Source organism: Asterias rubens, chromosome 9 (assembly GCF_902459465.1).
Source record: "Asterias rubens chromosome 9, eAstRub1.3, whole genome shotgun sequence".
Lineage (NCBI taxonomy): Eukaryota > Metazoa > Echinodermata > Asteroidea > Forcipulatida > Asteriidae > Asterias > Asterias rubens.
The window spans coordinates 5,633,770-5,705,858 of NC_047070.1; the positions used below are offsets into that span (position 1 = coordinate 5,633,770).

The 72,089-nt window shown below is 38.4% G+C and overlaps 1 long non-coding RNA gene across 1 annotated transcript; it reads right to left on the reverse strand.

The window, feature by feature from the left end:
• Positions 1–9,543: 9,543 nt before the first annotated feature.
• Positions 9,544–34,536, reverse strand: LOC117295102. Its single transcript, XR_004519636.1, has 3 exons — positions 34,190–34,536; positions 21,020–21,195; positions 9,544–9,715 (listed from the first exon to the last, which is right to left on the reverse strand). It is a non-coding gene; the product is annotated as an uncharacterized LOC117295102 (long non-coding RNA).
• Between the last annotated feature and the right edge of the window lie 37,553 nt (positions 34,537–72,089).

Here is a 72,089-nt window from a genome sequence, read left to right on the forward strand (position 1 = left end):
ATATTTCGAGACCTCAAATTCTAAATCTGAGGTCTCGAAATCAAATTCGTGGAAATTAAATCACTTCTCTCTCAAAAACTACATTTCTTCAGAGAGGGAGCCGTTTCTAACAATGTTTTATACCATCAACCTCTCCCCATTACTCGTTGCCAAGAAAGGTTTTATGCTAATAATTATTTTGAGTAATTAATAACGAGAGTGTCCACTGCCTTTAAGGTCGTGCACTCAATATATCATCGCGTATAGGCTCACCTCGTTAAGTAACATTCAGTATTATAACACCCCTTACTAATATTCTGCCTTTTCATTGGTTTAGAGCGCGTCACATGATATGTCTTAGTTTTGCTAGACGACGGCCGTGTGATAGTGCATCGGTTTGCCGTGCGCTAGTCCGAAAGACTAGCACACGGCGTGCAGTACCCAGACGTCCGTTGCGTGACTGGGTTGATAAATTAATAGTCTGTTACCATTTCGGATTACATGCAGAGCACAGTAAAAGTTTTCGCAATCTGTATTCGCGTCGTAAGTGGATTGTAGCATTCAGGTCTGTAAAGTCTGTACATTATTTAGAAATGTTTGGGGTGTTATAAAACAAATATTGGCTGCTTTTACTCGTGCAATGGTTAAAACTATGACTCCCTCGGTGATCCCCGGAGCGTTCTGTTTTCCCTCGGCTTCGCCTCGGGAAAGTAGAACGCTCCGGGGATCACCTCGGGAGTCATTGTTTTAACCATAGCACTCGAATCAGTCAATATTTGTATATAACTATGGATATGTATCCGCGGTAGCGGGCATTAATGTTCTCATTGGCATTCATGTATGGGTTATAATATCGTCTTGTTGTGTCTTAAAAAACAAAAAAGCTGTAGTTCGGTTGGAGGGTTCTATGTAACAGAAGACTGGTAATTGGAAAACCTCAAAAATACTCACACCTCGTTCAATGTGTTAGCTATTTTGGTAGAACATCAAATGTGAATGAAAAAAACCTCCATCAAAAAGCCTGGTAATTGGAAAAATCTCAATATACTCACACCTCGTTCAATGTGTTAGCTATTTTGGTAAAAATAAATGTGAAGGAAAAATGGGGATATTTGTATTGATTCGTACAATCATTAATGACCAAGACGGAGCATAGTTCATCGTGCTGTGAGGGCACTCTGTCTCACCAATCTACCTCCCTTAAGGAGAAACTTAAATAATGAAGACAGTCATCAATAAAGATCCATCGGCCGAGAGAGTACCTTCTGGTAATACTTTCCTCAGGAGAAAAAGAAACCCCAATAGTTTACCCTATCAGAGAATGTTTTGCTATTTTGGTGATACATAAAATGTAAAGGGAAAAAATGGGGATATTTGTATTGATTCGTACAATAATTAATGACCAACACGGAGCATAGTTCATCGTGCTATGAGGACACTGTGTCTTACCAATCTATCTCCTAAAGGAGAAACAATAATTAAGACAGAGTCATCAATGAAGATCCATCGGTAGAGTGTGTCCACTTTGGCAATACTTTCCTCGGGAGAAAAAAAGAAACCCCAACAGTTAACCCTAACAGAAAATGTGCGTTTGATATTATTGGGGAAATATAATTTGGGGCAGACTTGACGTCTACATGCTGCCAACGGTCGATCCCCCCACAATCCAGTGTCGAGAGTTCGGTTCTTTCTGGGGTGGATGGGTTACTTCGTGTCAGGGATATTTCGCCCCCGAGCTAGGCCAAGATGTGAGTCTCATTTACGTCTTAAATTAACGATGGAGACAATTCGCCCCATTCAGAAAGGGAGACAAGGTTGGGTTTCTAAATCATAGTTATTCAGGTCCAATCAATAACTTCAAAACATTTTGTGATATTACTGACAGTTTAAATTTTGGAGAGGAAAGTTGTGTAGATGGTGTGCACATCCGCTCAGAACTCCAGCCTCCCCAGTAAGTTTTCACTATCTAAATCAAAATCCAAACAAAATGACTGGAGTGAAAACTCACCAAACAAAATCAATTTGCTTCATACGGGTAGATGCAAACAAGGATTTGCTACAAAAATTCATTCCTTTCGAAAACTGCAGCAGAATGGAACCTCCTCCCAGCTGCTGTGAGGGAAGCTCCCTCACATGACATATTAAAACCTTCACATAACCCCTTTTCATTAAGGTACCGAGCATTCAAATAATCTCAGCTCCTTCGGAGTATGCAGCACCAGCAGCCAAAAAAGAACACAGATTGATAATCCTTCGCGACAAACTACATCACTTTGGACAAAATAATCACAACACAGGTATGGAAAGCTTACGTCACAGCACGTTTATCCAATGAAATCACTGTATCCAAACACAACCTTGCAGATAAAGATAGGGAGTCATTTTTAGGGCTGGACTAGCTTTTTCCCATAATGATATAACACTACGTGAATTCCCTATGCACTCATCATTCAAAAACGTGTTCCACTTTCCCACACTCGTTTATACGACCATAATCCATATTTCCGACACCCCATAATCCGACAATGACAGAGTCTTTTCGCTTTTTCAATAAGCCCAATTCCAGGAAAGCAATTTGAACCTGACGGTTTTTATTTTTGACGACACTTCATCACCGGTCTCAGCAAAGACTTTGATCTGCAACACAGGTAAATTCATCCATCAAAAATCATTAACTCCCTATGTGTATAAGCCACCCACTATAATTATACGACAATCATTTCTACTTGGTTATGACAGGTGACGCTTTTTAAAGGCAAAGTAAACCTTTGGTTTTTGAGACCGTTTGGCTGTTTGAATCCTAAATGTAGAAGTACACAATAAAACCAACATCTGAAAATTATTATTGCAAAAATTGGTCGCGTTTTTGAGACATTGCAGACATTCCGGAGCGACATGTCCATTTTGAGAAATGCCAGTATTGAACAGAAAAACTGATATATTTTTACATAGCAACCCTCTGAAGTTATTGTTTCGCAAAAATGTTTTTTACTATGAAAGCTGCTGTTGGCTTCTAAAACCAACAGGTTTTAAATGTCACTCGTTTTAAGAGTGATACCGAACGAATACGTCCCCTTTAAGACAGTCAGTCCGAATTTGGTAAAGGCACAAAACGACGTCAAGTTTTAGCACTAAATGCACGCAGTAACTTTAATTGGGAGATTTACACAACCATTCAACCTTTACAATTCATGATTGATGTGTTCCATGAAGACTATTAATAAATATTCGCACAACGGCTTTTAATATCTTTGACGAATTCGGAATCTGTACACAGGCATCCTGAACGTCTCACTAGACTGACCAAATGTTTGGCTTATAGCATCCGCGTTTGATTCGATTACCGACTACAGATTTGGAATCCCCTCTGTCATTGATGGATCTGCATAGGGGTCTATAGGATACTAGACCACCATTGTTGATCTCCGATAACTTCCAGGCTAAACTGCAGTCACCTCTTGGTGATGACAGGGATAACTGGATGAAAGAACGATATATTACTCAGACTATACAAAGAGGCGACAAATATATAAAGGTGAATGGGTTTTTACGCGTGCGGAATACTGCCACGAAATAGTCAATTTTGTTGACCTGACGTCATCATTACAATAATCTGTATTGCGCCAATGTGTGAGTAAATGTCCACGTGTTATTCAGTCTAGTTCGCATTTTTAGGCGACGCAACGTTGACACGATTGTCGTAACTTTTACTTGCAATATTTGACTACGTATGGCTGAAACTTTGCATGTGGAAATACGGTATAGTAAAGTTTGCGGTAACACAAAATAACGATAATCTCTAATTGAATTGGGGTGGTTCAGAAAAGAACCGTAGGTTTCAGCTCGACGTTTCGATCAGTTTGGTATTATCGTCTTTTCAAGAAAAATGGACTCTGCTGCTGCATTCAACTTTAAAGGATTTGGGTACTTTTTGTAACACAAAACACAATGTCCACAGATTTACCTCAAACTTACACTGTTTGGAGATAATGATAGAATAAAGCATACCTTAAAGATGCTATGTCAAATTTTTGGCTGATTTGACCCAGGTGTTTTGATAGGGGTCGAGGAAGTTACAAGCTTTTCATTTGAGCCATTGCTCGAAAAGTCCGCCAATTATTAGTAGCAGTGAATAAAGTACTCAAATTAGTTTTTGTCGGGATCCCGACAATATATCACGTGACCAATTCTTATGTGTTTTATAAGAAACGTTTGAAATTTGTGTGACGGTTCCTGACCATTAAAAATAAAAGTTCAAATTGTTTTCGTTAGAGCGCGTGATACTCTTTGAAATACCATTCACTCAAAAAAAAAAATCAATTTTTTAATGTTTGGGGCCAAAAATCTGACATTGCATCTTTAAAATATTAGTTACTGAGATATGGTAGTTTTTGAGAAATGAGTAAAACAATGTCATGAAAATACGTGTTTACATGCTAAAAACCTACAGCACCTCAGCAAGTAATATTTCCAGGGAAGCTTTCTACTATCATTATCTTCAAACTGTGTAAGTTTAGTGTAAATCTGCAGACATTGTGTTTTTTGTCCTACAAAAAGTACATATAGACCCTTTAAAAAAAAACTGGTGATGCGGATAAGCTTGGTAATGCACGAAATGATTGTATTATATAAATTTGACTAACACAAATTAATGTGAGAGTAGTGAGCGCAGAATCGCCACAACGTGAACGCTGCGCTTTGCTGCAATCACCACGTACTGCATTACTCTTTACAAGTGCAACTTTGACTCGTAGCAAGCGGTAGGTTTGACCCAATTTTGAAAATGGGCCAGTCCTCCTCGGATCCAGAATCCGGGTCGATTTTAATCCGGGAGTGTACACGTTGAAGCTGGGAAACTCCTTTTTCATTGTATAAGTCTTGATTGAAGTAAATGATACTGGTAGGTATATAGAGACAATTTAAAAACACATTTGCTAGAGGATTTCAGTATAATTGATGGCTTAATTAAAAGCCGAAAGTATTTGTCAATATTTATGATGGTATACCTTTTAGTTGTTGCCTGCAAACCTATTGGAAGTTAACGACATTACAGGTTCCCCACTCGGCGCCGAACCAGTTTTACTGCTACAAATCATACACCTTTTTGTCATTGGGGTAGTTAATGTAAGTGCTGGGGGTGGACAGGAAAGTTTTCTCGTGGGAAAGGTTTGCAAATTAACTGTAGATTGCGATTTCTTTAAAGCAATAGCTTATTTCTACGCAACAACAATTTGTAATCCTCTAAGGTCTAGATCGGTAGTGGGCAGGCAAGGGGTGGGGGTGGGGGTGTGGCTTGTGTCTGTTGCGTAACAATCTTTGCCCTATGACACCGTGGTACGTGGTTCAACAACTGCAGGACTCGCAATCATAAGGTTGTGGGTTCGAATCCAACTATAAAGCATAACTGCTGATTCCACAATGACTAAAACAAGTATTGTCATCTAGTAACTGAAGCCAACTATGATTTGTGCAATTCATAATCATAGACGTCAATCCAATAATTGTATGAGGGAGATTGGCTGTTGCCAGCTATGTGTTTATATCACTTTGTGGGAGTTAGCCGTGTTCCCTTGACGGGAAGATTATTAAGAGGTTAGACCTAGTTATGACGGCTCGTTCTCTTCTTTCTCTTCTTTTAAAGATTGCATATTATGGATATTGCGGCGATGAAAGTATACGACCTTCGCCACTCAAGCAAATATAGAGGGACTTAAACATGTGTCACTGTGACAGTAACATCAGTTGAACCCGTGATAAACACACAAACATAATGAGAAAAGTAGCCATTCGGAGAATCATACAAGCAGTCACATTACTCTTCGAATAGTTCTTGATCAAACCAACCCACAAAGCAAACTCCTCCGCCAGCGTGGATGTACCCATCAGCCGAATATGAAAAGGGGGGAAATGGGATTTTTTCAGGCGGTGCATCGTCGTGCCATCACCCGGCCGCCCCCACCATCCAGGGTCCGGGTACAGTCCCCTTTCCTCCCTCGGGAAATGAAATAAAAGCACGGGAAGGCACAATGAGGAAATGAAGAAAGTAATGAGTTTACTCGGGAAGTTCACGGATGATAACTCTCCCCCCACTCAAGCCTCAGTCAGGTGTCCCGAATGAGCTCGCTCTTTCCATCTCATTTGGTTTTGCCGGTAATCATTCTAGCGTCTCTTTATACAGACAGGGAACAAATCTCTCTCTTCCACACCACACTCCCCTACATAAACCAACCAGTGTGTGTATTTTTACACTAGGGTAGAACAAAAATGCTTCCAGTTAACTGCGCGGCGATTTGTAGAGATGGCTAGTTAAAATAGCCAAACCCTGGGACCTGCAAAAGAGATTGTTTGTATTTAATGGTAATAAAAGCAACGTGGAGACATCATCCTTCTATTCACACGATTTCCCATTCCGCTAAAAGCCTGATGCATCCATCGACCCAACGTCCATTTGTATGCCTTCGGGTGATGCTATAAACTTGTAGCGTCGAACGGTCGCATGTGTGCTGCTGCTGCAAGCACACAACAAAAAAGTCCGTCTCTGTGTTTTTTTCTTCCTTCTGATAAGTTCTCTGATTGATTTTTCATTTTGAGGCTTTAGTAGAGGCACACTTTCGGGTGAACTCTGAAATTGATCTGTCTGTAAAAAGTACACAAATGTAAGGATCGACCGCTGAGTTACAAGGCAATCTCTTGGGCGAAAGGCTATAAAGTGATATTTCCGTGTTAAATGAGAACGCGGATACGATAAATCATGGGCCCTTTAGCCAGTCTTACATGACCATTGTATTCTACTCTCTCCAGTCGACCGAGGTCAGAATCATGTTGAGGCTCGCCCATCGTTGTCTTTATCTTATTAGGTTGGGTAGATCAGCTGGAAGCACCCCGATGTCGCTAGCAACTACATCTGTATGGCTGAGTTTCTGTCTTCCAAATTTTCCTCCTTCCATATTTTGGTGACAAGGTGATAATCTGAGAGACACGTTCGTCAGTGTTTATGTACGTGCCTTGCGAGTCTATAACGATGCTGTTGTGTTTCACTGTGGATATAGCTTCGGTTCAAAAAGTATTTCAATCTGTACTCTGACACTATCGAGGTGATCAATGCAGGAAGCTGTCTGCATAAAACCTATATTTTGCACAAGTGTCATAAAACAAACTTACTGCTAAATGCATAATTGGAAACCGATTACATCAAATACAAAATAATTATAGAAGCTGCTAAGATGCACATCACACCATACCATAGTTTACATGTGACTTTAAAGCCAACGGTTTTCTGTACAGACAAACTAATGAGCAATCCATTTTAAACAAACTCACACGTGTCAGAATCGACCTCTTTCTGAGTATGGTGAACCGGAATCTGTGGCCAACACGAGTCCAACTGACGAAGAAATAGGGTGAACATTCACATGTTGAACCAGTTTCGAGGTCAGCCTGATCCACAAATGGGTCAAGCCCACGTGGACCTTGAACCTGGGTCAGTTTGACCAGGGAGCTTTTATTATAGCGGATACGTGATGTCTATAGTCACATCACCCACACCCCACCCAAACGCACATGTTATTGTTTGTTCATAATTTACAAATCACAACAAATGGAGATTAAACATTGGTCGTTTATCCCCTTGAGTGTGAACTGACACATTAACAGTTGTAACATAATGGTCAAAAATAGAACAATGAATAAAATGCCGAAACTGGGGAAAAATCTCGGCAAACCACAGTTTTTAATACCATGAAAAGACAACATCTGACGAGTATCCAGAGAGAGGTATTAAAAACGCTTGACACACACTTAAATTCCACATCAACACATTACTTAAATCTGGACTCAGCACAAAATTCCCCGTCATAAACCGCCAACATTGCCATTACCGAGACATTACAAAATACATTACAGTAATAGTTGGGCCTACGTGCGTGCCAGGTGTTAGAATTAAAGCTCATTCCCACATAAATCTTATATTCAACGATCTTTTGAATCCAATTCCATCATGTGTCAGAAAAATTGAGAAGAAAATACAAATTAATCAGGGTTTGCCTCCTTTACAGTAAACACCATTCCGTGTTTTTAAACACAGACTCCAAATGTCAGATCTGTATTAATTAACAGAGCCTCCTTTCGTCTCCAAGGACGATAGCACTTTGGCAAAACTGAACTTTATTAGCTTTGCCCCAAAATGAGCTTTCAGATAATCATGAACTCAGTTGTCGTGCAATCAGTGTGGGACACAATGAAGTGATTTGAAGTCTGTCGCGCCTTATTTTATTTTGCCAGTGTCAAAACATGCAAGTTCATTCGCTCTGTGATTAACTTCATGTTCTGGAGGGGGGACTGTTAGATTGGCTTTTGAATGACTGGACCATTGTGGGGATTCTATGGTCTTTGTCACGTTCCCTGAGTGTACCAGTGTCAATGACTACTGGGTCACCAAAAGGGGACCAGACTAAAGTGACCTCTCAGCCTCGTTTTGGTACAGTGGTTTGCAAGTGTCAAATTATGCAAGTTCCTCCGTTCTATGATTAACTTCATGTAATGAAAGGGGCTGTTAGATTGGCTCGTGAATGATTGGGCCATGACGGGACTCCATAGTCTCTGTCACGTTCCCTGTGTGTACCATGGCATTGAATACTGAGTCACACACTACCAACGTGGTACCAGACTAAAGTTACCTCTCAGCCTCGATTTGGATACGGTGGTTTTGCAACTTAAAAAAAAGCAAGTTCTTTCGCTCTAGGATTAACTTCATGCAAATAAGGGGGGGGGGGTGCCTTGTTAGATTGGCTCGTGAATGACTGGGCAATGTGGGGATTCTATAGTGCATGTCACGTTCCCTGTGTGTATCAGTGTCAATGACTACTATGTCTCGCTATACCAACATGGGACCAGACTAAAGTCAACTCTCACAGTCGGTTTGGATGCGATGGTTTGATTTGAAGAAAAAACATGCGCCATGATAGTTGTCTGTTGTTTTGAACTAATGCTAAACGAGAGTATATTCGCTCATAAAAGGGCGTTGGCAATTAAAAACACGCAGTAGACATATTCAGACAATGAAGGTCATATCGGTTGAATAATAATGTGTCATGATATGGACATTTACAGGCAAACAATGGCCAATCGATAAACACACTCTCCTTCGTTATTACACAAATGCATGTTTCATAACCGTTAATAATGCACTACGTATTGATAACTAATTACAAATAATTGTATTGTAGGTATTAGTTTAATTTTTTTTATACAAATGCCACTCATGTATAAGACGTATGCCTATGGTTATAGCTGTCATGTCTCTGTGATGCTAAACTCTAGATTATACGCTCAATAACGACAATTTTCAATAATTTGTGCAATAAATGATATTGTTTTTGCATTAAATTCCGTTCAAGGATGTCATTTTAATGATTAAATACATTTACCAACCCGAAAAACAAAAACAAAAACAAACTATACAAAACATAATACAAGTAATAATTTCATTAAAATTTCATCTTAAAAGAGGAAACAAAACAAAATAAATAAACACAATACAACATTAAAAATAATAGCATTAACTCATTTTAAAATGAACAAATATTAAAACATGGCGATAGTGCAATTCTGCATGAACAAAATACTGCAAAGTTGAGATGAAACAAGTCGTCTTCGGATTCGATCTGTTTGACCATACACACTCAACTCAACCCGAACACAGTCAGCAGTCACGAACCATTGGTGAATACGGAGCTAGCTGTCAATGAATACAAGCGAATGAGCAAATCAGATTTACAGCGAACGCAATTTAGCCCGCTCGACTGATGGGCAATTCTCTGTGTTTAGAAATCCTAATTGGAGATCTCTAACCTCGAGAAATGGAATAGGGGAAAATGATGGTAGTGCTTATAATTTTTGGTTGTAAAGATTATAATTTTTTGTTTAACTTCACGCGGACTTGGAACTTACCGCGTACAATTAGATAAATCTCAAGAAGCAACTACGCCACAATGCATTTTTTTCTACAACCATTTTCTAAATGCAGTTCATTAGAAAGTATACGATAGCCGACCACCTCATTTTAGAACGAATAAAGGTACATCTGTTAGAGATATATTTTTAGCTACGTATAAAGATATAACATTTATATAGATTACCAAATAATAACATTTTTATACGTAGCAAAAATATATATCTCTACAACCATTTTCTAAATGCAGTGCATTAGAAAGTATACGATAGCCGGCCACCTCATTTTAGAACGAATAAAGGTACATCTGTTAGAGATATACTTTTAGCTACGTATAAAAATATAACATTTATATATATTACCAAATATAACATTTTTATACGTAGCTAAAAAAACCATATCTCTATAACCATTTTCTAAATGCAGCACATTAGAAAGTATACGATAGCCGACCACCTCATTTTAGAACGAATAAAGGTACATCTGTGATAGATATATTTTTAGCTACGTATACAAATATAACATTTATATATATTACCAATTATAACATTTTTATACGTAGCTAAAAAATATATCTCTACAACCATTTTCTAAATGCAGTGCATTAGAAAGTATACGATAGCCGGCCACCTCATTTTAGAACGAATAAAGGTACATCTGTTAGAGATATACTTTTAGCTACGTATAAAAATATAACATTTATATATATTACCAAATATGTAATTTTTATATGTAGTAAAAAAAACTATATCCCTACAACCATTTTCTAAATGCAGTGCATTAGAAAGTATACGATAGCCGACCACCTCATTTTAGAACGAATAAAGGTACATCTGTTAGAGATATATTTTTAGCTACGTATACAAATATAACATTTATATATATTACCAAAATATATTATTCTAAACGTAGCTAAAAAATATATCTCTAAAAGAAGCAATTACAACACGATGGTACAATAACTAGTCTTGAAAACGCCGACCACCTCAAATTAGAACCAAGAAGGGTGAATCTTTTATATCATTTGCATCTACTTTTGGTACGTTTTTTAAGACCTCATCTTTAATTTCGTTGTTAGATTTGGTTATTTGGTTTTATATAAATATAAAAAATAAGATTAACCTGTGGAAAATCTTTGAAGATGTGGTAGCGTTTTTGAGATCTCGCCGAAGATTTGAAGCGGTTTAGTACACACACAATCTGATAAATGTTTCGCGCTGAAAAGTTTACAGATTCAATAACAAAAATGCTTTCTCAAAAATGTGTATACACTCAACGGTTGCAGTGCGTCTTACCAAGTAAGTGTTTATATGCTCATTCACTTTGGAGTAGATCAAAGGTATACATCCAGCCTAAAGAAAACACACGAAAGCTTCCGAAGTAACACACTATTTGTATCTTTTGTCTGTTTCTTTGCCAACGTTAAATGCACAATAAGTAGCCATGCAATACCTAATGGAATACGTGCCACGTGCCCTAAATTTAAAACACAGTGGTAGGCCACCCATACTTGCAGTGTCTCGCTGTCATACAATGCAAACTTCGAACATTGATTATGGTTGCGTAAACAGAGACTAGCATTAGACTCCCCCTCCAGCCGCGGGTTGGTAACATTGAATTGAATCTAGTCGAAACCGGAGCATTGATACACAGTCCCTGAACACCTAGGATCATTTTCATCTTAGAAAAACAAATCAGCCGTTATATAATTACACGTACACTTTAATAAAAGGTTTTTAAATAAAACACACGTGAAAACACAATTCTGTTTCTCTTTTTGGGGATGGAGTCGTGCCTAGTTTCAATAGCTCTTAATGAACTCCCATGTGACTGTTAGTTGTTCTTCGAGCGCCAACATTACGAACCTAGCGGAATGTTTGCTCGCCATGCGATCTGTGGCAACGGGGGACGAGCCGCGTCCATTAGCTCGCCAAGAACCGACAAATTGTGTTAAGTCTAGCAGAAACGGCTCAAAACAGGCCATACGAGACGGCACCCCGAGAGGTTATTGTCAGACGAGAGAACAGTCTTCGTTTGAGATGGGAAGAAAGGAGGGCAGACAAAAAAATCAAGACACTCTCTTACCCGCAATCTTATGACGCAGTCAAGTGTCAAAACCTTGGGAATGACTAAAGGAGGTTCGATGGTGTAAATGTGAGCTGTAAATCGCTCTTGCTGTTTAATTTATCGTAAACACCATTAGTGTAAAGACACGCGGTCACACTAGAGGAAGACTTAAGGTATGAGATAATGGATTCTTGTGGATTAAGATACATTACACTTACGGGTATTGTTTAAAACCCGATCCACTGTGAAAAGTTCGTGCAGTCAATTTGAGAAGCCTTCTGGATATCTGCCTTACTCTTTGTAACCCCCTCCAAGACTACGTATATTAATAATTTAAAATATATATCAAATATCAATAATACAAATAAAGTAAACTAAATATATATAAATAAAACAATCAGTTTCCCTTGTGGTTTATTATTTGATATATAAATAAAACAATAATAAAATAAATGAATTTAATAAACTTAAATATATAAACCAAAATATACGTACGGAAGGTACATAAAACTAGCATTTAAATAAATAAATAAATAAGATTAAATAGGTCTTCAAAAAAAAAATAAAATAAAACATACAAAAAAATAAAGTTAGATGAAAAATAGAGGGCTTTAAAGTCGTAGTCTTTGAAGTAGAAAGATACAAAAGTGTTTTTTTTTCTTAAAAAAAAACAAAAAAAAAAAAAAACAACAACAACAACAACATACAAAACAAAAGGGCATTTATATACCACTGTTTCATTTAGATCACAGCTTTTCATTAGAAGATTCCACCTGCGAAGTGGTTTGATCATGTTTGACACTATTTTTGTGTGAATGTTAAGACAAATTCAAACAAACAACAACATTGCTAATAAATAGTTATATTACTGTACTAAATTGAAATAATCGGTCTTCGTCTAAAGAGTGTAAATATACGAAATCACAATTTAGATAGACGATTCCTGGGTGTATAGTTTACGAGATGCTAGTCATACAAATCATAATCTGACGGTGCAATTCTGCATAAAAACAATATTTCAAAGTTAACATAAAGCAGAATATTTTGTTCGAGAAGATTCGAGATGCAGTCTTAACCCGATGACAACACAGCTGACCTTGTCACTGAATGGACTTATCAAGTGTCCACTTATAATTCACCACGTGTAATTACAACCTTTGATAAACCATTAATTAGTCAATGCACTTTAAAAACCTATACGATTAAAAATTCCTTTAAAGCAAATCTGAGGAAAGGTAAATTATCTTTGTTCGTTAACCACAGCGTGGAACGTCAAAGCAAATTAGTAGAATAGGCTGGAGTATTCATTTATATTTCACGTCAACGTCAAATTTTACAGATATCACTGTGTAGCAACCCTAAAAATAGAAACTCAATTTAGTAAACAACATTTATGAAGCTGAAGGAAGCATTTTTTTTTTTTTACAAATTCAGCAGATTATGTTTTCAACTGTTTCGTAATTCTACAGAAATCTTCAGTTTTAATATTTTTTAAAGAAATGTTTTGTAAGTGTTGTACTTTGTACTTTATTGCCCTTTAATTTTGTGATTGTTTATATTTATATTTACGTAAGCTTATATCTTAAGCTCGGTTAAGTGACCCTTAAAGCTAGTGCTGTGGGGGAAACATCCTAGCAAATGAGTAGAATAGGCTGGAGTTTTCATTTATATTTCACGTCATATTCTACGGGTAACGAACCTTAGATTAGAAACTAAATTTTGTAAACAACATTAATCTTGCTGAAGGAAGCATATTATTTACAAATTCAGCAGATTATTTTTCCAACCGTTTTAAACTCTACAGAAATGCTCCTATGCAATACCCTTTTTTCTGAAGGGTTTTGTAAACTCTGTACTTTTTACTTTATTGCCCTTTAATATGTGATTGTTTATATGTACTTGTAGTTTTACCATTGTTAAGTGACCCTTTCAGCTACTGCTGTTGGGTATTTTCTTTGTTTACACCAGTAAACAAGTAACAAACTGAAAAATAACAATTTATTTGCACCAAGGGGAAAGATTATCGTATTATTCAAAATTGGAAAAAACAGAATATGCTCTTGCAAAATGATTACCAACCAAACGTACCCCTGGTTCAAAATGCCAGAATAGTTAGCTGCCTGACGTTCCGACCCTAGCAGAGTCTTTATCGAAGGCCTTCGAGAACGACTCTGAAATGACTCCACAAAAACAGGAAACAAACATTAAGTACAAGATTGGCGTGTTGTGGCCGAGCGGATAAGAACACTGGACTGACTCAGGTGTTTCTGATCAGCAAAGTGGGTTCAAGTCCCTGATGTGACACTTACTTCCTTAAGCAAGACACTTAACCATTATTGCTACGTCCTTCGGATGGGACGTACAGCCGTAGGTCCCGTGCGTTGTGTAATTGCCCGTGCATAACCAATTGCACTTATCACAACGAGAAGGGGTTCGCCCCAGTGTTCCTGGTCTGATTGGCTGCATATTGCGCCACAGCACATTGAATGGCGCTTTGTAAAGGAATTTCTCATACTTTCAAACATAGTTCCGCACAACTCGCACGATAAACACAGAGACGTGTATTCAGCGTTCAAAAACAATGTTAAGTGTTCTAGTAAATAAGTGACGCTTAATACACCCCACCCCAAGAAAAAAAGACAGAAAACAAAACCCCAAAACAAAAACACAGCCAAAAACAAAAAGGGTAATCTCTCTTCAAAATCACAATGTTTTCTCCAATTGATCCAATTTACTGAGGGAAGTGAATAAGCATTTTTGACAAATTAACAAAAAAGCTGATACCTTTGGCACTGAAATAGAGAAAGCACCGTCGGTGTTGATTACGAAAAGCAGTCATCACGAAACGGAAACAAAAATACAGAAAAATATCTAGAGCAGAAACCCAAGATAGCCCGTTGGGAGTTGGCTACAAAATTACACTTTAGTCCAAGACAATGTGTTGGGAAAGCAACTTTTTCTATAATGAAGAAAAAACAATTTTCGTAATTCATTTTGGGACAGGAGAAAAAAAAACCTGAGTAGGGTATTCATAAGTTGATTTGATTTTGTTTTGTAAACTGCTCCTTTGGTTGACTGTGTTATTTCATGTGGGCAACCTATATGTGTTGCGTTTGAAGCATTCAAACAGAAATGTTGTATACAACTATTTATGTGACGTCACTCTATTGATGAAAGTGTATAATTATTTTTTATGAACCTACACTCAACTGTACATTCGTAACGAATCTACACTTAAACTGTCGATTCGTTACAAGCACTTTTCAGTAGGCCTATTATATGATGCAACATAAGACCAAAACAAAAATGTGACCAACCGTCGTTCGACAAATTACACGAAATTAGATAAGACTATAACAAGTGTTATTATTATTGAGAAATCCCATTAATTAAAACTGTTACATAATCAATGGAAAAAAGGTAAGTGAATAGACTCTAAAGTGTAGATTCGTGACTACAATGTGCTCTCCTTCGGCGCCTACATTCTATACACGAATCTACACTTTCTCGATTATTCTCCTTAACGTATTGAACTTGCGGTTTTCTATCAGGTAAAAAGCATTTTGTAGTTCTGTCATTAAAAACGAAACAAGCAAACTAAAAACTCTGATAACTCACTTAATTTCAGTCTTGAAAGCTTACTTCATATGCATGGTTTCAGAATTATGTTTATCTCCAAGTTGCTGTTGTTGTAATTACTCACTCAAATAACATTAAAATACGTCAGGCCCGAAGCCTTTACAATGCATCTGAAAGCACACAAATTCATGCAACAAGGGTGTTTTTTTCTTTCGCTATTCTCTTGCAACTTTGATGACCAATATTGAGTCAAAATTTTCACAGGTTTCATATTTTATGCATATGGTGGGATACACCAAGTGGGAACACTGGTATTTGACATTTACCAAAGGTGTTCAGTGCCTTTAAATTGTCAGTGTCCCCATTCCAAGAATTGTTAATTTAAAGCCAAGAAAGATTTAGCCTAGATGTAGCGATTGTGGTAAATCCTAAGATGTTACAATCCTACTCCCCTAACGCCTTCTGTTTCCATACATCTTAAAAACACAACCCAAGTGGCCGTCCAAATAAGGTGTTCCATTATTAACAGCATTTTCCATCAGCTCCTTCGAGACAGACGAAGTTACAACCTTGGATGGGGGGGGGGGGGTTTGTCTCGCTCCTCCTTTCCGTCCATGACATTGAATTAGGCGACGAGTTGATAAAACGCGGAAAGTCAAGATAAGCTAAAACTCCGACGTATCTCCCAGATCAAAGAATTGACAAAACGTGTCTCAAACAGAGCACTGGATAGAAGGAGAACAGCCACTCGGAAATATACACGTCCATTGATTAAATGAGATTTTCTTCGCGACTGCAGCAACACACCCAAGCGGCTTAACCCTTCCCATGCGTTTGACAACAAAATCTCCCTGCATGAGACCCACTGTAGTTCACTGCGCTCATGGAAATCTTAAGGAGAAAAAACATTTAAATACAATTCTTATCCCCCAAAGATGAAACTATTACGTCTATAAACTACCGGTATCCACTGCTCATTACAGGATTCGAACTGGCTTCAGATTTGTACACCGGGAGCACTCGGTGGTCTTAAAAATATGACTCACCCGAGTGATTTAGAACGCACTAAGTACGCAGTTCTTCATTTTAATAGTAAACACAAGTGTAAGGTTGAAAAAGTAGTAAGATATTGGCTATATCCGATGCACGTTGATCAATCTGCTAAAGTAGGCTTGCAAGGTTAAAACCATATTGAATAATCTCCGTCTCCGATTCAAATTTAACCTTCTGATTAAATCGTTCAAGAACTCTGGCCCTAGCCACAGGGCAATATCGGTGGTCTAGTTGGTATGACACTGCTCTAGAATTGCAATGATCGTTTGTTCGAATCCCACCCGAGCATGTCTGGGATTTTCCTCACAGAACTCGGGAAAGTACCGAGTATACAGTGCTTACACACATCGATATTGGTAAAATACACACATCTATGTATAAGGGTAAAACCAGAACGTATAGGCCTATAAAAGTGACATGTTTTCATTACTCCTTGCTGGTCCATCATCATCACATTCGGCTACAGAGCAGGCGACTAAAATAAGGTCACTTCAACCACGACGATCTTTGGCAAGTGTTTCGATTTGGTCTGGTGGTTGCAACATACCAGACAGGCTTCATACAAATTGAAAGCGAAATTGCAGAGAGGAAATATTAGGCTTCATTTTAAGTCCATAAACCAAAGGCGTTCCCCACTATGAACAAGCGTCTATAAACACTTGTCATTCAGTCTTCTGGGTACCATTGATGTCTCTACTACTGAATTACATTATATAACATATCAATTAAGAACACTTTACTGCACAGTAACATATCAATTAAGAATACTTTACTGCACAGTAACATATCAATTAAGAACACTTTACTGCACAGTAACATATCAATTAAGAATACTTTACTGCACAATAAAGACAATTTCATGGACGGTATCATTATTTACACTCACATTAAAGGTAGTACAACGATAGGAGAACATGACAGATAAAGTGGCAGCATACTGCGCCAAGGCACCTTGTAAACAATTAAATTGTGCTTAGTATGAGTAGGTCTCATGTTATAAATCAAACGTAGTCCCATATATTGAATGTGCGCTTAGAAAAATAAACTATTGAATGTGCGCTTAGAAACAACCGTATAAAGACACTGGACACTATTGGTAATTTGTCAAAGACAAGTCTTCTCACTTGGTTTTTCTCAACAAAATAACAAACCTGTGAAGATTTGAGTTCATTCGGTCGTCGAAGTGGCGAGATAATAATGACAGAAAAAACACCCTTGTCACACGAAGGTGTGTGCTTCCAGATGCTTGATTTCGAGACCTCAAATTTTAAATCTGAGGTCTCGAAATCAAATTCATGGAAAAAATAGTTCTTTCTCGAAAACTACGGTACTTCAGAGGGAGCTGTTTCTCACAATGTTTAATACTACTATCTCCCCATTACTCATTACCAATTAAGGTTTTATGCTAATAATTATTTTGAGTAGTTTTGTCCACTGCCTTTAAGCGCATAATTTTGTTCCAACGTGTCACTGAAAGTAACGTGAGCACTTACTATACAGTTGATTTACAGGCATTTCTCTACAGATTTTCTCTACAGATTAGTTTTAAATTTTAAAACCCAAACATTGGTACGACATTTTGTCACCCCTATAAAACTTAGAATATAGTGCTCCTTTAAATTAGTAATCACATCTATACAAACCAGGCGCTATTTCTCACAAACTTTCCACTGTAATTGTAATTCAATTTTCTTTCATAAGACTGACACAGATACAGTCACCACGTCTTTGAACGTATTCACTATAACAAAATTGCTCTAGTTACGTGTATCTGTCTCCATATTATTAATGACAGGCATTTCTTTTGTTCGACGCCCAATTATAACAACAGCTCCCTATATCTTTCATCGATTTGGGATATTGCGTTCGGTAATTTTTTAAGAGGAATTACCTACTCTTAACTTACAAGATGCCATAGTCCTCTGCGGGGCATATTAAAGGGGATACGTTTGTTTATTAGTTGTTATTTTGGGTTTATATTTTTCGGTGGAATATAAAATTTGCTTCATGTCATGTTCGCTTAAAATTACACACGAAGAAACAGTCACTCGTCTTGCGGGTTAACCAATTATTAACATTTCTTAAGGAGGAGAGTGTTGGCTCAGAGAAAAGCCGATGTTTTTTTTTCGACGTTTCGACAGTGTAGTCTACTCATCTTCAAGAAAGAAGGCATCACTTGTGAAATCATCTTCAAGGATGCAGACAGTGGAGTTTTACAATGTAAACATTTATCATTTTTTTTTACTTTCTGATTACACACTCAACAGCACAATTAGCGCCAATAACCGAGTGGAAACAAGCAATACAAAACTGTTCAGTTTTAGACGTAGGAGGAAAACCCCGGAAAGGAAACACAATTTAATCAAGTGGGGACTGAAAACCCAATCCAAAGGCTCCGGTCTGAGGTGGGATTTGAACCGTGGTCCACAACGGTGAAAGGCACGGAAATAAACTACTAGTTTCAGTTTACTGCACCATTTTCAAGTCGAGTCTTGAGTGCAAACCTCATTACTCTTCTGTATAATTGGGGTATATGTCATTGCTGTCACATACACATTACGAGCATGACATATAAATTGCCCCGGCTACCGTTTTTATTGGTCTATGGTTTATTTAGTTTATGAAAGCTGTTTATTTTGCATAATTTTTGTATGGTTACGCAAACACGTAACCCCGAAAAATAATCATGTACATATCCGTATTGCGCCAATCCAACATGGATTTCGCCGCTTAGCTCTTTATTAGTTAGGTACGATGAAAGGTCATGTTTTAACAACCCAGAAATGCTCAACTGAGCTCCCGCCATTTTTGTGGTTGATTTGAAAAGACCGAGTACACCGCGAGTTGCAGCTGTGAGAGACAGTCGTTAACGCCAATAAAGCCGTCGTCACCCTCTTTCTAAATTCCGAACATCTCTGTTATTGTAAGAGGCACTGGACACTATTGGTTATAACTCAAAATAGTTGTGAGTATAACATTTTACTTGGTAACGAGCAATGGTGAGAGGTTGATAGTTGTATAAAACATTGTGAGAAACGGTACTCTCTTAGGTAACGTAATTTTTGAGAAAAGAGGTAATTTGTCTCTCAAATAATAAAATACTTCTGCTGATGTATTTTATTATTTGAAAGCACCCGTGCAACAAGGTTTTTTCTGTCATTTTTCTCTTGCAACTTCGACGACCAATTGAGCTCAAATTTTTACAGGTTTGTTGTTGTATGCATTTTAAAATACACCAAGTGATAATACTGGTACTTGACTAAACGTGTCCAGTGCCTTTAATGGAAGTTCTCATAGACTGCTGACAGACTGGTGGAAAAGTCAATGTGGATCTACCCGTCATATCGGGGCCTGTCAGTGGCTTTGGTTATATGTATTTTCATACATAACATAAACAATCCTCGCAGCAGAGTTTTAGAGCGCATCGCTGACGTTCCGGCGTCACTGTGCATTATTAAAGACACTATACACTATTGGTAAATGTCAAAGACCAGTCTTCTCACTTGCTGTATCTCAACGTATGCATAAAAAAACAAACCTGTGAAAATTTGAGCTCAATCGGTCGTCGAAGTTGCGATATATCAATGCAAGAAAAAACACACTTGTCGCACCATGGTCACTCGAAGTTGTGTGCTTTCAGATGCTTGATTTCGAGACCTCAAATTCTAAATCTGACGTCTCGAAATCGAATTCGTGGAAAATTACTTCTTTCTCGAAAACTACGTCGCTTCGGAGGAAGCTGTTTCTCACAGTGTTGTATACTACTAACCTCTCCCCATTACTCGAAATCAAGAAAAGGTTTTAGGTTAATAATTATTTTGAGTAATTACCAATAGTGTCCACTGCCTTTAAACTATAATTGCCGTGTACAGACATCACGGTTGTCACAACCACAACAAAAGGTAGAGTATATTTAATTGAAGATACCATTGAGAAAAAATAAACCTTGTATAAATAAATAAATTAAATAAAAGCCATTAGGGGTTTGTTCAATCAGAACCCGGTTGTTTGTTTTTAATTTCCCGGACTTGATGAACAAGTATTTTTACGCATGAATTAACCCATTGCGCAATATATACACTGCTTGACCGACCAAAATACACATAATATGTTTAGGTTTAGTGCGTAAAAAGGACAACATTATAATGTTCATAAATATTTAATTGAATATATGTATTGCATTCTCTCCATGACAAGTCTGTCCAAGGGCGATTATGAAAATTAGCCAGAAAAAGTTGCAAAGGGGAATTTATTGACACTGTACGAATGTCTTCAGTTTACCCATAGGTTTACCTCACCTAGCATTTACCAGGAACATTAATAGATCCTCGGCGAACAACAGACACGATAAGTTTAAATTTGAACGGATACCAAATAAATAAATTGGCTTACCTATTATCCAGTTAGATAATCCCACTTATGTTCCCACCGCCAGTTTCAGTTAGCGAATAATAATTGATGGGCTTTGACGAAACACCACACACAGGACGAAGGAAGAGCAGTATGTAGAAATAAGTCCACTCGTCATGAGAACTCAAGTCACTTTGAATTTCCAAAACGGTCTATTCCTGTGATTACGAACAAAAAAATAAGTGAGAGAGAATGGCCAACTTGTTTTCACATCCAGTACGTAAAGAGCATCTGCAGTCAAGGGCACATAGCGGTGACGTCATTATTACTGATTAAGTGCACGGTGAATGCAGTTGGTGGGCAGTGCGTAGAGAGTATACTAATGCGTGTTAAACTCAATTTCTCGTTTATTTCCGAGCAGCCAAAACTTATACACAAGGTATACCTGAATGCATAATACACGATGTCATAGCGAACAGAGTATTTTCAGATTTTTTTGGTCTACAGTCAAAGAAAGTTAGTAAGTATGGTGGACGATTCGAGCATTACGGGTTATTACACACTGTGGCGGCATCGGCAAAACTGTGGCGGCATCGGCAAACTTCCATTCTGTGACGTCACTCTATTGCTGATAGTGTAAGTTCTTTTGGGGGAAATTGTTTAAGTCAGAAAATGCACTCTAAAGTGTAGATTCGTGACTACACTGTATTCGCCTTCGGCTCGTACAACTTATCCACGAATCTACACTTTCTCGTTCATTCTTCTTAAAGCCACTGGACACTTTCTTCGGTAAACAGTGTTGTCCAAGGCCCACACTTCGTGTATCATAACTTATATATTAAATAACAAGCCTGGTAAAAAAATTAGGCTCAATCGCTCATCGGAATCCACCCTTGTTTCCGCACGTTTCGCCGTGTCATGACATGTGTTTACAATAAAACCCCAATTCTCGACATCGAGAATTGATAATTGTACTAATGTTTTCTCAAAAAGTAAAGCATTTCATGGAATAATATTTCACGAGAAGTCTTTCACCATTACCTTCTGTAAACCCTGTAAGTTATTTGTAAATCTGTGAACTGTTATTGTTTTTTCTTTTCCGAAAGTGTATAATGGCTTTAACATAACAATATTTGTGTGACGCATTCCATAGATGAAAGTGTATATTATTTTTATGAATCTACTGCAGTGGTTTGTTCGCTGAACGTGACACCTGGACATTTATTTCTGAACTTCAATATAAGGGGCTATCAGTATAATAACAACTTCAGCAGAGAAGACCCAGGGGTTTCACTTTAACAGCTATAATATTGACCGGTCTTTATTTTCAGCGGTTGCCCCCAGGCCCGTTTAAAGACACGGTAAGTTAATGCAAAGTACCGGTAATAGAAAAGGTATCAAAGTATCCATCAGAAAACGACGGGGTACAGTGTACAAACAAGTATAATGCAATATTTGTAAAGTGTTTTTGCACGTATCCACCAATGGCATCTGTCCGAGGAGTGGTACGGCAAAACAAAGGATCACAAAGGGAATCATTTGTACTTTTATGTCCTCACATTTGTCCATGTGCTTTAGTCTATGTATGGACAGTGTTAAGTTATAGAGGGAAAAGGGAAAGTTCTCTCATTGGCAGCAATGATTTGACGTATCAAGGCGCTTGAACAGAATCAGAAACATTTCAAGACAGATTTTAAATTATAATTATGATAATAAATAATATTGGACCAAATGAAGTAACACCTTCCAGAAGACGCTGGCAAACCCCTTCTCAGAGTAACTTGGGCCCGGTATCACGGAGGCCACGGAGTTAATGTTGCTCCTGGACTTGGCCTTGGTGCCCCTCCAAATTTTGCTTATAAAAATAATGTTAAGATTTTGCCATGGACGTGCCCTTTGCAAAATGAAAAGGACCTTGCCCGCTCAAAGAAGACACCACAGGCCTAGTCAAACTACATAATCGCTCTGCTGTACAAGCCTACTTTGGATGGACTGGTGAGTACAACAACGAACATGGAGTTTTTATTTTACCTCATGGAATCGAAGACACAAAAACACCGTGTCAATAATTTAACTAAAGTGTTATCTCTTATAATAGCCTCCCTTGGAATCAACTCTGGTTTAAAGACAATGGCAATATTTGTAATTGTCAAAGACCAGTCTTCTCACTTGGTGTACCTCAACATATGCATAAAATAACAAACCTCAAATTCTAAATCTGAGGTCTCCAAATCAAACTTAAAATTACTTCTTTCTTGAAAAACTCCGTTACTCCAGAGGGAGCCGATCTCACAATGTTTTATCAACTTCTCCCCATTACTCGTTACCGAGTAAGGTTTCATGCTGAAAATATTTTTGAGTAATTACCAATAGTGTCCACTGCCTTTAAAGGGAAGTTTTTAATGCAAGGTGTCCAACACACATCAACCCATACACCTAGGGACCACCACAATGAGCGACCAAGAAGACACTTGAGCGTGCAACGCTGTCCTTCCCCCATATACGGTGACGTTTCCCCAAATCTCGCCAACTCTCTCGAGATCTCAGGTTAGAGTTACATTTTTTTTGGCGGGAGACTCTTCACAAATTGACTGCTGTGTTCACATGGGGATTAGCCGGTGAAGTGTCAGTTTTCTGCCTTGTTTCTGTTTACCCCGGCAGCTGCATTTAGGCTGACACATTCTCTGGCGGTGTTTGACGAATAGTGGATGAGAGCAGATTATTTTATAGAAAAGGAATAATTCCGAGGAGAATAAAGCTAAGACAGTAAAGTCTCAAGGACTTAATGAATGTATTCGTCTCTGCTCGTGTTACGTTGACACGAGGAGGGTTCCAGGGGGGCAACAAGCCGTAGTGGCCAAGACAGCGTGGTGGCCAAGAGAGCAAGAACTGCGCGCACGAACGAAGACAACTCCACACTGGGCTAAATAAAGCACTACAAGGCCTGCATGTCAAACATTCCACATTTCCTTCAAACACGTCTTAAAGAGATTGAAGACAATGTGGTACACTGCACATTGCCAGAGTACTGCAAAACAAATGGGGTGTTAAATTGATTATCCTGCTATATTTTATGATAACACCATACGGTGTTAATTTTACCAATGTTGGTATGTATGGCTAAATTAACCCACACCTGTGACGTCATGCTATTTGTTAAAACGCTCCATTATTTTGCACGAATGGCGCGATGGGTACATTTATTCAACCTTTGTGCAAACGGGTGAAACTGTCATAATAGAGTTAAGGAATAAAGTAAAAGGCGTTAGTGACGCCATAGACCATTATTTTGTTTTGAACACAGGTTGGAGCTACTTATGTATTACAGAATGATTGTAAAGACTTTCCAAAAGTGAACAGCAACATTGTTAAATTTGTAGTTAGCTGATGTTAAAAATGTTAGTTAACTATAACAGTCATTTAAGCAGGTCTTTAAGTCAGATAAATCAATTTCGTTTTTACCGGTACTTTTTTTACATTAATTCAATATGCTTCATTTATCATACACAAACTGGTAGTGAGTAAGATCCCCCAAAATTAAGTTTGCAAAGCTACTTCTTTCAATAACATTATTAAATAACAGGAACTAAAATTGTTGATAACAAAGTTAATCAAAGTTATATCAGAAATTATGAGAAATATCTTAAACTACATGCCTGTACGGTAGTAGGTCACTTGTTTCTTCACATTTGTTTTTGTTTGATGATCGAACAAGTCGGCTACAACATCACCTGTGTCATAGTCACTTTCTACCACTTGACTAAATTTACTTTGAGTCAGAAAACAAAAAACCGTTTCTGCTGCCACTTTCGCTCCCGGGCCAATCGTACCCACGAATGGCGCGCACCCCGGGCATTAGCCTGTAAATGTGGACACTATTCCAACAATTCTCCACTCTCCATAAGTATGAAACAAAGAGACAATTTCTGCTAGAAATTAATATACTAATATGATTTCTACTCTTGTAACGAATCAAGATTTATTTATAGCTGTACCTACAGATTTATAGCTGTACCCACACGTTCCCTGCAAATTGCTGAACGTCTGCATTGTCTTTATAGTGAATTCCCAACAGAGACATTGCTATTTTGATGGGCAAAATATGTTTTCATATAACAACCAATTCTACTTCAGCGACCATGTTTGGCACACGACGTCGATATGTGATAAATATAGCACGTGTAGCAGACGTAATGACAGCGAATGCACCCGTCATCAGCTGATGGCCTTGCCCTAGTTCCCGCCAAACAAGATGAATTTGGCGGGAAGTCACTTCCAAATGAAATTTGCAAAATAGCGAGGTCAGGGGCGTTTAAGTCGTCGATCTTTTTGATATCGCAAAGTTCTCTCAATGATGTACAAGTCCGATGAACATTAAAAACACTTCTTTTTTTGACTTGACGAGAGTGAAGTTGTACGAGAAATATAAAAGTAGATGAAGCCAGTCACATACGTATCGTATATATTTTCCTTATCGAAAAAACACAAATGAGGAAGAGGTAGGGGGTGGAAGGACACATAATAGTTAGTTACCTCATGTATAATGTTTTAAAGGATTCGGGAAGTTTTCAAAATGTCCACAGATTTACATTAAACTTCAGGGTTTGAAGATAATGATAGTGGAAAGCTTCCATTCAAATATTACTAACTATGGTTGTGTAGTTTTTGAGAAATCACAAGTCACAAAACAATTGTGGTCTCATGAGACCAAAATGATTTTAGCACGTAAAATCCCCTTAACCAGTTATGATATTATACCAAAAGCATATAGCATAACTGGTTAATACGTTTTACATGCTAAATTGTTACGAAAATTATTACTTTTACTCATTAGCTTTCAATCTTCAAACTGTGTAAGTTTAATGTAAATCTGTGATGGAAATTGTTTTTTTTGTTAGGAAAAAGTACGTAATACCCTTTATCGGTGGAAGCTTACGACAATCTTCATGAATGGTATTCATTTTTAAGCTGCGACTTTAGGTAGTAGTGTAATAAATACGGTGACCAAACTGAGTGAAATTAGGACATCGTTGTCCCATTGACTTCATAATGCAGCGTCACGTAAAATCCATGCATTACAAGGTCTGTTTATTCGCCGCGCTATGTAACGAAACACTTATCCAGATTAAAATAATAATATCGCCAAACTTCGGTTTCCAAGTGCAGTCGAGTACGGTTTGTGAAGTACTCTTGTCCGCGTAACTTCACAATTTAAAGTTTCGAACCGGATGTTGGAAGTTGAGATAGTATTGTTTAAAGGCAGTGGACACTATTGGTAATTACTCAAAACAATTATCAGCATAAAACCTTACTTGGTAACGCGTAATGGAGAGCTGTTGATAGTATAAAACATTGTGAGAAACGGCTCCCTCTGAAGTAACGTAGTTTTCGAGAAAGAAGTAATTTTCCACGATTTTGATTTCGAGAGCTCAGAATTAGAATTTGAGGTCTCGAAATCAAGCATCTGAAAGCACAAAACTTCGTGTGATAAGAGTGTTTTTCTTTCATAGTTATCTCGCAACTTCGACGACCAATTGAGCTCAAATTTCATATGTGAGATACACCAAGTGAGAAGACTGGTCATTGACAGTTACCAATAGTGCAGATAAGCACGGTTAGCGTGATATATTCAGCGTAATGATCCACAATTAAAACTTCGGACCAGATGTTGGAGTTTGATAAATAATGTTTAAGTTTCCGGATAAGATTTTTGTTCATATCCCCAGAATGTTTGTTGACGTGGAAACAAGTGTTTTTAATTAATAAAATATTAACCTTTCACCCTCGTAGTAATCTTCCATAGTTCATTGCTTAGAGGGGCCCGGAAGCTCAATGCTGACCTTATCGCCATAAAAAAAGGAGACTTAAAGTCACCTGGAAGTGGTATTTTTTCAAAATAAAGCTGTTATCACTAATATATGTGTTTTGATGAGTGGAATGTGAATAAACAGTTAACTAAGGTTTTAAAAAATCAGTTCTTATGCTATTTACAAATTTAAGAGTAGACCCCGACCCGAGAGGGCGCTGTTCGTGACGTCAATCGAGGCAGACTTTGCCTGTAATGCGTAGAGTAAACACAATTGCAAAGTACATGTACGGACCAAGTCGTGAGTTTGTAAGTTTCAAAAAAAACATTTTTGTTTTTTTCCGGCAATGCCGACCAGGTGTATTGCTGCTGAATGCAGAAAAACACTTTTTGAAATGTACCAACTCACGACTTGGACGTACATGTACTTTGCACGTGTGTTTACTATACGCATTGCAGGCAAAGTCTGCCTCGATTGACGTCACAAAAGGAGTAGGCGAAGTCAGCCCCCAAACAACTTTATATAGTTTTTAAACATATAAATCGTGACAAACAATGACTAAGAAAATTGTTTTATTGTTCGTAAGCATATACTCTTATGTTTGAAAGAAAAAAATTATATTTCCAGGTGACTTTAAACAATTCCATTATTTCATCCACAAACACCCAATAATTTGTTTGCAGTCTGGAGGAAAGTGTGAATATTTCTTGGTCATGGGTTGGGCATTTTCCTGACTTGGATTATGTTATTATTGAATTATCGTGACCATTACGATTATCTCGATAATAACGTTATTTCTAGAACGTGCATGATTTCAGTTATTCAAATGGGGGCGGGGGCGAGGGGGGGGGCACATATGCGAGGTAATAATTATTGTAAGTAAATTTCCCCGCGTGTGTGGTTATTGTAAATAACCTAGGTGTGTAATACAGAAAGAGACGACAGAGAGAAAGAAGACAACAAAACATTTTGGATCGAATTTTGAGATTAGATGGAGGCTTTTTGTTTTTATAAAGCACAAAGATTAATTCCCTCATGGACTTTTTCCGTATTTTCGTAATGTGGCAATCTGAAAGCTCACTATATATACATCCTAAATGTAAAATACCCCAAGAGAAACATTCCCGTCTGAAATTCAGTAAAATTTGATACAAAACTAACCCAGTGACACCTACAATCAACGTTGCTTATGTCTAGTGTCGTCTCTGCTGAAATAAAACTGCTATCGACACACACAAAATCCCGAACATTTTCTTAGCCATAGTTGTCACTATCGATATGATCAACTAGCACAAACATTGCTTTTAGGGTGTTTTCAGTCAAACCTAAACGATGGGAATCAGTTTACAACTTAAACAAAAAAGGATACGTATAATGCTATAATGAAATACAGATAATGGACTGCCTCTTTAACGTATCAATTACATTACTTCTCGACAGTAGTCGGTTTACACACACACAATAAGCCCGAGGAGGCAACGGATCGAGTAACAATATAATTTCATCGGTCTATTTTAATGACAGGTTGGCGCTGAGTCTCTTATATTGTATGGTTATAGACTTGAAAGTAGACTACGCAAACAACATGAGAAGCTAACCTGTTAACATTGGAAACTTAATATCGCTCAAGACAATAAACTTGCTCAAGTCGACTCTGCGATATATAATTATCCAGTTACACAAACAATGCGAATTTTAACCTTTTTTTTTTTATCGGGTTTGAATCAAGTAAATGGGTTGGGGGCTTAGAGGAATGTGACTACTTTTTCGATACGGTACACTCAAGTTTCCCTGGGTCGACCCCACAGTGCTCACTCGGGTGAGCCCCTGACAAGAACTATCCGAACGATCACACTCGCCCTCTCTTGGTGACGGCATGCACCTTTAGGCCACCCCAAGTGACCCACTCTACAAGTAGGGCACTGGGGGCTGACCCGGGTGAGCCCCGTCAAAGCTATACGAACGTACCGGGGCAGACCGGGGTCGACACAGGAAAGCTAAACGAACGCACCCGAGAAAACACAATAACCGGGTCAGATTTGAACAGGGTTCTGGGTCCAAGGGGGGCCTGACCAATTCCTGATTGAGTTAGGCTGGCAAGGAAAGTACGATTTAACTCAGATTATGCGTTTTCAAGAGTGTTCTGTATAAAAATACAAATCTAACAATAAGACTTGAAATGATTTCCTCAAGAGCTATGTTCCTCGTTCCACTTGATCTATCGTTTTGTATACACTCTATATACAGTGTGAATATAAGAGAACCGAGAGATTACTTCTCTTTACAAAGTTACAAAGTGTTTAAATAACGCTTTAAATTAAACTCAAACTCAGTCATCCATGGTCGTAGTGTTTATTTAGAAAAATAATCAGACTATGCATTTACTACGCATGCCTTTAAGCTAAGGAAACATTTGATTGTACAGATTGGTATTTTACTCGGTATTCGACGCCATACTCATCAGAGGTCAATAGTCTGAAAAGTCTACCGTCAGCAAGAGCCTCTTGGTGGAATTGAAAGTCCGCAACCTTCAATTCGTTAATTGCTATCTACAAGAAGAGCGTAGTTTTTGTTTAGGGTTAACATGACACCGAGCCAGTGCTACCGGATACTACTGGTTCTCGCTACAAATTCGGCTCCCGTGTCCTCAGCACCATCACACTAATGGAACGATGAGCGTTTTCTTCGGGTTGCAGCATACCGCCGCTCTCCCTTTTTTCCTATATTAATATTTTCTCTGCCAGGATTTTTTTTCTTCAAACAACAAGAGGCATACTGAAAGGGAAAGTAGAAATGTAACCCTTGTACCTCTACTGATCAATAAAGGGTAAATTGATACCCACTTCCTTAGAGCATTATTCAATCCCTTATCCCTTTTTGCCTCATCTAATAAACGGCATCTTCGTGAGAAACCTTTTACGTATGCTCACAGTTCACATTGACGCTGTGTATAAGGACAGAACAGCCCCGCCGTTAACGCAAATTAAAACGCGTAGTGAGCCGTAAGAACGCGCCATTTTGAAATGCCGTGAGCAACGCAATTGTGACGTCACCGGCAACCTTTAAATAGCGTACACAGATTCAAATTTCTTTCCCTTCCTACGTAGGTCTGTGTATATTTATCTCGTGCGTCCTCGAATACCCTTCTTGTGGTGAGTCTAACCACATTACACCTCAGTGACGCCCAAGGTTTTTTTGTCTCCTGACGGTGAAAACGCAATTTCCCCCTTATTCACACTTAAAGTGTTCAATTCGGCGAGTAATCCGACGAAGACGTGTTCAGAACCACGCCCTCAGTGTACTGCTTGTGTTTTCTTCTTTATTATTTCCCTCCGATGGGTGAACAAAAATGGGCCGTTTCAGGGTGAGCGCGATCTTTTTGTAAAGTACGTGTCCCATCCCGTAAGTGACATGTGTCGCCTAGCAGCAATTATGACTGATGCACGAGTCAACCTTAGAATCCACTCGTTGTTTTCTGTTTAGTGTATTGCAAATCTTTGTATGGTTATTTGGAGGCTTGGGATTCACTTTAGCATCGTCACAAAAACACAAGCATTTAGATACATTACGATAAGCCGGTCTGACCCTTTGCTCCATTGGACACAACCGTGACCTTCGATAAACTTTAAGTCAATTAAGTATACCGATGTTTCAATCAACTGGCTATAAGGCCGTGTACGGTTTGGTGGATACAGCTTCGGCTACGACTGTTGCTAAGGGTGCTGTTGAGGACATCCCATACTTCAACGCCGTGATCGAGCCACAAGCCATAGCCGCTAATCTAAGACGCTGCCTAACGCATTATGAGTTTTGTTTGGTTGTCATTATATTAAAATGCAGGGTCGTCATGGCCTTATCATTACGTCATGTGCGTCTTGTCCCAATTATGGTGAACAAAGTTGACAATGACGTCAGTATTAAAGGGTATATGTACTTTTTCCTAATAAAAAACACAATGTCCACAGATTTACATTAAACTTACACAGTTTGAAGATTATGATAGTAGAAAGCTTCCCTTGAAATTTTACTTACTGAGGTGCGGTAGTTTTTGAGAAATGAGTAAAAGTAATAGTTTTCGTCTCAGTTTTAGCATGTAAAAACGTATTAACCAGTTATGCTATGGTTTCGGTATAATATCATAACTGGTTAAGGGGATTTTACATGCTAAAATAATTTTGGTCTCATGAGACCAACATTATTTTGTGACTTGTTTTACTCATTTCTCAAAAACTACACAACCTTAGTTAGTAATGTTTGATGGGAAGCTTTCCACTATCAATATCTTCAAACCATGTAAGTTTAATGTAAATCTGTCGGCATTTTGAAAAAGTACCCGAATCCTTTAAATAAACCCCCCTTAAAAGGGGGACAGCCATCTTTGTGGTTTGTCTTGTATCCAATCAACACAACGGTACCGACCAAGGGAAATATTTAGTTTATACAAAATGGGGAAACCTAAGTTATGCCACATGTATTTGGATCAAATGGGTAAAATGCCGAAATAAAATGCTAAATGGAGGTGTTGGGATTCTGTATTGTGGTGTTGGGTTGCTTCAGGAAGGTTTTGGGATGTCGTATGGAGGTATTGGGATTCTGTATTGTGGTGTTGGATTGCTTCAGGAAGGTTTGTGTGGTACAGGGATGGAATTATGATGTTGTAGGGAGGTTTTGGGATGCTGAATAAAGGTTGGGTTGCTTCATGATGGTTTTTGGATGCTGCATGGATGGTATTGTGATGCTGCAGAGAATGGTGTTGTGGATGTGTCTGGATTGTGTGATGGGCTCGTTTTTTGGGTTTTTTTTTTTTTGTGGTTTGTCTTGTCATTTATTTGACTCTAATTTAATCACTTATATCTCGTTGAATGGGCATAAGATTTGGCATTTGTCTCCCTTTTTCCTAATTTAGGACTATGTCCCAACAGAGCTATTAAACACTTGTAAGGCTACTCTCATGTTAGAACGGGTAACTCGTCCAAAGTTAATACTGTATATTATTCTTAGCTCTTTGTGAACTCCAGCCTGTCTACTGAACATCATGCCTGTAAAATGTCAAGTTAAATTATGAATAAAATAATCCAGCAATTATACAACCTGAAATGTCAGCTTAATTAAAAGTTGATAAACAAGTAGTGTTGAGTGTTTTTTTTATAAATGTTATATATCTATGAAAGAACGCAATCTAAACCCAGAGACTTGCATTTTTCTTTTGCGATCATCGCTGATGTGGCACAATCTTAGACATTTTCCGCAGCAACCCCGGGTTTCAAGAGCGTGACAAGACTGCCATTATCCAAACACTGAGAGCGCCGAGAACGTAGAAGGGAGGAAAACAAGACGTGGAGAGATCTCAAGGCTAACCCATCAATACGAGAGGTTCACCGGGAGAAAGTGAATGTTCTTTCAAGCAAGATTAGTGAAATAAATGGTGGTAAAAAAACACCAGCTTGTAAAAAAGGCGCCACACACTGACGTTGCAATAATAATGTGAAAAAGGGCAACTGCAATTAGAGAGTCGCTCTTGGTCAAACCTGCAGTGAAAATAATTAATACTTTAATTGAAGTAGTGCTTGTGTCAATATCTTTATTTGTTACTTCGTTATTAAAATATTTTGTTTGTTTGAAATATAAATCGAGAATTTATATTAGCCGCATCACAAACTGTTTCTGAAACATCATTTTTATGTTGTTATCCCACATTATAATAATACATATTTTGTTATATTGATTTATTAGAATAAAACAATCGACAGGATCAAAAAAGCAAAATCTATACTTTGCTTTTGATGAGACTAGACGTTCGTAAAACAAACAACATTAACAAAATAATGTGTTAAGTATATATTATTCGGATAAACCTGGTTAACGAGGATTTTGCACAATTTATTTTCCACTGTCAAACATTTTCCTTTGAAATGATTTTAGATTCGAGAGCATTCTGAATATTTAAATTAAATGCAACAAAGTTTACTTCGACGACTAAAGCCAACATTTTAAACAATGTTTTTATGCTGAAAAATATGCATAGTTTTTCACTATTCTGACCCATGGCCACACAACGGATTAAGCCCATTCACATGTTTGTTAATTTATGTATTTGCCTATGGTTGATTACACAAAACATGAATAATGTCTGTGACTATTTTGTCATTTCTATACCAAACCCGTATAATAACTGAATTTTCAAGAGACATGACAACGTACATGACCCTTGAAGGTGTGACTCTCATGAATGAGGAAAATGGAAACCAATACAGATCCACAGGGCGTTACATTGGATCTGACGCCTACGGACAATACAACACGACGTACAATATTGCACAGGTGCAGACGATGTAAAATGCAACGCGCGGGAAAAACACCGATTCTACATAATAAGAAGAATTTCACGTCGATACTCGTAGACAATGGGCTACTCCCCAATAGAATGGTGGTGACAAATCAGTATAACCTACACTGTGTGAGAGTCAGAACAACCTACATTGTGTAACTTACATAGGGATTGATACATGGCAATTGGAAAAAGTACAGGCACCGTACAACTATGTATTATATACTGATAACCTTTTTGTATATAAAAATGTTTACGCTGCAGTGATTGCGATTTGCAGATATGGGGAAATGGGTAACGGCGTTAAATGAGTAGGACAAAATGTATAGGCGTGTTTGTTTTAGAATGTAGGAATTTGTCAGGTTCTAGTTGGGTGAGTATGACAAATCAGAGTTATTTTGTTGCAGTCGTGAGACGGTGCTTAAAGATACTAAAATCACCGTGGGTTGATATTCCCAAATGGGAAGAACAATGTCATAATTACCGGCCTAGCTTATGTACTTTGGGGAGAAGCAAGTTATGTCCATTAGCAGGAAACGCCGTTGAAGTTTATTTAACCAATAATTTGTTGAGTGATTGCGTTAAAGGCATGGATAGTGCGACTAGCTCGTCCCGAGAGACCCGACCATATTCACGTTACATCCCCGGCACTTTTTTACACCAGACGGGAAGACATGAAAGATCTAGCTTTGTTCTTGGTATAAAAACGAAATTCTTGGACAGAAATGTTGAAGACGCTTGTAATGCTCAGATGTACACAGTGATCCTTAATCAACGATCCTCAATTGATAAACCCACCCCTTCCCAACCCAACCCACCCACTGCCTTAAATATTTCAAATGTCCGCACACCACATCATCATCTTCCTTATCTGGTCCTATTACACTTCCCTCTATAAAGCTGTGACTAAAAGAAGAAAAAAAAACCAGAAAAAACAGCAGAGCAATATTCAAACCGATAACAAAGCCAAGACAACCTCAACCAATCAGTTTACAATGATTGAAACCCTGTTTATTTCTGGCCTCGTACACTAATATTTATTTTCCTACATAAACAACGAAGGTATGGAATACTCACAATAATTGACAGGTATTACTCCTACACCGCCCGTCAAAACAACTGACATTTTGAGGCAGAAAGGTGTCATGCTAATCCACGTGTGCCAAAACGCCCGCGATATTGTCCAAACAACGCTGAGCCAGATGATCCGGGGAAGACGATGCACTGGGGAGAGACAACCCCCTCTCGCCTCGCTATTCCAATGCCTAGGACACAACGGGTAGCTTGACTGAGAAAGAAAACAAACCATAACTCAGAGACACACCACTGTCTGTCTAGATTTGGGTTGATCCTCGCTTGCTGCGAGCTGGATTGACTTGGTTATAATCCCCCTTCTAGCACTGGTGTTATGATACGCCACCGGATCGGCGACCCTCACGGCGTATAGAAATCCGATACGTGTGTTAGAAGTGCGGTAGATGGAATAAAGCCCGCCCTCTGCAGATCTCATTAATAACAGAAAAGTTCTGAGAACAAAACGGCTCACAGACAAATTCTAGGCTCGAGGTTGTTTTCAGGAGATGCAGAATCCTTCCGTCGTATTAACCTCGTCAATGTGTGTTCTTTTTTTTCTACGAGGCTTGCCACAAGATAAGTTGGCACTCTATGATATATTAAAAAATAAATGAAGTTCAGGGGATGGGTGTGCATACTGAAGTGTTTACGGTTTACCCGAGGGGGTTAGAACTTACAGAGCGCGGCGTAGCCATTTTTGTTTTTCAACGGTGCAAATCCTCTCCGCAGAGACTGGAAGCGACAGTGTGATCAAAAACCTTCAAGTGAGAATAGTCAGTCCCATTTTATTTAATTTGTACATGTGAGAATCCTTACTGGGGGACATATAGCGAGTCGTTGACGATGGGATTTGGGTCTACAACCGCTTGCTTGATCTGCTCGATGAGCTTGCCTAGGAAAAACCAAATCCTTTTGACATTTTGTTCTTCTGCGTGGTCGTATTGATGTCCACTGGGCCAGACTTGTCACGATCTGCAAAGCAATGGACGATCTCTGTGTAGCATTATACCCTGGCAGCATATTTTCCTTCTGCACTACGAAATTGCCACTGTCGTAGTGCTTTTCAATTGGGGATTCTTTTTCGATTCAGAAGAGGAGATTCTTGGAAAAAAATCAGGAACAATTTTAAGGGTGGCAATTCTGTGCAGAACAATGTTTGCTTCCTTGCATTGCAGCTTATTGTAGGGGGGGGGGCAGACACCACCTAATTATGAATTCATCAAGTGAAACATTTGTTTTCTTTCTAAATGGATTTAAAAAAGGGAACCCTTACAAAATTTGAAAATTTTCGGGGAATGGCAATTCTAGAGTGCATACAAGATTGAACCCGGCATTGCAGCATTTGTTGGGAGTGGGGGGGGGGGGCGGGGGCACACAGACACCAACTGATTTTGAATTCAACAAGTGATGCGTTCTCTACTCAAGTTGCCGAGCCGCGAGAGAGAAGCAGATCCCCGTCTTTGCCCGTAGGGTTGGAATCAGTGCTCCCGCTAAAGATAAGCCCCACGCCTCAGTCCATTGACGGGAGCTTCTCGATAATAAGCACGGTCGGGAAGAAGAAAGATACCGAAAATAATATGCCAGCATGAACATCCGATCTTAATCGGGCTAGTTTGGGTCTTGACCAAGTGTTTTTTTTTTTTTTAATCCTCTTTGGTAAACACTTGTCATTATCTATCAAACGGAACAGACCATTCGTCCGGAGAGTTGGTATCTCCATGGATCTAAAAGGTATCTCTATGAGTCTTTACGTGTAAATTGTTTCTGGGGATCTGCAATTCCCGCTGAAAGGTCTCTTGAACTAAAAACAAAAGATGTAAAACAACGTCATGACGTCTTTTCACTGTAAAGGTCAAAATAAACATGTTTTTATATAGCCCATAACACTTGTCATTATATATCAATGAAAACAGACCATTCGTGTGGAGAGTTGGTAACTCCATGGAGCTAAAAGGTATCTCTATGGGTCTTTACGTGATTAGTTTCAGGGTATCTATCTGCACTTCCCGCTGAAAGGTCTCTTGAACTAAAAACAAAAATGCAAGTAAAACCACCGCATGACGTTCCTAGAATTGACTGCAAATTCCAAATAATAAATACAAATTAACGGGTTTGTATAGCGCTTTACATTTGTCCGGAGAATTGGTATTCTGGGTGGGGCTAAAAAGTATGTTTATTAGTATTTACGTGATTAGTGTCAATGGATCTATCTGCACTTCCCGCTAAAAGGCGTATTTAACTATTCACAAAATATGTAAAACCACCCATGACGCTCTCAGGACTGTAATAATAATTAATATGATTTACAATTTACAATAGCGCATAACACATAGTAGTTAAACATGTCCCTAAGCGCTCTAGAGAAAAACACAACAAAATACAAACACGTCTTTAAAGCAATAAACTTATCAATCGAATCAATGTTTTTTAAATGTTTCTGAAGATTTGTCCATAAAGGTTGATGGGGTGTGAGCGAAGCTGCGTTTACCATAATGACTTGGTAAAAACTGATTGAATAACAAACAATAATATCCTGAAAAAACAAATACTTTCAGTGGATTTTTGCTTTGTATCGGTAAGACTGTAAGATAGGGAAGAAATTCCTGAGGAGAAACACTCGATTTCAATTCGGTATTCCAGAAAATGTAGACAACGCATGCTTTCTCTCCAGCTGTTTTAAGATGACAGTTCGTGTATAGGAAAAGAAGGGAATGTCTTCGGCTGAAGGAAAAATACAGAGATTCGTCTGTGAGAACTCTGTGCATAAAAAACAATTACTCCGAGCTAAATTGAATTCTCCACGAAACAACTGCATCCCACGGGACCTCAGTGACCTAGAATAAGAATGATTTGTCCCATTACGTCCAACCCTTGGCTTGGTACCGTCATGGCATCATTGCAGCGGATGAATTAGGAATAAGAAAGCTTGTTTTTGTCGAGTGAAAGTGCACGGGCCTAACTTACCCTGTCATGTTTTGTTGTAATACTAAGCTCCATTGCGTTGTGCTGTTTTAAGACGTTCAGTTTGACATCAGTTTAAAGGGAAGGTACACTATTGGTAATTGTCAAAGACCAGTGTTCTCACTTGGTGTATCTCAACATTATGCATAAAATAACAAACCTGTGAAAATTTGAGCTCAATCGGTCATCGGAGTTGGGAGAAAATAATGAAAGAAAAAAAAAACCTTGTTAGACGAATTTGTGTGCCTTCAGATAGGAATAAAAGACTTCTAGCTAGAAATCCATCGGAATGGTTCCCCAATTAGATCGGAACAAATTACGCAGAGTCGCTAATTTTACGGACGTTTGTTCATAAGGGGAAGAATTTCAATTAAACTTGTCGGTGGCTATTTTGTAAATTGTCGGTAGCTATTTGATGTTTGTAACCCACATCTTGAAACGGTAAACACCAGCGATGACCGCGAAAATGGTTTCTTTTGTAGATTTTACAGAATGGTTGATTATTCCTGCGACAATTATTTAAGAATTCGCCCAAGGTGATCATAATGTCAAAGACAATATCGAGGACGGAGGGGAATGATGTCCGAATCCGTACAAAGTGACCTTGACCTCGTTTGCATTTCACACGGAGATTTGCAGTCATATCACACATTATGCTACACGTACATTAGGTTTGTTACACAGTGAATGAAACAACGCTATGATGTAACACGGGGGTAGAACTAACTGAAACTCCACGGATGTACACACCACACTACGTATGTACACTGCATTATGTTCATACACTGCATGCAGACGGTAGAGTGTGCAAGCCGACGCTACTGCGTCACCTCGGACCAATCATAACACAGATAACGAAAGCTTACGTCACGAAACGTTTATCCAATAACAAGGTTGTATCAAATGAACACATTTGGCCTGTAAGACGGATGCATGCCTTGCATATAAAGGCAGGGGCCAGTCTACGGGGAACCTTCCATTGGGAATTAACCGTAGACAGTTCTCATTCAGTACACGGAAACATGCGTCGTTCTCATTTTTGGTCGTTCCCCCAGGAGAATGCTCCATCTGTCCACTAGGAATGCTGTAATTGGACGATTCGATTATAACACACTTCCCCCCCAAAAAAAAAAAAAAAAAAAAAAAAAAAAAAAAAAAAAAAAACATGCTTAATTATAAGGTCGCAGTCTTTATCCCACAATATTGAGAAAAAAAGTGAAATCCAAGTGCTCAAAACATTCAAACGCTTTTTTTTTCGTCCTCAACCAACAGCCGTGGTTGCCAAAGTAAATTTCGAATCAGAACGAGGTAAACGCACCCACACCGAGGCACATTTTCCCCTTACATGTGACACATTACAAACGTTGCTTATAAAAATCGATGTATATTTTGTCCACATTGCTGCGACAAAAGAAAACCCAAATGCACAATACATTCCATCGTTTTTCGTTCGTCCTCAACCAACAGCCGTGGTTGCCAAAGTAAATTTCGAATCAGAACGAGGTAAACGCCACCCACACCGAGGCACATTTTCCCCTTACATGTGACACATTACAAACGTTGCTTATAAAAATCGATGTATATTTTGTCCACATTGCTGCGACAAAAGAAAACCCAAATGCACAATACATTCCATCGTTTTTCGTTCGTCCTCAACCAACAGCCGTGGTTGCCAAAGTAAATTTCGAATCAGAACGAGGTAAACGCCACCCACACCGAGGCACATTTTCCCTCTCATGACCAATAATACACCTCCTCCCCCTTTCAATATAGACGGGACGTGCTGGAGCAAAAATTCGAACCTTTTCAAAATGTAGAGTAAAACTGACAGCGAGCACGGGCGGGCATTTACGGTGGGCGGAAGGTTAGACGTAGCCTCAACGATTATTCGAAGACGGTCATTGATAACTGATAAATCAGCGGCTCGGTTCCCCTTGTATGGCCTATATGGAGTCTAATCAATATATCCCTTAAAAGGGATAAATTGATCCCTTAAATGGGATAAATTGATTAGACTCCATACAATAATAACAAGCAGTGTACATTGCAGTCCTCTTGGGGGTAGGGGGAAGGGGAGGGGGAGGGGGGCAAGAAAACAAGGAGTTTTCTTGTGACACCACTATGTGAAAACATGGTCAGAGATATTAGAGTTTATTGTAAAACGTAAATGTCCTGTAATGATACAACATTTGAACACGTACAGTTAGCTTTTCGAGCATCCGATTTACAGGAGGTGAACCAGAAAATGAGACAAGCCTTCCACTTCAGAAAGAAGACGAAAACAAGCACAGATAAAAACACACAGTTACGTCACAGCTAACAAAATACTTATGAAACGGGAATTAGCGTAGCTCTGAAAAGACACGTGGTGTTCACTATTCAACTGTTCGACTAGGTTGCTCTGGCCATCATTCTTTACAAACAATCGGCATCAGAGTTTCCAAATAATCCTCTGTCGAAGGGAAACAAATACAGTTTATAGACGCACTGGTCAACATATTGTAAAAGTGGAAAAAACTACAGTTATGAAACGTTATAAAGCCCTGGGAAATGCCTTTGCTGTTTATAATCGGGTAATACAAATACTTTGTTCAACAAGTATGTTTCTTGAACGTTAACTCATAAATTTTGGAAAATGTTGAAAATTACGCATTGGTCAACAAAGAATAAAGAACTAATGGTTTAGACACAACATACAGCCGGAAGAATATTTTCGCAGAGTTTTGTCGAGCTTTACAAGCTCAATTATTCAAAAGGAGACATTCCTAGTGCAAGAAATGACGCATTGGCCAAAATTGTGTAAAAAGGAAAACCAAAATAAAGAACTACTGTTTATACACTAACTTATACCGCCCTGGTAAATTTTTCTGCACAATTTTGTTGAGCAAACAAAATCAGTTGGAATGTTCAAAGGGAGACTTTTCTGGTGCAAAAAAGACGACTTATCTTGTTATTATAAAGGAAATAAAAATAAAGAACGGATACTTTTTAGATACTTTATATCGCCTCTGGAAATACTTCTGCACAGTTTTGTCAAGATTAACACAATCAATTCTTTTCAAAGGAGACCTTTTTGTGGTGCAAAAAAGGACGTATTGGTCAACATCTTGTAAGAGGAACACACAGAATTTATAAAGAACTATTATTTAGACATTTCATACAGCCCTTGGAAATATTTCTGCACAGTTTGGTCGATCAAAACAAAATCAAATTGTTCTGTTGGAAATGAGACCTTTCTTGTGCAAAAAAAAGACGCATTTGTCAGCATCTTGTTAAATGAAAGCAAAATACAGAACTGCTGTGTATGTACACACTTAAAACCGCCCGGGGAAATATTTCTGAACAGTTTTGTCGAGCAAAACAAAATCATAATGCTCAAAAGGAGACATTTATGGTTGCAAAAAAGGGATGTATGACAAATGATCATACAACAACACGCCAAAGAGTCCACAGGCGGTCACAACTCGTATACATAATAATGATGGTTAATAATGATTACAGAATTGTTTTTTTGCTAACAAAACATTTGCTGGCAGTGTAAGCATTTTTGTATGTAATCCAACATTATACGTAAACTGAAAAAACCTGTAGAATTTTGAGATCGATCGGCCCGCTGGGTCAGTAGAAAATAGTAAAAAAATTACAAATTTTGCATGACATTAAAAGAAATAAAAAAAAAAAATAAAAAAATGAACAAATCGCTAACTGAGCGACTTACTCCAAACGGGGAACTAGTTTTATTTCTCTCTTATCAAATATGATAATTCAGACAGAAATATTTCGAGTGATGTTCTCTACTATCATCATCATTAGACCGTGTTGGTTTTATGTAATCAATATGTCTTACCAATTCTGTAAGGTTTCGTTCCTAAAATACATTTTCCAAAAGGAGGTTTTCTGGTGCAAAAAAATGATGTTTATATCAAATACGGAATATCGTTACTGTACAGAGGCTATGCAACTAATCGTTTGACTTCTAAAAACACTTCAGTGACTTGTTATGACGAATGTGATTCTACAGGTCTAGAGGCAGTCAAGACACGTATACACGATAATGGTGGTTTCTTAGTAAACTAGTACCTCCCAAGCCTATGGGCGGTGCCTGCGAGGTGTTTCTTCAATCTAACTCCATCAAGTTGGGACTTAATTATTTAGATGGAATGCTTTTAGGTAGAGCTACTCTTCGGAGACGCCATGTGAAGGCCCCTTTTCTTTGGGTATGATTGTATTAATTATTAGGCCTACTGGTAAACAGGTCTATAAAAATGCAAATTCCAATTCCTTACTCCCCAAAGAAACTGTTTAAAACTGCCGAAGTGAAGTAATTTTGAGAAACGAGATGGTTACAAAACTTTAATAACCTTGTTGACAACGAGGATGAATTCATAGATCCATTTTTTTTTTGCAGAGAGATTACATCATCAACGGATGTACTAGTTTTGAGATGTGGCCCATTTTACTAACACACACAATTTAAACAAAAACTGCAAAACAATTTTTTTATGATTTTAGTATGTACAAATAATTTGTTGAAAATAACAATGAACTTGGGAAGAAGATGTTGTATTCTATTTTCTACTTTTTACTTTCCAAAATAATAATATGAGTTGTTTGTAGCCATAAACTTCAACGAGTATTACACACCTCTTCATTCACAGTGATAGGGATTCATGTCATTGCCAAAAACTTCTACTTCGAAAGGTATCAACTATATTAATTAAGGAAACATAATCTTGCACGCGTAAAACGTAGTTATGGTTGGGATTGGTAATGATAGTTCGATTGCAAAGTCCATTACTGAGATTATATAATAAGTCAAATTTAGCGCGGGCTTGGCTTTTTGTAACAATGGCCATTTCGGTAAATGATAAAAATTACTTGTGTTTGTTCAAAGTTTTAAACGATTTCAGACTGACAGATTTGTTGGTTGTCGTAGGATAACTTATTTTGCCAAGGGATATGTCAAAAGCTGACAAGTAACGGTAGCTAACAAACAGCACCGGTATCTCAATGTCAGTGTATCCCCTTAGAAGGCAATGGACATTATTGTTATTTACTCAAAATGTATGTTAGCATGGCATTGAGCAATACAGAGCTGTTGATTGTATGACAAATTGGAGAAACTGCCCACCTTGAAGTACCGTAGTTTTTGCGAAAGAGGTAACTTCTCACTGTTTAGAAACACACGTTTCATACATTATTGATTGAGCCTCAATACTATAGCCAAAGTCACAATCGTGATATCAAAAAGAACATTTAGTTGAATCTTACCATTTTGGCATCCTTGCATTTTTCAATTTGCTGTTTTACTTTAATTTGTCCAGTTTGATGTTGCAAATTGTCAGACTTCACTCCTGAAAACAATTTGTAACTAAGAATTGCTCCCCATATTAAATTAATGGTTCGAAGCATGAATTACCTGTACGCATATTTGTTTATATTTTTTTAAGGCATTGGACACTATTGATAATAACTCAAAATAATTATTTGCATAAAACCTTACTTGGTAACGAGTAATGGGGAGAGGTTGATAGTATTAAACAGTGTGAGAAACGGCTCCCTCTGAGGTAAAGTAATTTTCCATGAATTTTATTTCGAGACCTCAGAATCCGACCACAGACCTAGATTTTTGGGTCTCGAAATTAAGCATTTGAAACCACACAACTTCGTGTGACAAGGGTGTTTTTTTCTGTCATAGTTATATTTTGTTATTTTGTGCATTTGTTGAGATACACTATGTGAGAAGACTTTTACAACTAGAAATAGTGTCCAGTACTGCGTCTTTAACGCAAATGTATAGCTGATTATCGCACAGATGTTTGAATGCCATATTTCACGAGAATCATCTGCTTCAGATCATTCAATTCCCACCATTTTAAAAAATTATATAATTGAGTTTCATTCTGAAGAAACTCATGTAAGCTTCATGACAGGCGTCTATCACTCCACCAAGGACGTTTGGTTTTAAAGTGGCTAGAAATCATTCTGATCTTCCTCTTAAATTCGATAACTACCGAGATTAAGAAAGTAATAACTCTACGCCAATTATCACATTCCTTAGAGATTGATCCACCCCAAGGAAGCAATTATTGTCAAGAGATGTCACTAATTATGATGTAATTTGAAAACTTGTGAAATTGTAGGCGTGCGTTTTGTATGTGTTTGTCTGTCCGTATACTCACACAACCTTAAAGGCACCGTACACCTTTGGTAATTGTGAACAGACCAGTACTCGCACTTGTTGTATCCCCAACATGCGCATAAAATAATAAATCTGTGAAAATATGGACTCAATTTGTCATCGAAGTTGCAGGAGTATAATGAAACAAAAAACACAATTTTATGCTCTCAGATGCCTCACTTCAGGCCTGAAGTCTTTTTATTTGAGTGAGAAATTACCTCTTTTTCAAAGAATTATGTTGCTTCAGAGGGAGCCGTTCCTCACAGTGTTTTACAGTATCAACATCTCTCCATTGCTCGTTACCAAACAATATTTTATGCTAACAGTTATTTAGTACTACCAACAGGGTACAGTGCCTTTAAGGACTCGCTTTGTGGGGTTCTGTCGTTGTTCTATTTGCCTTTTCTAACGAATTCCCTCGTGGAGTTCAGAGTGAACAAGATTTTCCCAGTGGGCTCTAAAGGATGCTATTTAGCATTAGCCCACGCCAACTTACTGGGTACCTTAAACAACAGAAACAGTGCCATTCCACAATTATGTTCTTTGTTCTAGTGGTACCCCACATAGCATTTTGTCAGAAAATGGAATACTATTATGGGCCTTTAACAGCAATGGAAGTTCCCCGCTACTGCTATTATGCAAGTGTGAATTTGTCCATGAAATTGACACCACATTCAACAGGAATAATCATACCCGTGATGAAATACTGTCAAAATCATGAAGAAAGTATTCTTCAAACACCACCAGTTGAAATAAACATGTATCTCAGTTTGAATATACCCCCTGAAAAGGGGATGAAGCGTTTACAGTTTCTACCTCGTTGCATTCACCATAGTGACTCCTAACAAAGTTTCAACTCTCCCTTTAAGGAAGACACATTTAAGTTAATGGCATGTAAAAGCTAAGTCATTTTGAGAAAGTCACAATTCTCTTTCCATGAGTATGTTCTCTGAAATAATCCCGAGCTGTCTAAGGTATTTTGTATGATTTATAGATATTTTTCAAAGGATTGTAATAAATTGAATAACGCGCGAGTTTTTTCTTTATGCAAGATCGAAAACATATCACCCGAGAAATAAAGTTATAAATGCTCTCATTAGGAAAATGTAGCGATCACTGTCCGTGTATTTAAGGAAAAGAGTTTGACTAATCTGTTTTGACGGTAACACTATCCCAAACACCGCGATTCACTGCCTTCATTTGGCGGTCGAAAAAAACAAACCGCGTCTTTGAATTATGCAAATATGCACTGGCTGGTAGCTTGTAGGGTATGTAATACGATATCCACGCGATGTGATGCCAGTAAGTACTGAAGGGGGAGGGGGGGGGGGTACGGAACCCGGGAGATGTCTTGCATTGCTTCAAGCATCAAATCAGTTCTCCTGTAGTACCCCTGAGAGGGCATGCGTATGAATTAAACCTCGACGAAATAAATCATAGAAAATAATGTCTTGCTTGTTGTCGATTGGGCGATTTTGCTGAATGCGTATTATGAAAAATACAGAGTGATGGTGACAAGTGTGAATCACAACACGCTTTAGGGAGCAACGCATATTATTGCTACGTGTTTATACTTTAGTAGAATTAATCAGATATCTCTCGATGGATAAATCAGACATCTCTCGATGGAAATTATAATTCAGTTTTGACAAGGCGTGGACACTTGTCTAACAATTTGTTGTTGTTGTTGTCGTTCTTGTTGTTTTCGTTTTCGGTTTACCTGTCTCTGTCGATGTCGCTGTCTCTGTTGCTGTCGCTGTCACTGTCGCTGCTTATGTCGCTCTCGCTGCTGCTTTTGCTGTTACAGTCACTGTAGATGTCGCTCTCGCTGTCGCTGTCGCTGTCGCTGTCACTGTTGATGTTGCTGTCGATGCGATTTCGATGTTGTGCCATTGTTGTTTGAATTGTTTTGTTGTTTTTGTTGTTTTGTTATTTTAGTAGTTTTTGTCGTGTTGTTGTTTTTTGAAATGCTCTTGTTATTGTTGCTGTTGTTGTTGTCATTGTTGTTGTAGTTGTTGTTGTTGTTTGTGTTGATGATGTTTGGAGGTTTTTGTTTATGTTGATGTATGCCTTCTCCCGGCTTGTTGTCTGTTCCTTTTTCTCATCGGTCAATCATATTACATTCAACCTTTAAAACAGTACGCACCTTTAGGTCAGCCCTCTCTGACAGGGTTACCCTTGCCCACTTAGCCCAACTCAAGACGATCTGAAGGGCAGGGTTAAATTTCACCAGTGCCCTTAAGCGTTTCCGTTTGCATATCAATACTTGCATCCTTATAGGACAGTCCTACACGCAGGTACCTCTATTATACTTAGACAATTCGGAATATTCAAAATAGGCTTCGAAAGCAAATCCTCTTTTTGTTCCATAAAATCTATAATCATAATCGATTTCTGGTAACATATTCGAATAGAGAACCATCTGAGGTTGTATTTCGGACGTTGATTATCATATACCCTAAAAGCAACACTTTGTCCTGAGGATACCCATAAACAGTGTGAATAGCTATTTATTTATTTACGTCCATAAACATTCATTTCTCCCTATTTTTGACTTTCCCGCAATGACGTTTTGCGATGAGTAAAAAAAAAAAAGAGAAAAAAGAGAGACGGGAATAAGTTATAGGGACGTTTCCCAGCAGCGTCTGTATAATTTTCCTAGAACTAGAAACATCTCTCCTGTATTGTGTTCATGCAATGGCCAGGAGCCTAAAAAACAAGATACAAAATACCACTACAAAGAAAGTACAATTTATATATTCCCCCCTCATTCTTCCCAAATTATTTAATTTCTCTAGAACTAGATCCGATATATATCTCTCATGTACTGTGTTCGTGCAATGGCCAGGAGCCTCAAAACCCAATGATACAAAATACAACAACTATGAAAGTACAATTTATATATTTATTTCCCCTCAATCTTCTCAAATTCCCCCAAAAGGAAGTACAATGGGTATAAATTGTTTCTGTGAATCCTCAGGCTCAACTGAGTGGGATTGTAATAAATCAAACCGACAGTTGAAGCGCATTTGCAAGCAGTCTAAAAAACTTATTAGAAAACAGCGCTTCACTTACACTGTAAGCCATTGGACCCTTTCAGTAAACAGTATTGTCCAAGGCCCACACTTCGTGTATCGCAACTTCTATAAAAAAAAAAAGCAAACCTGTGAAAATTTAGGCCCAATCGGTCATCGGAGTCGGGAGAAAATAAGGGGAAAACCCACCCTTGTTTCCGCACGTTTCGCCGTGTCATGACATGTGTTTAAAATAAATCCGTAGTTCTTGATATCGAGAATTGATATTGCTTTAATGTTTTCTCAAAAAGTAAAGCATTTCATTGAATTATATTTCAAGAGAAGTCTTTCACCCTTACCTTCTGTAAACCCTGTAAGTTATTTGTACATCTGTGATAGTACGAAATAATTCCATCGACAAAACTAATTTAGAGGTCAAGGGAAAAGCTTAACACAAATTACACAACATTTAAAATGTAATGAATAATAATAACAATGTAATTTGTGTTAAGTTATTAGCGCAAGGTAACGGTGAAGGAGGTGATAATGTCACTAAACTAAAAGCACCATGGGCAGCACTTTTAAATGCACACATACTTAGTTGTCAAAGAGTGTTCTCACTTGGTGTATCCCAACATCAAAATCTGGACTCAATTGGTCATCGAATTTGCAAGAGAATACTGAAAGAAAAAACAGTGATCTTGAGACGAAAGTTATTAGCGTGTAAAAACGTATTTTCGTGACATCGTTTTACTCATTTCTCAAAAGCTATAGATGGCACCTCAGCAAGTAATAATATTTTAAGGTACGCTTTCTACCATCATTATCTTCAAACAGTGTAAGTTGAATGTATATCTGTGGACATTGTGTTTTGTGTTACAAAAAAGTACCAAAATCCAGAGAGATGTCCTGGCGTGCCACTGCTGGGACTAGATACCTTTTGATGGCAAAAACGAATTGGGCCAACAAGCTCAATAATGCTTGAATGGTCCCGTATTCATTACCCACTGTACAAAATACTAAATAACCAACAGTTAGCAATCTGTCCAGATCAGCAATAAAGGAAAGTGCATTCTTCTACTCGAACGACGGACCTAGTTATTATCTGTAGTCCTTCTCCAGTATATTAAAAAGTATGTATTTGATGTATAGGTCAAAGCAGAAAATGACAATTCATTCAGGAAAGTACACGAGGTTTAACACGGACATAATGATGTACGCGTGTTTTCTTTCTGTTTACCCAACCATGTTTACCCGTGGAAAAAAAAAAACCCATATGAAATTGTAGCTATCATTGTGGGGACTTCCCTTTGTTCCGTTTTTCCTATATTCACGAAAAATGTGAGGTTAATAGTAGTTAACGCGTTAATAGTAGCAAGCGTACACCTTACTAACGAGTACATACGCCTTAAAAGCAGTTCGTAATTACTCAAAATAATTACTAGCTCAAACCTTACTTGGTAACGAGTAACGGGGAGAGGTTAATGGTATAAAACCTTGTGAGAAACGGCTCCCTCTGAAGTGACGTAGTTTTCGAGAAAGAAGTAATTTTCCACGAATTTGATTTCGAGACCTGAATTAGAATTTGAGGTCTCGAAATCAAGCATCTGAAAGCACAAAACTTCGTGTGACAAGGGTCTTTTTTCTCACATTATTATATCGCAACTTCGCCGAGCAATTGAGCTCAAATTTTTCACAGGTTTGTTATTTTACGCATATATGTTGAGATACACCAAGTGAGAAGACTGGTCCATGACAATTACCAAAAGTGCCTAGTGTCTTTAATAACAACCAGCACGAAGCCCTATACTAAACTTTGCTGCCAAACTTCAAGGCGGGAAATGATTGTGCTCGACACCCGTGTTATCTGTTAATGAGAGATTGTGTAAGAGAAGCAATAGCCAGACGAGGCATGAACTGGTGCGTAATGACGAATCCTAAATACACAAATTGCCCTCTAAACGGTCCCCCAGTGCCCTTACAACCCACCGGAAGGACATGTCAACGGCGATGGGTCATCTACACAATCGCAACGACGGTTTGTTCATTACAGAGAAGTTAATTTTGAAAGTTCAAAGACGCCGCTTAATTTATCAAAATACTCTTTCTGAAGGAGAAAACATCTAAATTATTTGTTTATCTGGCGTGACAGGGTAGGTTAAAGGAACATTGCAGAATTGGTTTTGCTAGCAAAAAGTTTGCTGGCAGTGTAAGCACTTTATGTAATCTACCGTATACATAAACTGAAACACCTGTAGAAGTTCGAGATCGATCGGCCATCTGGGTCACGAGAGAATAGTGAAAAACCGATTACAAACTTTGCATTGCATCCTGCCAAAACAAAAATGAATAAAACGCTCACTGAGCGATAAACCCCAAAGGCAAAATTATATTATTTAATTCTCATCAAATATGAAATTTCAGACAGAAATATTTTAAAGGGATGTTTTCTACTATCATCATCATTAGACCGTGTAAGTTTTATGTAAATCTGTCATCTTCACAAATTTTGTTTCTTACTAATTCTGTAACGGCAGTGGACACTATTGGTAATTACTCAAAATAATTATTAATTATTAACATAAAACCTTTCTTGGTGATGAGTAATGGGGAGAGGTTGATGGTATAAAACATTGTGAGAAACGGCTCCCTCTGAAGTGCCATAGTGTTCGAGAAAGAAGTAATTTTCCACGAATTTGATTTCGAGACCTCAGATTTAGAACTTGAGGTCTCGAAATCAACCATCTAAACGCACACAACCTCGTGTGACATGGGTGTTATTTTCTTTCATTATTATCTCGCAACTTCGACGACCAATTGAGTTCAAGTTTTCACAGGTTTGTTATTTTATGCATATGTTGAGAAGACTGGTCTTTGACATTTACCAATAGTGTCCAGTGCCTTTAGAAAAGGTTGCTATGCCCCCAAATTCGAATCTGAAAGCATTACTGCAGTAACGCTTATCAATGTCTATATAGTCGTTTCAGGGATTATTCTTCCTGATTAAATTCGCTCTGGATTTTCGTCTATATCTAAAAAAAACGCGACCACAATATGTTGTACATGTTAGTTTTATTAAAATAAATTGACAGTCTAGGATTAAAACAAACGCACGGTTCCAAAAACCAAAAGGTATACTTTGGCATTAAACATCAAATATTTACACCGTCTATAAGATTATCTTAACACTATATCATCGGCAAACAACATCAGTTGTCACTGGCTTATCTGCTTGTATATTGGGAACGAACTGCAGACTAACCCTAAGAATAACCCTAACAAACAGAGTTGGATATCGCTCGTTAAGGCAAAATGTGCATACTGAAATTCTATGCGAGTTGACGCAGGAACGTTCGGTGTTGTGGAAATGGTCAATGCGACCCACTCTGGTTATGGAGAAACGGTTTGCAACAAACGGTACACAATGTTTGCACTAAAAAGACAATCATCGTATTACATATTTCGTATAACGTATTTCGTAAAAAAAGAAGAATAAAATCAACAAAGCAAATGACACTTTTATATGACGAGCTTAGCAAAGATCTGTCATTAAATCCTTTTCCTATACACAGTGATCCTCAAGTTTTGACCTACCTCTTGTGCCTAAGGTAACGGATTGGATTGGGCCGTTTTCTAAGTTTAGGTATTGCTTCGTTTAAGGGTACAGTTAGACATCACAGAACTGTAACTTAGCTTGTAATTAATAATAATTGGGCAAGTATGTTCGCCAAGATTGTGAATTATAATAACCCTTCAAACTAACGCACATTGGGTGTGTGTTACAAAATATGTTTTAGATGACTGCCTAAAATGCAATGCATACCCACTCGTATTCAATTAACACACAATCCAACCAACTTGCTATGTATGTAAATTTCATCAACTAGGTAGTTACTTGTTTTTCAAGGCATGGGGAACGGTTACACTCATGCAAATAATCATCATGTTTATTTCGAGAGAAATTATGCTGCAAACGAAATAAATTATTTATAATTTATTTCTATAGAGGCCTCGAAATTAGTAATTTAGATTCGATGCTGTAATCGAGTTACATTATTTCAATGCGTGAAACGAAATAAGTTATTTAGATACTAAAGCCACAATACTTTTGTCTCGATCCTGCGAACCAAATAAATAACTTCGATGCTGCAATTGAATCGATCTATTTTGGTGCAACAACCGAAATAAATAAATAATTAACAGTAATTTGGATGTACCATTTCGTTCGACAACATTTCTCACAGTATTGTAATGATATCTATATAAGGGAGCATTCAGAATGAAACCTATTAAAGGCAGTGGACTCTACTGGGAGTTACTCAAAACAATTATTAGCACAAAACCTTACTTGGTAATGAGTAATGGGGAGAGGATGATAGTATAAAAAATTATGAGAAATGGATCCCTCTGAAGTGACATAGTTTAGACCTCAGATTTAGAACTTGAGGTCTCGAAATCCAGCATCTAAAAGCACACAACTTCTTGTGACAAGGGTGTTTTTTCGACAACCAATTGAGCTCAAATTTTCACAGGTTGGTCATTTTACGCATAGTCGAGATACAACAATTGAGAAGACTGGTCTTTGACAATTACCATAAGTGTCCAGTGTCTTTAATGCGTTTATTAAAATTTGTAGTCGATGATAAACAATGCTGTGTAATCTGTCACCTGCTTTACTGCTATGTTATTTTTTATTTACTGCATGGTTACATGTACTTGTCGATATTTTTCTCATGGAAGTACAGATATAATTGTGTATTTTAATAGAATTGAAAAAAGAATAACCCTTTACGATACCACAGTATTGGGAAGCTGTATACCTACAGTAAATACGAATAACTAATACAGCAAACAGCCTTTTAAGTTCAAACTGACGCCTATGTATATTGCTGGTCATGTTGACACTGCAAAGTCTGTTCCGCAAGTTAAGGCACTGGACACGTTTGGCAATTGTCAAAGACTAGTATTCCCACATGGTGTATCCCAACACGTGCATACAATAACAAACCTGTAAAAATTTGAACTCAATTGGTCATCGAATTCACAAGAGAATAATGAAAGAAAGAAAACCTTGTTGCGTTACTTGTTGTGCTTTCAGATATATAATACAAGGATTCAGGGCGGAAGTATTTCATTATTTGCGTGACAAATCACCTCTTTACCAAAGCTACGTTACTTTAGAGGGAGCCGTTTCTCACAATGTTTTATACTATAAACCGCTCTCCAGTGTTGGTTACCACGTACGTTTTTATGCTAGCAATTATTTTGAGTAATTACCAATAGTGTACAGTGCCTTTAAACATGTCTGGTACCCTGGCTGTATCATAGCTTGGGATATAGGCCACACCGAGTGTTCGAGTCTATGGATTTCATTGGTCGATTCGGGGCGCCGATCGGCAGATTTCATCTCGCAAAAGCAGTATCACTCGCTGGTGGGCGTGTTTCTACCGAAGCAGCACTAATCCGTACGCGTACCAGTTAATAATGGTCAGAGGTGAATCTTCTACATCAGAAAGGCCGGTCTATCAAGCGTCCATTTGCGGCTTGCCATAAAGAACATGAATTCCGATTGGTTATTGGGGGTTGCCTGGCCGCGTATATTTTGTTTACACCGCAGTGAGGGGGTTTTGTACTGTAAACTGCAAATTCCTGGCTTGTGTAGAGACCACATTAACCTTTTTATTTTATTTCACCACAATACTCCACTTGGGGGAGGTGTGCAAACGGCGTTATTATAGTTATTTAGAGTTCGGGCTTTCTGTCTCCTTTTGAAATAATCCTTCGAGAGGGCACATGTGCATAATGGCGTTCATTAGAAACGTAGTCTCGTCTCAAGACAGGAATTGTGAGTGTCGCTGCGGTGTAAGAAAGAATTATGCTGCCGGGCCGGTTGGTAATCATGAAGGGCTCAGTGACCGCTTTGAACGGAATCCCACACGACAGCCGCCCGCAGACGATCACTTTGAGCGCGAAATGAGAGAGGGCGGGAGGCCTCAATTTATCGACGAAATGTAAGTTAATCCAACGACGGTTGGGACTATGGCAAGGATACGGCTGAAGGCATGCTAGCTATTCATACTCCTCTATCTCCGAATCCAACTTCTGTTGGCTGTCTTCATTTTATTTCTTTAAGTCAGTGTTTAAATCCTCGTTACGATGACTCTTATAATATTAATGGCAAAGCAAGGAAAGAAGCTAAATAGAAATATGTAAAAACAAAAAAAAATATTCATAAATAAATTGGTAAGATACTGCTGTAGTATTGCCAGGGTCGTGGGTTCGAATCCCAACCGAGTAATATGCCCGTGATTTGTTTTCAAATGACTCGGCAAAGTAATGAGTAGACAGTTCTTACACACATTGGTGTAGGGGTAAAACCAAAGTTAATATTAATAGTCAGAAAAGTCAAGTTGTTTTCAAAATGTCAGTCGGCAATCCACGAACTGGTTCACGAAAAATTTCACGGTTAAGCAGAGAGGCCTATTTATTCATCTTTAACGCCCTCTGACAGCGCGACCTTTCATGTTATGGATAACGATACCTATATTGTGTACCAGAGCGTCACTTGCAAATTACAAAATGAATGTTTCACTTATGAGAGGGCTTATGTATCTGCGGCGTTTTGTCACAAATTGGCGTTGACAGCGTGTGTTCAATGGCACGTGCCCGCAAACATAACGGCATGGTGCCAATTTTGTTGCATAACCCGCGTTCACTGCATGCTCCTAGGGGAACCGCAACATTATTTCAAACATTCTTGTTGTATCATAGGTTATCTATTGTGCCCTTTTCACACCAGAGCAGTATAGCAAGGGTCCCTTGCTAATTGTTAGCATGTTTGCGAAAGTTACAAAACGCATCTCATGTGAAAGGATTTTGTACTGACAGATCAGAGATCCCTTGTGAAATCTTGCAAAAAAAACCCTAAATTTTGTCGAAAATCAAGACTTGGCACAATATCTTCTAGCTAAAAAGAGGAAGTTTTCACAAAGGGCGTGTGTGAAAGCATCGTGAGAAAGGAACCAAAGTAAAGGAAGAGAAAGATCTATGCATGAGTTCGGGGTAGAAATCAGCATCGTATAACTTCGCTACCGTCGTGTACACTACTCGATATATTATCCTTTAATGAAGAGCTTAACAAAAGCGAGAAAATGATTGATAACTTTTGAAATTGGTAATTGGTTTTGCGTTTCCCAATACAAACTCCTGTCCGTTTGGTTGTGGAAGGGGTGCCATATCGCCGGATAGATAATTTCAGACACAGAAATAAAACAGCAATACAAAGCAGTCTGTTTGGTACAAGTATTACCGGTATAGTACTGGTAAAAGGAAAGTTATCAGGACGCTTAGATTTATACCCTCTTCACACTGGCCGCCATTGCGAGGTCAAACAATGGAAACGTGCACAACTCTCAACCTATGATTTTATAACTTTATTGACCTCCTTAAAGTGTGACCTATCGAACGTTGTTTTCCTTAAAAACGATAACAAAATACAAGAATATGTTTGCTTGATATCTATGAATGAGTTTTCTTCCAAAAGCCTACTGTATGAGGATTAGATGTGGCTTTAAATAGCTATAGCTGTGATGTTTAGAACTGAATCAGTGGGGAATTGAACATGAACTTTAAGAATGAGATACTCTATGCCCTTTGGGCGAATTTTTAACGGATACTAGCTGTAGAGGTACGATAAAGGTCGTTGCTATACATGATAACATTATGCAATAGACTATAGGGCCTTTTATAAATGCAGGATTCGGCTTCACCTGTTACCAAAACTTTCTGGTTGAGTATGACAATCTGACACATAATCTTAGCTTACCAGTTTATGGGTCAGCCTGACTTTCAAAATGGTCAGGCCCCGGGATCCCATATCCATGTCCATTGTCCAATGCTGACCCGATTGTCTTTATCATCTGAGCTAATCAGATTTGGGGTCAGCCTGACTTAGGAATGAGTCAGGCCCCCGGTGTGGCTGTTTCAGTCTTCCGCCGTGTTCAATTTTCCGGGTGACGTAGTCGGACATATCAGCACGTTGTTCGAACGGTTTTAGCTTTCCGGCGTGTTCAGTTTTCCGGGTGACCTGTCAGATACCGCCGCAAGTACCCTGGCGAGTACTGTAGTTCTCTCAGCAGTGACCCCCAAATTGTTTATATTACGATTCTATTCTGTGTAGTCACATAATCTCTTGCACCATCTTTACATGTATTCATGGGTACAACTTTAGGCAGGTCACACTCTGCTTGCATAAAAAACAACTCATACGATCCACGCGTTTGCCGCTAGTTGTACTCGACTCGTGGACGCCGCCATGACAGCTACCGGAGGGTAATGGATGACTCAATACGGCACTGAAAATGGACTACTTTCGCTTGCTGTGCGCAGGCATCGCAAGACGTAATGCTACCGTATTTGGTCATTCGGAAAACTGAACACAGCGGAAAGTTGAAACCGCCACACTGGGATACCATATCCATGTCCAATGCTGACCCGGTTGTATTTTTTTTTTATAGAGTGATACTCAACCACACCTGGCACGGAATCTGAGCTTACCATTTTCTGGGTTACCCTGACTTAGACATGAGTCAGGCCCCGGATCTATGTCAAAGCTGACCCGGTTGCCATTAAAGAGTGATGCCAAACCACACATAACACGGAATCTGAGATTACTAGTTTCTGGGTCAGCCTGACTTTGAAATTGGTCAGGCCCGGGGGACTCCATATTATTCTTGTCCAATGCTGACCCGGTTGTCTTAAGAGTGATACTCAACCACACTTGACACATGGTCTTAGCTAACCGGTTCATGGGTCTGCTTGACTATGAAATTTGTCAGGGGTCGATTTCACAAAGAGTTAGGACTATTCCTAACTTAGGACTAGTCCTAGTATAGGTATAAAACACGTATGGCTCGCGCTAGGACGAGTTAGGACGAGTAACTCGTCCTAACTCGAGATAAGACTAGTCTTAACTCTTTGTGAAATCCACCCCGGGAGACCTCGGACCCAATATCCATGTCCAATGCTGACCGGTTATATTTAGAGAGTGATACTCAACAACACCTGACACGGTATCTGAGCATACCAGTTTCTGGGTCAGCCTGACTTGGAAATTGGTCAGGCCCCCGGGACCCCATATTCATACCTATGCTGACCCGGTTGTCTTAAGAGTGATACCCAACCACATCGTATGCAGAGCATCTGCACTTCTCTCAGAATAACACAAACCTCAGAGAATATTTCATTATAAGATATTGATATGTAAGGTTATACTGTAGTTATTCAACTAGTTGCTCAATACTATCCGCACCCAGGGGAACCTACCATCATATTCAGACACACACAACAAGTTTTGTGTTTCAGCGCAAGCTGGCAACAAACAGTTAACAGTAAACAACAGTCGGGTTTTGTATTTGAGGGAGGAACGTTACACCGGAGGGTGAGAGGTTTAACAAGGAAACTCAACGGCCGTTTGCATTCAAAAGGTCAGGTGGTCAATGTTAATTGAAGAACGGTACAAAGTGGTTGTCGTTACATGACTCACGAATGAACGTGTTACGGTGTATGCTAAGCAACTAATGTTCTGATAGGATCGTCATATAGGATGGCCACGTGGAACTCACAATTTTAACCACCAAAAAACATTGGTATCCAGTTAGATACAAGGGAACCATTTTTTAAGTGATGCTTATGCGCACAAACAAGCTAAGTGAATATACCAGTAGGAGGTTATCAGCTATGGCATGCTTCATGTGAATTGTATCCTGCACGTGTGCTTAGCAGCTGTTGCTAAACAAAATGTTCTGCTTAAGCAGTAATGAAAACGAGACTTGTTCCAAGTACAACATAAACTCATCTTGTGCATTAAAGGGAATGTATACGTTTGCTTAGAGTGACAGCCAATAACATCTCACATATACCATGATTGGTAACATGCTCATGTGCTAAGCAGGAATTCGTTTAAGCAGTAAAATCTATGAAATCGGGCCATGTTCAAGAAAGAGCACCTCATATTGTTAAAGGGGAGGTTTAAGTTCGGTTAACACTGTTGAAGTTTAAAGGCAGTGGACACTATTGGTAGTTGTCAAAGACTAGCCTTCACAGTTGGTGTATCTCAACATATGCATAAAATAACAAACCTGTGAAAATTTGAGCTCAATCGGTCATCGAAGTTGCGAGATAATAATGAAAGAAAAATAACCCCTGTAACACGAAGTTGTGTGCGTTAAGATGGTTGATTTCGAGACCTCAAGTTCTAAATCTGAGGTCTCGAAATCAAATTCGTGGAACATTACTTCTTTCTCGAAAACTATGGCACTTCAGAGGGAGCCGTTTCTCACAATGTTTTATACCATCAACCTCTCCCCATTACTCATCACCAAGAAAGGTTTTATGCCAATAAATATTTTGAGTAATTACCAATAGTGTCCACTGCCTTTAAGGCAAAAAAAAAAAATACTGCAGTGTTTGTATGAGATAGCACAACTAGTGTGCTAGTGTGGTTTTGCGAACAGAGTCTGCAAGTCTCCTGATGACGGCAGAGTAGTCGAAACGTCCAGCTAACCTTTCCACTGAAGGTACATTTTACACGTCGCACTCGAACGAAAACTTCCTATTATATCAATATTAATTTACTATTTCCAATAAAGGTTAGAGCGCTGGCAAACATCATGTGACAATAATTCTATTGGCGGTCGGTTTGTTGTGCAAACTATCTTATCTGCTGAACATTATTAAAATTGTCAGCTTTAATAGTGTTAAAACAAGGTTGTATGCCATCATTTTAAAAACTGCTCATTCGCCTTGTTTTTAAACAAACATTGGAAGCTAAAGTCTGGACTGTGTTTTCTCTCGTCCTAATGACATTATTAGTTTAATTAATCACAGGGTTTTTTCTTCTCATTTTCAAAGTTAATATTAAAACGTCAAAATGCTGTTTTAGAAACGTGTTTATATAGAGTATTGGTATAATTAGACTGTTGAATTAAATGAGCCTCGACATTCAGTTCCGTTGAACGTTGGACCTTTTTGTCCCACGACGTCTAGGCTTGTTTGAATAACAATTTTAACGTGGATGTCAATCTCAAACTACATTTTACATATAACCAAACTGGACTGTGTTCTAACCAGCATGTAATATTAATTATTATTGATTTGCATTAAACAGTAAACTACGTCTCGATTTCTCCCCATTCAAATCAATGTCATCAAAACGAGGCTGAAAGGAGAAACAGTCTGGTTCCTTTTTGCGCAATGAATAATAGCACCCATCACTGCTAATGGGTACTTGGAACATGACTAATTTGGTTGCACAATCATATAGGGATCACTACCAATCTCCCATAGAAAGCTGATGAATGACGTCATAGATCTTCTGCATTTCGATTCGTTCTTGATACAGTCGTTTGTTATTGAATAGTGAATTTCATATTAACAGGTTGGGCACAGTTGTTCTACGTTGCCCACTATTATATTAAGCTACTTTTCTTCCAAAACATGAACCTTAATATGGACATAATCTGTGAAAAATTTGGTGGGAATGCAAAAAAGAAACACAATCTGAATCGGTTAATTTTGTCAGCACGAATTTCTTTATGCGACTGGTATAAGCAACTCCATCCTCAAATGGGAAAACTTGTTGTTTTAATTGTGGTTTCCTGCGTACGAACGACGGAGATAACGAACATGATCATTTTTCCCACGAGACGAACATAATCATCCCTTTGTAAATCTCTATGATCGGTAATCAGTCTGCCTGTATAAACCTCGGGGAGGGAAAGTTACAAATTTTAATTGTTCTGACCTTTACAACCACAATCCAACTCATTGTAACTAAACTGAGGCTGGACGAAATGATAGTCTGGTGCGATGCTCAATAAATGCTAGCATTCATTACTGTTATTGGAAACATGGAACATGACAAAGATGGTGACAGTGTGATAAAGGTCTATAGGTCGTTCCCCTTTAAAAGAAGCAGATCACGTGATCCCATCACTTCAAATTGGATTTCTGCTTGAGCGACACAAATGGGCTTTTGGGACCAATGGGACCTGCGACTCGTACTTGTGTTTTTCAGGCAGAGTCCATTATTTTAAGAGCGAGATAATGTCCACGCTAAATGCAAAGAGGCAATCTGTCCTCTGGATCGTCTCCACGGATTACGTTCCCAGATCGATAAATAAAAAAAAAATGGCCCTTTGTGCATCTCACTATAGGAAAACAGGCTGAACCTGAAAATTGGATGTATTGAGAAATGTGGGCAAGGCACTCCTGACTTTGGGGGTTGAGATGACGCGCCAAATATTGGTGTTCACCGATAGATACAAGTTCGTTTGTACTTTTCGATTCGATCGGTTTGCTTTCAAAATAATTATGAAAAAATGTACACTAGAAAACGAAGTGACGTCCACGATTTCATTCTGCGTGTGGGTGTGCACTAAAAATAAGTAAACTTTTGCCTAGATGAGCTAACTATAATCCATACAAGAAAGTAATTAGTTTTAATTGACAAAAATGCAGATAGTTTTATTATAATTCATTCATTCGATACATCAACTTGTCTGAGAAATATTTAACAAATATTAAGAAAGGAAAAAGAGCAACTGTTTACATGCTGAAATGTGTTTATGATTTTCCCTTATTTTCTCTTGACTCCACACAACGGATAAAGCCCGAATTTTCACCGGTTTGTTATTTCGCGTAAATAATGGAGTACACAAATCATTAACACTGTCTGTGACTTCTTTATGTCAGCTCAACCAATCCTGCATAAATATAGTGTGTTAATTGTTCAAATGGATATGTTAAGTTTGCGGCAACAAATTTAAGGTCTTCAATGAGTAAAAACTATCAAATAGTAAATGGAAATTTGCATCGGGGATAACGAAAATAAGTTCTAGTTTTTCCCACATCGGTGTAAAAACCCAAACTAACAATATGAAAATATTAATGTTAAATTCACCTACGAAAATTAAATAAATAAATACAAACCATCAATAAAAATACGACTTATAGAATATCCTCGATATTGGATAAAAATAATGTTCATGTGATTATGCCAAGGATCGGTACTAGCCAGTGTTAGAAAATCAACGCCCAAGGCTAAAAATCATCGAACAGAGAGCCATTATACTACTGCAAACCGCGAATGGAGAATTCCGTTGGGCCAATTGTGAAGAACACGGCCTCTTGCGGCTTTACCAACCTTCGGGCTTAACTTGAGAATTGAAAATTATGATTATAACCGCACAGTAAGAGGCTTATTTTCTGTCTTTTGTTTACCTTACATCAATATCTGGCATTTCATTCATAATTTTGGTTCTTGCCCGAGATTTCTCCAGACGAAAATGAAGTAGGGTAAAGTCTATTTTTGAATATAATTTTACGATGGCTCCTTTGTTTAACTTGAGATGACTTGTTTTAAAAATATTTGTTTTCCCGTCTCTTTTCGTGGCTTTGCAACAAATATATATTGTGTCTTCATCAGAGACCGCAAAATTTTCACTTTTAGGCATGAGAATTTTGTTAATGCAAACTATTTTAACTAAACTACTGTTCTCTTTAGCCAAAACTGCAAAATATGCTTTCAAATTAGCAGAGTAGGTGCATCTACAGATTTCTGCGAAAAGCTGCTGCGAATTTAAATGAGATCATTAAGAAATTGACTATGGTATTTTTGTAGTAACATCGCATTGCGCAAAAGACCATTCTTAGTGAAATTGGATGGCTTTATGATAGGAGTTTAAATATCGTGACAACAAGAATAACGCGACGTTAATTACCGTTTATAGCCTAAAATGACCGGAAAATATTGTATAATAATACATTATATAATTTCAGGTCACAACCTTAAAATACAAGCCTGGTATTGCGTCATTCATCTGTTTTTGGTTTAAAGCACTAAATATGTCGGGAGTCATAAACAAACAATGGACAACTCAGATTACTGTCTTGTCAATTTTAAATTTTAATCTGTAGCGACAACTCTCTCTCGACTTTATAGAGTTAGCAAGCTTTCATCATTTATCTAAATAAAATTATAACTTATTAAAGTCATTAATAAGTCGAGAGACATAATAACAAACAACGGACTCAATTGACAGTACTGTCTCATCAATATTTTTAATTTTAATCTATGACGAAAACTCTCTTTCGACTTTATTGAGTTAGAAAGCTGTAAATGCGTTGCAAATAGGAATTGTGGATTTAGAGTGTACCACTGAGTGCCCCACGCTAAGACTGGATTCATCTGTGATGAGTTTTTCGTCCTCCTTTATGTACGACCCACCATTGTAAGTTTTTTTGTCAATAGCTCATTGTAACTTGTTCATCAAATTTAAAATATGTGTGTGTCTGTCTTCTTTTATTCCCTAGGTCACGAGAAGAAAGGGGCTCGGTAACAACAGTAATTGCTAATGTGTTTTCGTGGAGTACCAGTAGTGGCCTTTGAGACAAAACAGCGCAACGGTTACTGTCATGTCTGAAGCAAGGAGGATGGTCGTTCACCTCCCTCTGTGACTGAATATATGACCTTCGTTTTGTGCGCTGAAGACAGTATTGCTATGTGTTATTAGTGGATGAGAGAGGAAGATCAAAATTCAGACTCTTGTGTGGCCTTTAAAGGCGTGTTACATCAATTTCCAATTGCGGGGGAGGAGGAGAGTGGGAATTAGCACTGTGAAGTTGTCTGTTTAGAGAATCTGTTTGCTGTTATGTTTTTGTTGACGATCGGGTAATGAGAAAACTTGGGAGTCCCCAGGCTTGGGGGACAGTGGGCGGGATTTTAGTGTGAAAGACAACTGTTTTTGTTTCAAAAGGTTGAAAGAACCCATAGCCAAACCTGGGAAAGCATGTTGGTGCGCGATATGTGGGATGGGCGTACCCAGAGCTGTGATTGAGAGGGGAGGGACACAGTTTTCAAGGTGAATGCTGGACGCCATTTTCGGTCCAAATACAGCAATGCACAAACTACATGTAGTCTGGCACCCTGTTCGCACATGTTTTTTTTTTTTTTTTTTTTTTTTTTTTTTTTTGATACAACATAGCTTCTAATCGCAGCTTAAACTCAATAGTGATTCAATTTAAAAGAATATTTTATTAAGATTTCAAGTGGAAGATATAGTATTACTTGTTATCGAACAGTGCATTAATAATGAAAATGTTTCGTATTTTGAATATTTGTAACGCAATTTGTGCACTAGTCCCAATTCCGGACTCAGATCCAGGAATAATGACCCGATCTGAGTCAAGTTGACCATTATTCCGGGTCAGATATGTTGCTGTCACTGAGAAGCAGGCAGACTTACCCCATACAAGAGTGTGAACCCTGCGACCCGGATTCCCCGACCCGGAACTCTTTCCGAGTTATAACTAAACTTTTATTTTATCTCACATATAGAGGGACAACACTCTAAACCGGATTTGAGGTTCTCATGGGTCCATTTTTATTCCGGGCGACACGGACTTACTGCCCGAGGCCATTCCGGGTTATATTGGCTCGTTATGTTCCCTGTCAGTTCATCATGTGTCTACCCTACAAAAGACCCATACATTAACGAGACTTCAGTTTCACAATCTAGGGCTGAAGGTAATCTGGGTGTGCAGATCTGAAAGGGCACCTTATGTAATATTATCTTGGGACAACCTTCAAAGCCAATACGGTGAAAGCTTTTTATTTTGTTTCCCTTTCTCGGCAAAGATGGCAAAGATTCGGCATATTCAAAGTCTATGTAGCGCTATATACGCTTACTGAGCATGTCTGCAAACATTGTATGGCTAAAACCAAAATGAATAGTCTGCAAACATACTTGGTGTTCCTCATAACACAAATAACACGAAGTCAGTTAAAGATCCTCTAAAACGTGTATTTAGTCTTTACGCACACAGACGCGCAAAAATCACGAGACAAAATGCACTTCAGAATGTTTTACGGGGCATTCATGTGAAAGAGTGTTCAGGATTTTGCTGATAGACACACCGATACAACGTGCAAGGTATTGTTTGTATGTAAATACATATAAATTTTATAGATTCTTCATCGATTATAAATACGAGAAACATACAAGAACAACTTCAACGCTGTCTCATACACAGTAGTTTCACAAGTATTTGACACTTTTCTAATTCGGATCCTGGTGGGGCAAACGAACAATACCATTATGCAAAAAAAAAAAAAAAAAAAAGGACATAAAACAAGTTATATGTGTTAGATAACATCAAAAGGGTTAAAGCTTTACATGAACTGTACAATATACAGTATTGAACTGTACATTGGTCTTTTTTTTTTTTGGGGGGGGGGGGGATTGGTAAATAATTATACCAAAACAACTTACTTGGTAACGAGCAATGGAGTGCTGTTAAAGATAATATCAAACAATGTGATAAACGGTTCCCTCCGACAAAACGTAGTTTTGAGAAAGAGGTCATTTCCAACTCAAAAAGATTTCAGGCCTGAAGTCTTTCTGAAAGCAAACAAATTCGACTACCAATTGAGTCAAAACAAATTCAAACAAATTGTTTTTTTTTATGCATTATGTGGGATACACCAAGTGAGCCTTTAAAGAATGAGTTTCTTCCAACTTCAAATTAAATCACGTGTCCATGGGTATGGATTTCTTTCGTAGGCTCACTCCCGAAGCTTAAGTTACAGATCCTAACCAGGAAGCGATTAAAACCGACACAGCGATACAGGCTCAAATCGGCTAAACGGAATAACGTTCTCGAACAAAAAATATTTTTATATATGAAGTATAAACGGCGACCTGTGAGGAATTTGTAAGCGATATGAGAAGAGACTACGATACTGGTGATGCGATGTTGACATATCGTAATTGTGTTTAAGGTTTTCACACGGAAAGGGATGGGTATCCGAAAGCCAAGTTCGTTTAAACAATTTCCCCACCTATACTCGCCAGGGAGAAGAAAGTAGGTTGAACTGATATGGAATGGAATTACACACTGCATAGCAAACACAGGGTTGTATACTTTGTATACACTGTAATGCAAGATACCAAGAAACCGTTCACAGTATACGAAATAACGTGTTGCATACACTTTGTGGACATTCACTTGTACTGTGCACTTCAGAAAATCATGTTCCTCAACACAGTGAACGTTAGTGAGTCCACATAGTGTGCTCATTTTCAGTACCTAACAGAGACCAATAACAAAACAAAAAAGGGAATACAAATTGACTCCATAGGATAATTACAAAGACTTGAGTGTCCTCAAGGAAATTTATGTACAAAGTTAATGGGAAACTGTTAAGTGAAGGGACAAAGGAAAGAACAAAATAATGTCCCAAAAGCATGCTTTTTTGAGAATGCGTGCTTTAAAAGTCCGTGTGTAGCCCGCTTTGTATTATTATTATTATGTAGCGCTGAAACACGTTGGGTCTCAGCTCACCAGTGAAGCACCGGACGTTTGGGCGGTCACTTTCCCTCAAGGGACAATTGTTCTTTTCATTTGTACCCAACTAGAAAAGAGCTGTTTGAAGAGGAAAACTCATTTTTACCTCTTGCAGATTACCGGCAGGTCCCAAAGGAGTTTATATCAGGGGCTGAAAATGCTGAACAAACAGACTCTTCCTCACTCATGGGAGTGGTCAGACTTTCTACATAAACGCTCAGTAACACCCAAAGGGTTACGTTACGAGTACATATTGATATCCATAATGCAAGTTATAATTTTCTTTTAGTTTCATTTCAGAAATTGTCGTTTTCACAGAAAAGTGAGCTTATTCACTGTCAAAAGAACCCAATGGAATCTAGGCGCGAAAACCTGAGTCAGTTAGCACATGACAGTTTTCAGACTGTTGAACATCTTTTATACGAAATTGGACCATCGCCAACATACCTCGGACAGTTTCGCTATTCCTATTGGTGGGGAGCGCGTCACGTGGGGGTGTTTATAACCGGTTGTGAGCGGGACAGTTTCTCCATTCCTATTGGTCGAGAGCAACGGCTGGAACAGTTGTGCCACATCACGCGATACACACGACGCGCACAGCAATCTACTTAAAAGGAGTTGTTTATCCGAGGGCCTTACCATTTCATAGAACAATTATAATTTTTGCAATTGTTTTACTTTTTGACCAAAAGGTGTTTATGTTTTTCTACCGAAAAGTAATTATGAATGGGAATCAAAGTGTGTTGAATCTGTTTTCAACTAGTGGTTTAAACCCGCCGAGGCCTGGTTCTTGATAATTTACCTCGACTTCGTCTCGGTAAAATTACCAAGAACCAGGCCTCTTTGGGTTTAAATCACTAGTTGAAAACCTCTTCACCACACATTGATTCCCTTAGTTTTAGCATTCAGGATGGTACGCCATCTTGTTTTTGTCGCCCATTGTAATCAATGACACCAAACCGAGGCTGAGGGGGTCAAAGGGTAAAAAGTAAAAGGAAAAAAAGCAACTTCTTTGTGGAACAACATAAGTATGTGCTGGTTATTGTTGCCATAAGTCAGGCAGGGACCACGACACATCATACAGATGACCTCTGTATTGTTTGTTCGTCATGCACTGATTTTGACAGAATGAACAAATTGACACTTTCGAATATTATAGCTGGACGTAATATTTTAACCACTTTCAGATTTTGTCTTGATTATATTTTTATTTGTTTTTCCTGTTTCCCCAAAACACATTGCGACATATCCTTTCCTTGTTATGATCGAGTGGCGATTTTCTTGGAAAAAATGCAAGCTTTTAATAAAATGCACACGTGGAAGACGATCCTACTTCCCATCGCTTCATCACACAGAAATACCAAATTACTTCTTCTATTTACTCGAGTGGACTCTCTGAGACCGGATGACTTTAGAACGGTCATACCATAGATCTCCTCAAAGGCACTGGACACTATTGGCAATTACTCCAAAACGTACTTGGTAACGAGCAATGGAGAGAGCTGTTGGTATGAACCATTGTGAGGAACGGTTCTCTCTGAAGTAACGTTTAGTTTTTGAGAGAGAAGTTCAAGAATCTGAAAACACACAACTTGTGCGACAATGTTTTTTTCTTCCATTATGCTCTCGCAACTTTGACGACAAATTGAGTTCAAGTTTACACAGACTGTTTTTTAATGCATATGTTGAGATACACCAAGTGGGCAGACTTGTCTTTGACAATCAGCAATAGTGTCCAGTGCCTTAAAGACATTTCGAGGTATGGTGGACACTATACTATAACACTGTAGGCCTAAGGTTTAGTTTAAATTTGTACGTGTGCACCAAAACCAAATAGTACACTTCTTAAGTTTCAACCATGGATCATTATAATGCCATAACGGCGCATACAGCGTAAAACCTGTCCCCTTTCTTCCATTAAAGTAAACCTTACATTTAGGTAAACCTAAAAAGATCGGGTTCAGTGGTTTGTGATTTCATTCTCCGCCAAACTGTCCTGTAATGGAATTATATCCACCTAACCACTTTATCAGAAAGTCATCCTGGCTGTCTTTAAAGGCAAATATTTGTGGAACTGTTCGGTTGCTTTAATCCTGTAGATGTAATACAATCTACTTGAGACAGTTTTCAATTCAAAATGTGGTCGCATTTTTGAGATATCGCCGAAAAATTCAGAGAGAGAGAGAGAGAGAGAGAGAGTGTCCACGCCGGAACAATAAATCCTAACAGGACTTGACAATCTGAGAAACGCTACCGACCGTAACGCTTCTCGGATTCAATGTTGGGGCATTACAACCGATATCTCTTGACACAACAACTTTACTTCGAAGTGCAATTTTTCACAAAATGCCGAAAAACTATTGAAAGCTGCTGTAGGTATCTCACCTACAGTTTGTATTCCCATTTAGACTGGCACCCCGATTCACTGACAACATATGGGAGATGCCAACACAATATGGCGAGATAGACAGCTCTTGCCTTTGTTCCACTCTAAATCATTTGAAATTCACCCAGCAGTTCTCTTTTGATTTCTAATCTGATGCCATTACTTTTTGTAGGAGTGGTTACGAAACGTATACCTTCCATTTAGAGGGGACTTGATCGTTAACCACAGACCCCGTTGACTAAGCAACTCTTAGTGTACCTCCATGCAATGCGAGGAGGTTATCCATCCCAGAAACATTCCTCAGCGTGATCTCACATCTCCAAATGCTTCCTTCATCTCTATGATATTAATTCCAACTAAAAGCCAAAATTCAAGATCAATACAATCATCGATAAAGTTGTAGATCAGCTTCAATCGGAACCTCACTGATTATAAATTCCGTATAACTTCGAATCCCTCAGAGGTAAAAACGTTCCGTTAAAAAAATGCAGTCCACGTCCAGAAAATAACATCTGAACCCCGCATAGAAATCACCGTTGCTTATTTCGATTGCAGCGATCGAATTAAATCAGATACGAACGTGTACAGAATCACTGGCAAACTATAAATCGTTTCTTGATGCCTTCATATAAAAAACATGACAAAGAAGTATTGGTCAAAACACAGAGGATTGGCATACAAAACTTACTATAAAAAAAAAAAAAAAAAAAACGTAAAGTAAAACTACAATTGAGTGTCTGTGACGTCACAAAAATGTAAATGGTGCTGCTAGTCGTCTTTAGCTTTATGGCGTCATTCTTTGACTTGATGCAACATTATTTTTTGTTTCTTGCACCAGTGACTTATCAAAACATCTTATCTGGCACAATAAATTAAGTTAAAACTAAACACAAAATTAGTTTGTATCAATCAATGTCCATAGGATTCCCAACACAAAACAAAATTAGTTTGATGCACACAATTCCTGGTAAAAAAAGGCTTATACTTTCTTCCCTGTTTACAATTTCTCTGCAGGCTACATGTATGATTTCGCTCATCCTCTCCAAACACATTATTTTTTTTTTTAACTTATAAATACGGCGAAAATGACTTCTGTCACAGTCCTATACATTGAAATCTCGTCATGTAGCATTTAACAAACGTTCAGTCATACATTTACATCCAGATGTTATGCGCATTTGGGTTAGAACTAAAATGCAATTATGGCGGGAAAACGTCTGCGACATCCATCGCACATCAAAGTGTCGGTCTCAGACGGGCCGGGGATCGAGTGGGAGACTTATCAGACATGATACACCAGTCGGTAAAACATAAGACCAATTAGGTGTGGTGTCATGGCCGAAGTGAGTTAGAGTAGAGCATTGAATTCAAGTTATGGTGGTTAAAGGCAGTGGACATTATTGGTAATTACTCAAAACATCATAAAACTGTTCTTTATTACGAGTAATGGGGAGAGGTTGATATTATAAAACATTGTGAGAAACAGCTCCCCCTGAAGTAACATAGTTTTCGAAAAGGAAGTAATTTTCCACGAACTTGATTTCGAGACCTCAGATTTTAGAATTTGAGGTCTCGAAATCAAGCAGCTGAAAGCACACAACTTCGTGTGACAGGGGTGTTTTTGCTTGCAGTGTTATCTCGCTACTTCGACGCCCGATTGAGCTCAAATTTTCACATTTTTTTTATTATTATTTGCATATGTTGAGATACACCGAGTGAGAAGACTGGTCATTTGGCAATTACCAACAGTGTCCCGTGTCTTGAAGTCATCGGGGGTATGGGTTCGGATCCCGGTCATGACACTGGTGTCCCTGGGCATGATACTCTTTACTATTATACTAGCTTCTCTTCACCCAGTGGTATACATGGGTACCTGCGAGGGTACAGGTTAAAAATGTATTGACAAATCCTTTGGAGCACTACAGTTACCCAGAAAGCGCATTGAGACGGTTATTGTGAAATGCGCTATCCCAATAACTGCATATTATTATTTACCGTAACAGCTCTTTGCAGTTTTCGAGGGGTTAGTAATGGATACCTAAAGAAGAAAAAATAGTACTCAATAAGTACAATGATTATTTAGAAGCGCATACGATATGAGCGTGTACATTGCTGGAGTAGAATAGTATACACTGTACAGCAGCATCCTGTCCAATTGTATAGGCATATAGCGAAGAGTGGGTTCCACTTTAACGCTTACGAACATTAACACTCATCAGTACGGTGGCAAATAAGAACCCAAACAGAAAAACAAATAATGAATTACGTATATTATGCCTATAGCCTATATACATAATAATTTATATTATTTGGTTTTACCGAAATATTTGTTTGTACAAGCATGTGTATCCCAATGCTCGTAAGTCTAAAAGCCGTATCGTACAACAGGTCTTAACCACTAGAGAAACTAAGTGTTCCACAATATTCATTTCTTCTGGTCACAAAACAATTTCCAACAGTGTAATCAAAACCTATGTGTAAGTCCACAGAGTCTTTCAAGCATAGTGTGTGGACTTTGTCAAAACCTACGTAAAACAGTGCGACACCACCACGCCCATCCACCATTCCCAGCACGAAACAAAACTCGACAAGAAGCCAAGAACAACACTTTCGCAATATAAAATGTTGCTTCAACGAATCAAATATCGCAACTAATTTTAAGTAGGCCCTACTTTGTAGCTGTTGAAGATTGAATGATATTGCAAAAATTGCGATGTTCTGCATACTGTGTTAAAACTCCCTTTTCAGTATATTGTTCCTAAAAAGTATTACGTTAGAGAGAACTCACGATTTTTTCACAGAGCCAAAGAAAAAAAACTCGATCGATAACAACCATAACAGTTCAATTGTTAACATGCTTTTCAAAATAAAAAGTGAGTTTTTATATGGTGCGCATATCCGTCACCCAGTGCAGCTTCAACACACAGTATAGTTTCCTACAAGGTATGTAGGGCTACGTTTGAATACATGCTGCCGATCAAACCAGGAACACCAGGGCAAACCCCTTCGCTCTTCGATAAGTGCACTGGGTTCTTTAAAGTACGTTACACAACACACGGGACCAACGGCTTTACGTCCCATCCGAAGGACGAGGCATCAGTGTCTTGCTTTGACATAGGTGTCACAACTGGGACCCGAACCGATAATCTGCTGATCAGAAACACCAGAGATTGAACACGGTGCTCATAACTGCTAGGCGGTGCACGCCGCGATGACACTTAATGCAAAACGACAACCTCGCTACGTCTGACTTTATCAGAGAATCTTTGCTAATTATTTCCATGTCAAATTCTGAGCGGGCTTGATGGGGTAATAAGTTTGACATTCCAAAAGACGACTACCAGAATAAATATCACTAATTACCTACAGCCGCAGCGCATACTATGTTTAAGATGCAATTAACGTTAATTAATAATGACAGTGATTAACTTGTATCATTGTATAGACAAACATGCTACTTACTTGGTTCACGGTGCCACCGATGCAGCTGAGTATATGATGTCCGATCGTGGACTCCGTAGATTGTAAGTTTCACAGCGAAGAATTCCTGGTTCTTGATTTGTGTAAGGGTCCCAATTCGCACTATGATGATGAAAGCAAAATGCAAAAATGTACTGTAGCCCAGGTGCGTATAGCAGTTCCAACTGCGTTTGTCGATGACACAAAAAAACGAAGATTGGAGTCTCTTATTAGCGTAGTGTCATAAGGTTCTATAACAAGACCACCTCAAACCAATATAGAAGACATGCGTTGATGAGAAGTGTTTATTTAGACATACTTGGTGGGTAAAGTAGTACGGAGTTCTCTTGAAGAGACCACGTTGAGTTTTACGATCAAATCCAGCACAGCGCGGATCGGTGTTGCCTTGCACACTCGATGGTACGGTATCCGCCCTCCGAATGGCACGAACACCGTTGACGTGTGTGAACTCCGTCTCGTAGAGTTAGAGTAGCGGGAAACACTAATGGAAAGCAATGCAATGCTAACCATGTGCTCGACTGTAATTAAAAGCCAGGCCGTTATTAAATTGCTAATTTGACGTGATCTTTCTTTCTTTTCTTTTTCTTCCTTTCTCTAATTACGAGTGCCCGAAGGTCCCTCTCGTCCAGAGCTCAAGAAGAAAAGAAGAGGGGTAGTTTTGAAGCAATTTGCCCGTCGGTTGGGGAGATCAACTTATGCCGCGGGGTCGTGTCTGTCCATCTTCGACACATCGCAGTGGAATGTTATCTGCAGAAGACAGTTCCAAAATAATATAATACTGGGATGAACATATTTTTATGCTACATGGCCGTACAACAACCGCTGTCAGAAGTCACGCACTTAAAGTGAAATATGATCATCTTTGCAACACACACATGGCAGACGTCAATAGCAATCCAGTATGATGTGGGGAGGGCATTCACTTTTTGCATTTCATATAATACGAGACGAGAAGTTTGCGAAACATGATCACAACCTTTAAGGAGGGAGAGGGAAGTGGGGGTTTTGTAGTGAAAGGTCGCCACACCATTGATATGTAACTAAATCATCCCGTTTGTTTTACCGTCTCGGTTAAAGCCATTGGGCATTTTCGGAACAAAAAGTTAAAAGTTCACAGATTTACAAATAACTTACAGGGTTTACAGAAAATATTATTCAATGAAATGCTTTACTTTTTTGGGAAAACATTAAAACAATATCAATTTCTCGATATCGAGAATTATGAATTTATTTTAAACACATGCCATGACACGGCGAAACGTGCGGAAACAATGGTGCGTTTTCCCGTTATTTTCTCCCGACACTGAAAATTTAGCCTAAATGTTCACAGGTTTGTTGTTTTACTTATAAGTTGTGATACACGAAGTGTGGGCCTTGGACAATACTGTTCACCGAAAGTGTCCAATGGCTTTAAAGGCACGGACACTATTGGTAATTACTCAAATTTAACTGTTAGTATCAACACTTATGGTAACGAGCAATTGGGAGCTGTTGGTAGTATAAAACATTGTGAGAAACAGCTCCCTCTGAAGTAACGTAGTTTTTAAGAAAGAGGTAGTTTCACACCAAAATAATAGGCATCTGAAAGCACACGAAATTTTGCAACAAGGGTGTCTTTTTTCTTTATTCTCTTGGAACTTCGATGACTAATTGTGTCAAAATTTTCACAAGTTTGTTATTTTATGCATTATATGTTGGGATATACCATTTGAGAACACTGGTCTGTGAAAAATAAACAAAATTATCAAGTGACTTTAATAAACCAGAATGCAACACAGTAGAAGTCACTGAGTGGGTTGTCTTCGAGGTGTGTAGATGGAATGGTATATCCGTCTGTCTTCATCTTACCCTCTCGGTTAAAGGAACATTACAGAATTGGTAAGACAAAAACTCGTCTTAGATCACATATTAGTTACATAAAACTCATACGGTCTAATGATGATGGTAGTAAAACACATCACTAGAAATATTTCTGTGTGAGATGTCATTTTTTATTAGAAATAATTAAACAATAATTTCCAGTTTGAAAATTATCGCTCAATTAGCGTTTTATACTTTTTTATTTTAATCGATGTCATGCAAAATGAGTAATTGTTATTTCTTTACTTCCTCGTGACCCAGATGGCCGATCGACCTCAAACTTCTACAGGTTTGTCAGCTGATGTATATTATGGTGAATTACATCAGTGATTACACTGCCAATCACTGCTTTATTAGCCAAACATACGTCTTTAATGTTCCTTTAATAGGTCACAATGCACGCAGTAGAAGCCACGGAGTGGGTTGTCTTTGACCGAGGTGTGTTGATGGAATGGTACCTCCACGAGAGATGTCACTTAACCGTACGTCGATGAATTATTGTAACAAGCTAGAGCGTCCCACCACTTAATAGGTACACCGTGGCAATGTGTGTCACATGACTATCTGGCTAATTCAACACGCACTGCCGAGATCTATATTTAGCTGCTATCATTC